The sequence below is a fragment of the Ammospiza nelsoni genome, chromosome 3, assembly GCF_027579445.1.
Source record: "Ammospiza nelsoni isolate bAmmNel1 chromosome 3, bAmmNel1.pri, whole genome shotgun sequence".
NCBI lineage: Eukaryota > Metazoa > Chordata > Aves > Passeriformes > Passerellidae > Ammospiza > Ammospiza nelsoni.
The window spans coordinates 43,109,999-43,181,705 of NC_080635.1; the positions used below are offsets into that span (position 1 = coordinate 43,109,999).

Below are 71,707 nucleotides of genomic sequence, written 5' to 3' on the forward strand. Positions count from 1 at the left end.
GGCAGCAGCAGCCCACCGCCCGGGGTGCTGCACGCACAAGGCACTGCTGGTGCTGGTGGTGATGCTGGTGTTGGTGCTGCTGGTGCTACAGCATCACTTCTGACGCACTGCACGGACCCGCTGGGTTCCAATGGGCCCCGAGAGGCGCCGAGCTGCCCCACAGCCGTGCGGCGGGGGGCTGTCCCGGAGCCTCACCCGGGCCCCAGCACGCCTACTGCTGGGCCCAGGGCTGCGGTGCTTTGGTGTGTTTATGATCTATTTTATATTTGATCTAATTTTCACTCTGTGTCATCCCGTTCTCTGCGCCTCACGGCCCCGTCCCCCCCTCCAGGCATCCCTCCCCGCTCGGGGCGGGGCCGGACGCCGCTGTTTGGATTTAAACGTAGCAGCGGGAGGGGGCGGGCTCGGCCGGTGCTTCCCGGCTCCCGGCTGCGGCTCCGGCTCCGCCATGGTGGTGCCGGCGCGGCGCGTTAAGACGGAGTACATGAAGCGCTTCAAGGAGCCCAAGTGGGAATCGTGCGGCGCCTGCTACCTGGAGCTGCTGCACTACCGCCTCAGCCGCCGGCTCCTGGAGCAGGCGCACCGGCCCTGGCTCTGGGACGGCTGGGAGCAGGACAGCGGCAGCGGGGGCGGCAGCACCGCCGGCTCCCCCTCGCCGCCGGGCGCCGGCAGCCCCGCGAACGCAAAGGAGGAGGAGGAGGCGGCAGTGGGAGCGGGAGCGGCGGCGCCGAGCGAGGCGGGACGGGCCAGCCCCGGTAGGGAGCGCGGCGGTGGCGGGGGGGACACGTGTGCCCGGGGCGGCCCCAGCCCCCTCCCCGTGCTGCCCTGCCCTTCTCCGGGGGGCTCGGCACGGATGGCTCTGCCCGGGCCGCCCCGCCGCGGCTTGGGGCCGATCCCCTATCCCGGGGTGACCGTGCGGGAGCATTTAGCCCGTCTAACCCGCCCCCAGGACACGGCCCGGGGGTGGCAGGGCCCGTCAGCCGCCTCCAGCCGGGTCCTGGCTGGGCCTGCGGAGAAGCCGCGGCTGCGGCGTCAGAGGTGTCGCTTTAAAGAGCCGAGTGGTGGCAACTCTCATCCTGAGTCACAGCCACTTATGTAAACTGTTGCCATGGGAGCCAAGCATCTCTGCAATTATATAAGCGGGTTCTCCGGCAAAAGCAGCGGCAGGTTGGACTGTGTGCCAGTGGCTGGCTCGTAACGCAATTGCTTTCCTGGACCTGCACACGCAAGCTGTCTCGGCTGAACGCCTGGTTCTTAATGCCCCCTGAGGTTTGATCTTGGGTGCGCAGCTGAGTGGGGTCAACTAAGTAGCCTGAGCAGGTGCTGAGCTGGTAACAGTTTATTCTCTTCCAGCGCAGAGTAATTCCCGTCTGCGGTCTCACGGCCTAAGTGGTTAGGCAGATATTAACATGGTCAAGCTTCTCAATCTGGTATTTTTTTTAACCATTAGATACAGTTTCTTACGTTTAGTGAAAGAATACTGTATCTGGCAGCCATTGATTGGTGGTTTGAAATGCCTTTTGAATCAGCTGTCTCCCTGTTGCACAGCAGCAGGGAAAATCCTTGAGAACTCTTCAGTTAAGCCTCATGCTGCCTGGTTGTTGTTGTGGTGTGTGTTTTTTTTTTTTTTTTTTTCCTTCTCTCCCTGGAGTTAGATGTGCTTGTCTGGAATGGGGAAACAAACCTGATCCAATGCCCTTTGGGACCTGAGCTTTCCAGAATGATCTGTGTTCTGAGATTCAAGATTAAACTGCATTCATTGACCTTAAGAATTCCACATTATACAAAAGCTTAGCTTCTGTTCCAAAGGCTTGGTGTTTCAGGGCATACTAGCGATGTGAGTCCTGCAGTCAGCTGGGTGGGCCTGTGGTACCCTGGTCTCACATGGGGGGCACACAGATACTGGGGTAATGCATTCCACCTCCCCAAAGCTGTTGTCCTCATTTCAGCTGGGATAATTTTGTGCCTGGTAGCTGGTACAGTGTTGTGTGTTGGATTCAGTATGAGAATAACACTGATAACACAGCTGATGTTTTTAGTAGTTGCTCAGCAGTGCTTACCCTAAATCAAAGATTTCTCAGTTTCCCATGCTCTGCCAGCCAGCAGGTGCACCAGAAGCTGTGAGGAAGCACAGCCAGGACAGCTGACCCAAATGGCCAAAGGAGTACTCCATAGCCAGAAAGTCCTGCCCAGTGCATAAACTGGGTGGAGTTGCCCAGGAGCCACTGACTGTGCATCACTGGTTTCTCTTGGGTTTTATTCTTCCCTTTTCATTACTATTATTATATTTCACTTTATATCAATTACTGAGCTTTTCTTATCTCAACCCATGAGTTTTTCTGATTCTTTTTCCATCCCCCTGTAGAAGGAGGGAGTGTGTGACTATGTGATACTTCACTGCTGGCTGAGGTTGAACTACAAGAGCTGTGCAGTGATGGAAGCACCCCAGCTCACCAGTATGAAACAGAGTATTAGTGGGCCTAGTTTTGCTTTCCTCAATCAGGCCTTGAGGAAGCTAGACTGGGAGCGTGTGTGGAAGAACTCTACAGTATGTCAGTGAGAAGAACTAAGGAATTGCAATAGATTAGGGAGTGGTTGCATGGGAAAAGGCAATGCTCTTTAAAGGCTTGGCTTTTAGTGAGAGGAGGTGGAAGCTGTTGATGCTGCACTCAGAACCTGGCATTCCCAGCTTTTCTGATGCACTTTGAATACATACAAGCCTGGGGCAGTTGTTGTAGGGACCTGAATTTATTTTCATTCTTGATGAGCCTAGGGTAGAGCACATAAACATGCTACAATCTAATAGCACTGGCATTGCCAAGGCTAGAGACTGCTGGCCAGGGTGCTCTGCTCACTCATTAGCTCGCTCCCTGATTCCTTCCCTGACTCCTCCCTAGGGAAAGGTCCAGCTGGAGTTACTTGGTAGCCTGATTCTGGTTGGGATTGGGCAGGGAACAGCAGCTGGGTAGCTGTGTTTGTGGTCAGTGACAGTGCAGTGACTCTCCAGTGCATCCAGTTGTGTCCCCAGTCCTCCAGCAGTGGCAAAGGGACTGTGGAGCTCCAGTGGCCTGCCAGGCTGCAGGGTTCTGGGCAACTGTGCTGCTGTAACTGGTACACCTTTGCCATGGATGCTGTAAGGGAATGCCTAAGGTTTTGCCAGGTCCTTGCTATTTTATAGTGGAGAAAAATCTGTACTTCACATTCACTTTTTTTTTGCCAAATGGCTTAGAATAAACATTTCTCAACTTCTGTGAGTATTTAAGAGCTTTGCTAGCAGAAGGACTGAAGACAACTCTGGTGAGGCAGCTGGATTTAGTGGATATTTATTGTATCCTAATGCACATATAAGGAGGTGACCCATTTAGTATTGGACAATCATAAGGATACATTTTTCTTCTGCTTAGTGGCTGGCTAATTAAGGCATGTGGAAGAGATCACATAGAAACTACCACTCTGAAGCTTCTACTATTAAACTGCCTTTTTTTTTTTCCTTTACTCTGAAAGAACTTAATTACACTGAAGTGCTGTGGGGGTAGCTGAGTGTGCTCATGTTGATGACATCTTTTGTCTTCTGAATCTGACATCCACCCACATGCTGGAACATCCTAGCTGTTACCTGGCTACTGCTGCTTCCTGCTGTTTTGTGGGGAATCTGATTTCTGCCTGAGTGCTATTGACAGTGCTTGTTGCCCATACGGCAACAAGCTGGTCAGCACTAATGTTGTTTAATATCTGAGGTAAACACAATTCATAATGGCATGTGCTGCCCTGGTTTCCTCTTTCCTCTCATTGAAATGAGCCTATGTGTGTTTGTAAAGGTCGTGAACGCTCCTGGTGTGTGAAGAGGAAGTGGGTGCAGGCAGCCTGGCTTTAATGTTCAGTGGTGTTGGTCCAAAGCACTGCCAGTGTGAACCCCTGGGGCAGCACGTGGCACAAAGGTGCTTTTTCCCTTTTGCACTGAAGCCATGGCTGAGTGATACCAAGGTGTGCTCAGAGGCAACTTTGGGTTAATTCCTTCTGACCCTCCACTTGTGGCAGCTGTTTGTGGGATTGTTCTGTGGAATATGCCCAGGCACAGATGTGCTTTAAACATAATCCCACAAAATCTTGACCTAAATGAACTGGTGTAGTTGTGGTGTAGACACGTCCTCAAAGCTGTCAACAGAACCCAGTGGGCTGGTAAGTAGAAGACAGAAGCTCTTGGCAGCAGTCCTGCTGTCAGACCTGTTGCTTGTGAAATGACACTGCTGCACACACATGCAGGATGAAGGCATCTTTCAATCCTCATTGCCATTTTGCCTTCAGCATTTTTGTGCAGTGGTCTTAAGTGACAGCAGTGACAAGCTGCCATTGAAGGAGTTGCCTCAAAAGTATTTGGAAAGTGACTGATGTGGATTAGTGGAACTAAACAGAAGATCCAGTTTCAAACTTGTTTCCTGATCTTGTCTGTCATCATGTTGCAGGGGCATTTGCTGGCCCATGTATGTGGGAAGAAGCAATTTGTGGTGGGGGAAGAAGGCAAGGGCATCAATTCAGGGGTTTACAGTACTGTTGTTTAAAGTTGCTCCCAATTTTTTTCCTTTGGAAACAAGCTTTGCTATCAAGACAATCTAGTAATTACTTTCCAAACTGCTGCAAATGAAGCTTGCATGAATCTAATCAGCTCTGAGCTGCTGTGTGGCTGCTAGCTCCATTATTGCCTCACGCAAGAGCTGCCTTGAAGAAATTATGTTGCAATCTGTTTCATCTGTAGTAACTTACTTTCTACTCAGCTGTAGTTTGTTGATACCCACAACAAACCCCCAGGGTTATATGGCTCTGTCAAGAGGTGTAGGAGACCTGCCCCACTGGGGAGGTGTCGGTACAAAAGCAGGAGAATTGCAGTTCTGCCTGCAGCAGTGCAAGCAGCAAGTGCCTCTCCTGGTGCTGAGGTATTGCTGTAAGGAGCCAGCATCTCAATGCAGAGATAACACTGCTAAGCCTGTGACCTGGCCCGTGGGTCTGATCAGAAGGCTGTTGGTATCTGCAGTAAGTCATCAGGGCCTTTGCAATGGGGGTCCTGTGTGGCAGAGCTGTGCGAGACAGCAGCTCCCCTGGGCTCTTCCCGCCTGATCCAGGAGCGGAGCTGTTACACAAGCGGGGGATGCAGCAGGGTTTAAGTGACCTCTTCTGGGCCGGAACTTCCAGCTGCCGTGTTGGGTGGGCCTGCTCTGCCTGTTAAGCACTTAATCCCCTCCTGCTGTCCATCCAGTGTGCTCTGCTTAGCGTCCATGATGCAGTTTCAAACGTTTCTAGCTTTTCCCCTCTCCTGTCTAATCCCTGTCATGCTGCAAGCAGTTCTGAGTTTCCTGTGTCTGCTGGAGTTGATGCTCTGTATGGGAAGGAGATGGGTAGGAGCTGCTGGCGCCTGCACTTCCTCCTGAACAGCTGGGTCTAAGTCCTGCTTCAACTGCTGCTCTTTTGACTTCATGTGAAAAGTGATGGCTAAGATAATAGCCTGGATATAAACTGTAGTTTAAAATAAAAGGCTTAAATAATAACTGTTAGACATCTTGTGCCTTCACCAGCTGAGTTCTCTGTAAATGGCACTGTAGCAGTGGGTTCATGGAAAGCCCTGCTCTAATAGCAGGTGCTCATAAGTGCTACAGTGCGCTCTGGCATATAGCATTGACTGTAAGGCTATGCACAGGACTCTGTGTGCCATTTACCCATATGCTTTTATTGCTATTTTGGGACAAGCTGGCTCAATCATTTCTGGACCAGCTGGAGCTGTATCCTGGTGAGTAGCATACCCAGGCATGGCTGTTGCCTTGTTTTTTAAAGCTGAACTATCCATGTAATTGCAGTGCCCCCACTTTCCTGTATTTTTAAGTCTCTAAATGCCACTTCTGCTGTTTATGAAGTCAGTGTTGCTCCATCCCCCTTTGCAGAGAAGGAAGATGACATTTTCCCTTGAATGGAGGATGAAACAGCTTTCTGAAAGGAAAAGCAGTCGTGTTGCAGAATTGACAGCAATATGTTCCCTTTCAGAGTTTAATTTTCTCAAAAGAGTACTTCCTTCTGATAATGGACCTAGGCAGTCCCTCCTTTGGAGTGGCTGTGCAGGGAGATGCTCAGATAATATTTTGTAAGGGGATAACTTTGTGCTGCCTGTTTGCAGCCATGATGAATGAGCTGCCTTGTTTCAGAGTGAAGCTGTGTGTCCCAGAGCACAGGGAAAACAAGCATAGCAAGTCTAATACTACACTGAGCTCATTGCTGCTGTCTTTTACCAGCCTTGTCTATAGTAACTGAAACTACACCCAGCCAATATTTAGGTATGTAAAATTCATCTAGCCATTACTCTCAATGTGGCACTACTTTGGCCTTGACTAATTTATTTTTGGTTGTTTTGTGATGTCATTTAACTGAGCTCTCAACAAATACAGCTGTAAATACTTTAACAATGCTGGCCACTCTTTATCAAATACTCAGCAGCACTGCAGTATCAGCTGTGGATGAATGCTACACCTGCACATCTTGGAAGATGGTTATAGGCAATCCTGAACAGGGCCCAGCACCAGGGCCTCAGTGCTGCTTGGCAGCACAGAAACTGTGCTGGCCAGGCTAACAGCTAGCAAGGGAGCATAAGGCTTGCCTTGGGGGAATTCTGGGGCATGGAACAAGCCTTGGTATCTTTACCCTGCAAATGTGAAGTGAGTGCTAGAGTAAATGGATGCTTAATCAGTGTGCCAGGCAGGTAACTTCTGTTTCATCAGAACTGGATGGATACAGAACTGACATTAAAGCAGCGTCAGATTGGGCATGCACCTGCTTGAAATCCCAGCAATTATCAGGAGTGGTTGCTATTATGTCATAGGATTGACAAGCCCTCCTGCTTTTAATGATGAAAGCACTTGGGTAAAAACTGCACTACTTGTCTGTGGTCAACATGTCACTATGTGAGCAAGCCCTAAACCAGAAGAACTCCCTATGACTGAGGGAATTCCTTCTGTCCACACCAGAGTATGCTGGTGATGGCTGAATGTGCTGAGACTTGGAACAGAGGTGGTGTGGAGCTGGTCCCCACTAGTAGCAGAAATAAACCAGCAAGTTTGGTGTGTTTATGTCAGCAGAGTTTAGTGATTACTGTGTGAGTCTAGCAGAAGACAGCACCTAACGATCAGACTTGAAAGGAATTGGTTACTAGTGGACTCCAATACTCTTAGGTGAATAAAAGGATGTGTCTTGTAGGTGATCACACACTATGGGGCAAGAAGATTGGCTCTTATGGAACAGTTGTTCCTCTGTGATTTTATTAATTAATATTTTATATAATGCTGATTCAATCTTCAGTGATGATCTAAAACTGCAGTGATTCAGCCTTTAAATTCTTTCTCACAAGCCCTACTTTCCATACCCAGTGTCTGGAGGACTATTGCTGGCCCCTTGCTATGGAAGGCTTAAATGTGTGGGACAAATGAGCCTTGGGGAGTAATGCCTGCAGAGTGTGGCACTTTAAACGTACCACATAATTCACAGATCAGGTAGCAAAGGTGACGTCTACTACTTTGTGGGGTCTTGCTTCATACTCTCCTCTCCTTCCTAAGCAGAAAACCATAACAGAGATAGATGTATAAACAGAGCTTGAAAATGAATCACTTTTTTCAGAGGAAGTTGATAATAGGAAGGATTTAATATTGCACACAGTCTTCATCTCTGACTAGCATCTATGTGGCATTCAGCACTCCATCTGTTTGCTGTCTGAGAGATGCAAGGATGAAATAGTGAAGACAGAAGATCACTGGAAACTGTCTTTAAGTTCTTCTTGGGGCTCTTGGTTATCCATAACCTCACCAGTGAAAGGCATTTTTAAGTATGGGAAAGCTGTATTGTAGTCACTAAAGAAAGAATGAAGACATTTAAGCAAGGTATATGTCTGTCGCTAAGGGAGCAATGACTTTTTGAATTTCTAAAAAAAGCACAGCTTCAGTGATGTATTGAGAGGCTGTGCAAATCAGACATCAATATGTTGTCTTTGGGAGCTTAAAGCATAACTGTTTTTTCTTCTCCAGAAAAAGAAGATCAAGAAAAGCAAGAGAAGGAAGAGCAAGAGAAAACTGTAGAACATAGTTCTGTAAAGGAAGCAGACAAAACCAGCCGTACAGGACGACGTCCAAGTCGAAGTGCCTTGTCCAGTCGGAACGATCGAAAATCAGCCAAAAGTCCCCAAAGGACAGATGCACCAAAGGAGAATAAACATCCATTTGCTCTGTATGGGTGGGGAGAAAGACAAACAGATACTGGGAGCCAGAAAACTCACAATGTCTGTGCTTCTGCTTCAGTGAATGAAGTAAGTAAGAGCTTCTGTTGTATGAAAAGGCAGTGACTCCTTAGTGCCTACAGATGTCTTAATAGCTGGGTAAAACTTCTCAGGGGTCCCTTTATTTGAATATATGGAGATTCCAGCAGCAGGTTCTAGCAATGAACCTGAAGAGTCTTGAGATGTCCAAATAAGAGCTCTTTACTGTTGGTTTGGAAGCTTCCCAGGTTTGACTAACATTTGCAATTTCTAATTAAAACTGCCTGTCCTGTTTGTGGCTGTTATAGTGTTACCAGCAAAAATTGCTGTTCTAAAAGTATTTCTGCATTCTGAACTTCATGAGAACAGGAGAAGAGCAGGCAGTTAGCACCAGGCACCCCACAGCAGGCAGGCAAATAAACACTGGGGAAGTGCTTGAGCTGTGAAAGAGAGACTTTTGCTGGGGCACTTCCTAGACTAGGAGCCTCACTGAGATGGTACAAGTGCTTTTCTGCTAAGATGTCTTGTCTAGCAGCCTGGTTTGGTGGCTTGCCAGTAGGAAATGTTGCTTGCAGCAGAATGGTCTATCAGATGGCTGATGGATTACAGGACTGGTGTAAATATTACCAAAATAGCACCAATTAAATTCATGTGGCATGGACAGCACTAGCATTCTGCTGTACTGGGGCTCTGTTTCCTAGCTTAGAAACAGCAAGGGAGTGTTTTAACTGATCCATTTCTTTCTTCTCTATGACTCTCCTAGGCTGTAAAACACAAATCATTAATGCATCCCTGCCAGTGTCTTACCCATATCCAGATGGAGCTGGCCTTTGATGGGCTGTTTTGGAAGGGATTTGAAGCCCAAGCTTTTTCTTCCTGGACAGCTCAAACCTTTGGGCAAAAGGAGGAACTTGGGCCTTACAGCTTTGGAAAGAAGCTGCCTTTGCTGATAATGGACACTAATGCTAAATTGATAAACTTTGGTCAGTGCTCAAAATAGTTGACTGGTGCTTTATGTTGAAGCCTAGAAGAGGCCTAAGCCTGACATGAGCAGAATTATTTATATTTTGTCTTAGACATCTAATATTTTTTTACACTAGAAACAGCAATGGAACACCTCAGCTTGGGTCTTGAGCTTGGACTGAACAGGCAGAACATTTCTGAAACACTCCCAGTTATGCAGTGTTTTGTCACTGAGGATGTTTCTTTATGTAGGAACCAACTACTTATTGCCTGCTGAGGTTACTTTTTCTTGCATGTTTGAAAGGTGTTTGTTACCCCTTATTGAGATGGTTGACAGGGTTTTCAATATGGATATAGATGCATGCAAACATAGAAAGTGGCTTTTCATATTAAATTTTGGGGGAAATATGATAATTTATTAATATAAAAATGTATGTAATTGTGTTCAGCACATTGTTCAAAATTAAGATCTTTAGTCTCTAAGGGATCCCTAGGGTTTGGTCTTACTTATATGGCTTAGGGATATTAGGCTTAAGGGATGCTTAGGCATATTGAGGACTGTTTTTAAATGATACAAACAGAGAATTGAAGTTTTTAGAATTTATCTGATTAAGACTATGAAACATTCAAGATTTTTACAATCATTTAATAGTTGGAAGCATGAAAGATAATGCAGAACAGAAATTAAAGCACTTCTCATGGAAAAAAAAGAAATCTATGTTCAGTTAATGGTACAAATTAGAGAAAAAAATATAACCTTGCTCACAATCCCTGTTCCTTCTGGATGGGGTCTGGGACAAATAAAAAGTGATCCTTGTCATTCCTGAGGGCTTCCTAGGCTGTTCCCCTTCCATAATACTAACTCTGGTCTTTTAGATTCACGAGTCTGCCCTGCGAGCAAAGAACAGGAGGCAAGTGGAGAAAAGGAAGCTTTCTCAGAGGCGAGTGCGGTCAGCAGAGGCAGAAAACACCTGGCGAGCAAAGCCCTCCCCAGCAGACAACCCCTGGATGACAGAGTACATGAGATGCTACTCAGCAAGAGCTCTCTGAACCTGGATTCCCTTAGGCATCCTCAGAAGAAGTCACGCATATCAGGACACTGGTGCAAGGAACCAAACCACTTATGCAAGGTTTTTATAGGGAGTTTCCAGCTGTTAAAGTATTTGTTACAATGTTTTTATCTTGGCTACCTACCTCACAGTGGGGTGTATCCTTGGAGCCATAACATTTGAAGAGGCTTTTAGATATAACTACCCAAACTTTCAAACAATTCCCCTTTTGGGAATTTTTCTAATGCTTCAGTTGGTTTGTTTTGAGGGTGGGAGGGGAAACCTTAACATACAGGGAGTCAAAACAAAGTCACTTTTTTGATGATCATGGTTACAAATAATCTGTTTTCCCTTATTTAAAGTTCAAGTCATGGGGAGATGGTATTGGGGAAAGACTTTAAAGGAGTGATGGAGGTGCCTTTGTATTTATAAAACTATTTAACAGTTTTATGACAATAAGCATATGAAGATTGGCAGAAGGAAGCCAGTGTGTCTGGTAACTAGCACTAATAAATGTAGATGCTTTAGGCAGGCAAATACCAAGTATTGTCTGTACACAGAAACTTTAAAGACAACAACAAAAAACCCCAAACAAAACCAACTTTGATTAATGAATCAGCTGATGCTAACTTTTATCACTGTTTCTAAGGTCATTAGAATAAACCACTCATTTTCAGGGCAAGAAACAGCTACAGGATCATTTTGCTGTAGCTGTTCCTGTTGTACCAAATAACTAATGTAGACAATCATTATCTGATAGCTGCCACTCAATAAGCAGTTACTTGTTCTACAAATATAGAGCTGTACCACTGTACTAACCTTGTGATCACACTTAGTCTGTACTTAATCATGTAAATGCATTTATTGAAGGAGAGGGCTGGCTCCTTTCTGGTGAGGTATATTTTTAACACTTCAGAGTATCTATTATGCTCAGTGAGGGCCAGAGTGCAATATGCATTCTTCTTGGAGGTATTGTACAGGTCTATTGTAAAAGGGTTTAAACTTGAAAATTGTACTGATAAAACTTGTAGATGATGTCCTGAGAAACTTGCTGCCTCTTGAAATTGGTGCAGAACCCCTCACTTTATGGGGGGATGGGGAAGGGGGTAAGGGCTAGGGAAAGGAGGCGTGTATCCTTTAGTAAACAAGAACATATAATGAAGTTTGAACATTTTTGTTTTGTAGGTCCTACTTCTACATAGTAAGACAGTCATTGTGATTTCCTTGGTGGTATTGTTTCCCTCAGGTGGCTGTAAATTATCTTTTTTTCAGTTTGCTAACTATGCTTTAGGCAGATGATTGCTGTAGTTGTGAGCTTTGAAGTTTTGTTCAGATGTGTTGTGTGTTAGTTACTTATGTTGGTTATCTCAGTTTAATTATTTTGAGGCTTGTGTTTTACAGGCTGGATACATTCCCACAGGAAGCATACTTGCACTTCTAGAGCAGAAACCTGCACTAGTTTTAGCTTCATTCCACAATCTCAGTGATTAAGGAGGACTCTGGAATTACTATTGCAACAGAGCATGCTTAGTGAGAAGTCTGATTGTGTTCTTGAAGAAAGCAATTGTGCAAAGGGTCCAAGCACTGCTGCCTCCTAGTGTCTTACATCACTAAAGGTTTCATTACTCACAATTTTGATTTTGTTAAATTAAATCCTAGAATCCATGAAACTATAAACTGTTTTTTGTTTAACCTGCCTTTTAAGCACAAAGCTATAAAAATACAGACCACTCTTGTTGAAGGCTACCTATTTAAGATCTTACAGCTTTTAAGTCTGGGAAAGCACAGCATGATTAAGAATGTTTTATAGGCAGCAAAATCCCTGTTGGGGATTTTGATAGTCTAGAATTTCCTGAAACTTTAGAACAGTGCCCAAAACTGGGGAAAACTACTCCAGAGAATGCCTTTATTCCATATGAGATTCTTTTCATTTCCTTTCATGCTCTGTTTTCCTCTTTAAGTAACTGCTGTAAATATGCTTAGCTTGTTTCTGATGCTGTTGCAGTTCCAGAAGCCACCCCAGCTTTACACAACAGTGTCAAAGCACCAACTCAGTAGTGTTTAACAGCCTTATTCAATAAAAACTTGCCTGTTCCTGTTGCCCACACACTTTGTAGGCTTTATGTAACCACAGCAGATGGATTGTGCCCTCAGTGCATTTTGTCACATTCAACAGTTTCCTTGACTGTGTAGGGCAGGACTCATCTTGCCATGCTTTTGAAGATAGCTTCTACAGTTCTCTCCTCCCACAGGGAATGGAAGAGCCAGGATGACTCTGTGCCTGCCTTAAGTACTTGTGTTTGGATAAGATGTATCTCCCATTAGGTATTGGTGTTTTCAGTAATTATAGGAGGCCTGAGTGTCTTCTGCCTTGGATACTGGGAACTAAAAACATCTCCAAAAGGCCTGTTCAGGTCTTCAAATCAGAATTTTCAACAACATCAGGGCTGCTGTATACTAAGGAAATTGTCTAGTCCTAAAATCCTTGTCTGGTCAAGAACTGTTCCTCACAAAGATGACTTACTAAAAGACAGCAGATAAGGTGTTGTGAGTTGTTGTGCTTTTTCAAATGGTCTGTAGCCAAAACTATCCTGGGTGCTATGTTAGTACTATCTCGGTTCAAGTAACACAATACCTGAAGTGAGGGGTAAATCATTCTGCAAATCAGGTAGCCTTCCTGCATTTGGGTATTAATTGACTATAAAGCTACTATTTTGCTTAGACTATATGAAATAGTGTAGTTCTGATCACACTGCAAGCTCTGTGTGAAGTATTTGGTCTGGAAAACTGCTGGTGCTTTGATGTTAACAAATGAAAAGCCAATTGCATTGTAAAGCAGAACTTTCCAGATGTAAAAGATTTAAATGTATTCCATAGATTCCTATAGGAGGTGGCCATTTGCTTCAAATTGGATTCACTGGAAGGTAGAAAACATAGTGAATGTCTCCCTATCAATTAAGGAATTTCTAAACATTGTCTTGCATGGACTCTTGAATTTAGCAAAGTGGTGAACACTTCTCACTCCTGTTTTAGAAGTAAAACTTTTTGGTATGAACACAGTAAATACTCAATTGTCCAAAGTTTTCATTTAAATGACTGTTTATTCCTTTGTTTCTGGAAGTACTTAGCTAAGTGAAGCAAGAGTTTTACAATGTGTAATGCTGCAGTTTAACTATAGTGTTGTGAAGATAGTGTTTACAGTGTAAAATGTTACCATGAAAACTGCATAAGAATGTCCTGTAAAATACAGTAGCATGCCTGTTCAGTCACTGCTGTCACATCTTTGCAACTATGAAATACAGACTTTTTCACAGGAAGCTGAGATAGTAGTCAAGGTGATAGCTAAACTTAGAGAGCCAACCTTAACTAAACTGAGGAACAGTTTCTGGTATGAATTTTATCCAGGTAGCACATGCAAATTTAAATTGAATTTTTAACACATAGGGAAGTGTATCTGTTCTCATTTTTTATGGTATAATGTAGTGCCACTGAACTATAAAGGCCTCTCTGATTTTTTGTTTTTACTGTGATAGGGACCAAATGCTAGCAATCTGAGGGCCTAATGTATGGTAACCTGGATGTTCCAGTTTCTTTTCCAGCTCAGTTAGTGCACTCAGCAGCAAAGCCATAAATGGAGCCTGACTCAACACCTTGACAAGTAACCCCATGAAATTAGGGGTACAAATGACTGGGAAGCTGCCTCAGCTATTGTTAGCACTGAATTCACTTTAAAAACAATAGGGAAATACCATCTAAGCTTGAAGCAATATGTGTTTTTTAAAGTTTTTTAACAGTATTTGTTTTTAATGCTTCTGTATTGTCTATTTTAATAGTGTAGTCTCAACTTGTACATGTGAATAAAATCAGTGACACAAAATGACTGGACTGCTTGTACTGTGTTTTTTGGGATCTCATTTTTTTTTTCCCCCTTACAGGAGACTTTAGTCCCTGCATGCAAACTGTAGCTTCTGCTTGTCCCAGATATTCTCTCCTGGAATGTAAGCGACAGCCTTCTGTAACAACTAAGGTTGACTATGAAGTTACATTACAGTTACCATTCCAGCCTCTTATCTTCCTCCTGTAACTCTCCCAGAGATTCTTAACATCCTTTCCCAACCTGAATCACTGTTTTCCCCTTACTATGATAAGAAAAAAACCCAGCTGTACTAGCTATCTTAAATGCTATGTCTTTGAGAATATAAATGTAAAGGTTTGGAGGAAAAATACAGCTTCCTGTTTTCTCTCTGTTATCCTATGGACAGGTATACTCATGCCAACAGGAAAAATTAAGCTTTTAAAAGCTGGCTACACTGAAGTTCTCTATGCCATGGGTTGTTCAGTAAATGAATGAGACTATTTTTACTGAGGATTTACAATGTATTTCTTGAGATTTTAATAGTGTCAATTCTTCCAGCATATAAAAATGAGGTGCACAGACTGATCAGGCTTTTCTATGGCATTGGCTTTTTATAGGTCTTAAAGGAACTCATGAGCCAAACTGCAATACCTATTTGAATACAAAAAAGGAGAAGATGAAGCAACTGTGAGTTCTATGTGAGTTGTTCAACAGTCATGTTATTGACTTCACTTAACAGATAAAGCGTGTACAAGTACACAGGATTTGCTGGAAGAAAATCAAGGAAGATTCTTTATTTGGTGCTAGATACAAGCATGAAATGAAATAGTGTAGGCCAACAGACTCATTAAAAGGCAAGACACAGGCTTTAATAAGACATTTAAATCTCTTAATGGGCTGAACAGCTAAAGCTCCACATCCAATGAAACCTCAGATACAGGTACCTGGTGGTATTTCATGTAAAACTCCCACCCATCTTTCATTGTAAGAATTCTACTGTGAAAACATATGTCGCCTATTTATGACTTACTGTTCAGGTGAGCAAGGTGTCAACTATAATGCTAAAGCTTGAAATGTATTCCAGGGCTGATATTGGCATGATGTTTATTTTTAGAAATAAAAGACTCTCAGAGGAGCAATAGTAAACAATAGAGTTTGCACTGCTGAGAGCTATTGCTTCCAACAGTATTTCTGTAAGGAGTTGCAATTTTAGAAAATTTCTTTTTAGAATGTCAGCAAGATATGCAGCATAAAAGGCTGAGATACTACAAAACATGCACATTAACCAGGTTAATGTGTATACTGTAAGAGTATGCATTAAAAATGGTAAAAACATGTCCAAACTCATTATAATGACACTAGTGTTTCCTTCCAGGGAGGAAGGGCACAGCTTTAAGACAGTTACTGAAAGAATAAAACTGCTTTTTAAACCAGAGACACTTGACCAAAATGATCCTAAGAACCAAGTATAAAAGAGGCTTTGTATGTAAAAGGGACAGAAGGAAGTAGAAGAAAATCCCTGTGAAACCCCTGAAATTTCTATTTATAAGCAACAGTCCTCTGCTCCTTTCAACTGCTACTGTAGTAAGGGAAAGAGGTTTTGATGAGTAGCCAACAGCCCTTCTGCCACTCTAAGGGTGACAGGAGAACAACCTCCAGCTCTGCTTGTGCTGTGTCAGTGCCTAGCTTTAGTCAGTGTGCAAGAAACCTGATTGGGTTGTGGGATGGTGTGTGGTGGCTTGGACCACCCAGTACCTCATCTTGCCCCAGTGTTCCAGAACTGTTTGGGGTTTTGGAACCAACACCCTCCTCAACTCTAGTGGACAACACATCCCAATTAATATTGGCTATTTGGACTGGTGGAGGAGACAGCTCCATCCAACTTCCTGCTCCAGAGGACTTGCTTTTGGTAAGTATTTGCAGTTCTGAAAGCCAAACTGAACTGAGCAAGGATTAAGACAGGTAAGCTTCTTTGGAGTTCTCTGATGTTCTTGAAAATACAGTTATGCTGCTTCAAAAAACACTTCACACTCTTACCAGGAAGAGAATACCATCAGGAATAATTACCAGTTCTGTAACAAATCCAATCCTAAATACAACAATCAGAGGAGTGACACAACATGAAGGTTTTTGGACCCAACAGCCTTTTTAAACCTAAACCCAGGCTTTTCAAGTACAAAGCATGCTTAACTCCATGTAATTCAGAAACAACTCAAGGTGCACACTTTTCAGATAAGCATCTATTTGAACCAAACATGTCAGGACAAAGGGAATAAACAGAACTCTAATTTCATGAAAGATGGTATAGCTCAGTGTAGCATTCTTGCTCTGCTCTTGTGCTTTAACTTGCCTTTTCCAACTTGACTATCAGGATACAGAAGCATGGGTCATAGCCACACATGAAGAATTGATCCTGTCAACAGCTTGTTAGAATGTGGCAAACTGAGTAGGAAAAAATAAACCAACAACCTCTCACTGACAGTTGCCAGTGGTTTTATAATTCAGGTTGTAAATACAAACTATTGTGCAACAAACAAACGTGACAAAGCCTACCTCTGTTAAATTTGTTTATATGATAAAAAAATAAAATATTAAACTGCTTATAGTGCAACATTCTAATAGCATACATAAGTATACCATGCTTTGTAAATTTACTGTTACATTATTTACAGTACATTGCAATGCTTTAAACTAGAGGTGAAAGAACAAAAACAGGTAATGGAAAACATTTATATACAGGTATGAGCCTTTACATTGTCCACCAAACTATCCAGTTCACTTTGCAGATTTTTGTGTTGTGCACATTCTTGCCCCCTACTACAGGACACCTTTCTGTCAGTGGTCTGCTCTGTTTGTAGATAGTGGAAAGATGTTTTTAAAAACTGCATAGCCTTCAAGCTTTTCTGTTTCTTCAAACACCATTTGCAAGGACAGCTATAAAATACATAAGAACTCTTATTAATTAACCATATCTGATCAATCTGAAAGCTGACCTCTTGAAATAAGATCAATAAGTTTTCATTTCTGTAGGGCCATACCAAAGCTGAACTTTAAAGCCCTTTTCTAGCAGTCTCTTATTTCAAGAATGGAATTGTATAAGAGGAAAGCAGCTCAAGGATACATTTTTTAAAATTCTGGGTTTAATTGGGAGCTAAGCTCTCAGAACACAAGAAAAAAATATGAGAATGTAGAATTATGTGCTGCCTTATTTAATGTTCCATAAAGCTGCTGTGTGCACTGCTCAAGCTGATGAATGAATACAGTAAAAGTGATGCAGGAACTATGCCAACAGTACTTATTTGATATCACTGTCCTTGTACTAGAGAAATAATTATTAATTATAGGAGAATAATTAACTACACAGGGAGAAAGGACTGTCCTCAGAGCCACTGCATACTGCAAGGAGTTATGTAAAATCCAGTGACTATTGAGAAGTGTCTCAAGGACAACTGTCTTTCAAACATAAGCAAGACTTAACCACAGAGCTGTTCTTAGGAGTTTGTGACTCATGTCTCTTCTCCTACAACTGCTAAAAGGAAAAATTCTTTCCTCACTTTCTCTGAACAACATCTTTGGAAGAACTTTAGAACACTGCACACCTGTTTCCTAGGCTGCAACAGCCCCAGAAGAACTACTTTAGATGACAACAGTGCTTAAGCAGCAAATAACTACTATTGTCTTGTTTACATTTCTGCTTATAGCAGACAGGAGTCATAATAACTTTAGGCTGCTTTTAGGTAGGGGCAGAAAAGTGGAAGTTTGAAATTCAGTGTTATCTTTAATTTTTGAGTCTCAGTATTTAAGCTTCATTTTCAGAGAAGACTTTATAATACCTTAGGACAAGATACTGTGCCATACATTTTGTAAATGCTTACTTGTTGGTTCCCAATGCAAGAGAATGGAATCACTTTCTCTACAGTGCATTAGGCAGCTATTAGGCCTATAATGCATTTCAGGAATAGAGAATTTTAACATGTTTTCCTCAGCATTACTCAGATTAAACTAAGATTTATAAACACTTCAGTAAGAGCTCTAGTCTTCCCAGCAGATGAAAGATGAAAAATCAAAGTATAAAAACACCAATCCATTCCACTGTGCATTATTTCAATAGATTCTCTGTAACTTACAGGCTAACTGTGAAAAAGACTAGCACCCAATACAGAACATTTATGAAATATAGTGATTTGCCCACCACCCCAAGATTTTTGTAGCCTTACCTTCTGTATCTAAAGTAAGTATTTGGGATTTTTTGTTTTGTTTCTCTAACATCCACATTCTTGAGCACTTTGTGCTTGTGCTCTGCGTGGTGATCTCAGCTGTCTCAAGGCAGCATCTCCATACTGAATACCTGAGCCCATTCTTTCTGGATCCAATTCTCCTGATGAGAAACAAAATGGTCACAAGAATATAGATTATGTGCAAATAATACATTCTAAATTAACCATTAACATTAAAGAAAAAAAGCATAATTATATTCTGATCTATTTATGGAGAGATTATCTCAGTTCTATCTGCTTTTAGGCAATTTCAAACCTGAATAATTTTCTCCTTTAATTTAACCATATGCCCTTGATCATGATGACAAAGCAATCTCAGAGTTAGGCTGCAAACAAGAAATGCATTTGCACTACCTTGAGCAAAAGAAAGGTCTAAAATATTTTCTGTGAATACAGTTAAAAACTTCCTGCTTTCAGAGGCTCATAGGCAAAGAAAATAGTGCTGTAGCTACCAAGCCAAACAAAAATGGATCAATCTGATAAAAGGATTCCGAAAAGAACTGCTCCCCAGGGAAAATGATCAACCTTTCCAGCTTCTGGTATCCACTTCTGCCTACTTCATACCCTCTGTCTCAGAACTGTTCTTATGGCTGTAAGGTGGTCTGGCCAAGAGAGATCCTTATAGTCTCCATTTTTGCATGTTTCAATGGATGTGTGCTGGCACAAAAAAAGCCAGGAGCAGTTCACAGAAAATAAGATTTAATTCTGTGGTGGCAGTGCCTCTTTAAAGCAGTCATCAAACTACAGTATTGTGAAAAACTAGCTATACTTTCTGTTTTCATTTGGGTTTTGAGTTTGTTTAGGTTCTTTTTGTTCGTTTGTTTAAAATGAAAGCTGCTGTCTGGCACTGATTTGATGCAGTATTCAGAAAATTCATTTGAACGTATAATATCATATTATTTTAATCTAAAAATTTGTGTTTGGCATTGGAAATGTGTAATTAGAATCCAAGACAGACTTTTCGATATGGCCAATACTTAAAACTTTAAAGATATCAAGCAGCTAGAAAAAAGAAAAACTGGAATGCAAATTAGCTGTAATGATATCTAGCACACAGGAGCCTGTCTCTAGCAGAAACCTGCCCACTTGTGTTGAGAAGCTTCTGGTATATTTCTAGATCTGCAAAAGTAAAAATGATTTCAGCTGAGAGGCAGAGAGGTCACTTCAGAGAAACAGTTGCTAGGAAACATCCCTGAAATTTTTAGTATTACCGTTCATACTCTCTTGACTGTATTTCCTGTTACATATGAGAAGCAGAATTTAAGTTATGACTGCCCTGATATTAGGTTTTTATTCTGGACTACAAAAACTGTCTAATGTCAGGCTTGGTATTTATAGGGATGCATCAACCCACAGAACACAGAACCAACACTCAGAGCTGACTTAAGATAAAGAGGTCTAACCTACACTCAGACCTGATTTTAAGGTAAACATCACCCACAATTCACACCACCACCCCTTTTTGGATATACAGATCTCACTTAGACATCCATTCCTATAAAAGCATATGAGAAGCAGCTAGAAAACAAGTAGGTTATTTTACCAAAATGAAATTTTGGGTTTTTTTTGGTTTAATTCTCTTAGAGGACTTTGAATGATGATATTTCCATGTGCACTTTTATTCATTTTCAGATAAAATATTTTATAAATATAAAACTTAATTTACCTGATTCAATTTTATTGAGTATTTTCCTTGCACACTGTACAAAGGCCTCTTCAACATTCTCCCCTGTTAGAGCACTTGTTTCCAAGAACATCAGCTCTGCATTTGACACAAAAAAAAATCCTCAAAACAAGTCTGGAATAACAGGTATAGTAATTCAAAGCATGAAAGCCAGGAGCAATAAAAATATTTTTACAGAGATCTACAGTCAAAAAGCATGGTCCAGAAAACTAACTTTTGATGGCAAAACCACAAAAAACATCCTCTAAAATTTCAGGCACCCTAGAAAGCTGGAATCCAAAGATAACCTGGGCTGTGCATGCAAAACTGCACTTGAAACCAAACTTCATAGTTTCCCATAAACGGAAGTTACATGCAAAAGCATAGCCAGTAACCAGAGTTGGTAGGAAAGACTTTGATTGATAAAAGCAAAACCAGATTTTGCTGATGGGAGGACTGCAGCACAGAAACTCAGACCAAGACCGGCTGTAGCTGACACAGAATCATGTCCTCAGACTGGAAATTCTGAATACTACAGACCAGGTAAGAATTTTCTGAATCCATGCCCTGCACTAAACTCAGTTTTCAATTAATAAAACTCATTGCTTCAAACTGCAGCACATCCCATACAACTTTGTTATCTACAGAGTCTTTAAGATGCTGAAAAATGGGAATTCATGTCCTTCATTTTCTCCGCAGCTATTTGGAGACAAGGCAACACCTGAAGTTGTATGACATTTCCTACAGAATTTATCTCCACATAGAGGGTATTCTTAAAGGAGCAGCTGTGATTGAAGAACCACTGCTAATGAGACTTATGTAGTACATGTAGTTTTCACTGCAGGCACCACCTCTCTGGGCCTCAGGTACTGACAGAAGTCTTTTCTGTAGACAGGGTACAAAGTACAGCCTAACTGCACAAAAATGTAAATGATCTGAAGGATTATGCATCTTTGAATGCTACATGAAGGTTCTGTACTTACCATTTTCCTGTGCAAACCGGGATGCTTCTAAAAAAGTGACTTCACGATCTGCATCAAGATCCTTTTTGTTTCCACACAATATTATCACAATATTTTGACTTGCTAACATTCTTGCATCCGTCAACCAATTAGTAAGCGCATTGTAGGTTTCCCGGCTGTGCAGGAAATGGAATCCTTTATTAGGACACACTCACTTCTTGTGAACAGATCACCAAACCAAAACTCAGACAGCAAATCTGTGTTTGTGGCAAACAAAATGCTGGTAGTCAGGCGAGGCACCTACACATCTCAGTGTGCCAGTGATGAACTGGGAAGAACATCAGTGTGCTAGTGATGAACTGGGAAGAACATCAAATTCCTTCATGAAACTACTTAAAAGCTCGAGTTTTTAGAAATCAAAGTAAAATTAATCACAATATATAAACAAGCAATAATAAAATAACCACAATTATAAACACACAATTATAAATTGTAAAAATGTGTTAATGTGAAAAGCTAAAATTTTAAGCTCTTATCTAGTTTTAACCTTTTGTGCATGACATTTTGGGATAACAGAATGAGATACTGTTCCACTTGGAATCCAACTGATATTTAAATTACCAGTGGGATTGTAAGAATTTACGAGGCTTGTGTAATGTGCTTGCCTGAACTTTCACACTGGTGTCAGGACCTACACTGCAGGCAGCCACCCTGCACACACCACTTGCCATTGTAGCAGTGGTCAGGGAGAAAGCTTTCAAGCACTAACACTGACAGATGATTCCAGCTGCCCTTAAGCACAGAACACAGATTTCAAAGCCTGCTGAGAGAACCCTTCACTCACAGAACAACAAGCAACAACCCAGTGAACCACCCAAAACTCATCTGACAAATATCAGTCAATGGTGGCAGGAAGAATGTGAACACATGTAATGGTAAGGAGTTTTATTGGCTGCCTATAATATAAAAACATTGAAAGATGCAGAGATGAACAGACTTTTGGCCTACAGTTAAAGAATGTGTAGGCAGAGCTAGATTCTCCAGAGGATGACCTTCTATCCCAGCACACTGATCAGCAGCTTCCACAAGACAGGGTGAACCACCTTGGTTAAGGGTGGCTGAAGTCTGCTCTTGTTCCTGTGGCAAGGCTTGCTGAGCCAGTGGCTGCATGTGGGTCCACCATTAGATCAGCAACCAGGGGGCCAATCTCCACAAATTTGTGCAACCCTTTAGGATTGCTCACATCTGACATTCACAGTATCTCCTGTAAGCAAGTTCCAAAACTGAAATATGCACTGAAACAGAAGTACTTACACTTTCTTTTCTTCCTGCCCAATTTGTTTAGAGCATTAGGTACTTGGGGAGGAACCACTGTACACTAACTGGATCTGGCAGTCTATGAGCAAAGGAGATGCTGGCTTTCTTACCTGGTTATATCATAGACAAGCAAAGCACCTGCAGCCCCTCTGTAGTAACTCCTCGTTACAGACCTGAAATAGAATCACAAATACACATTTTTGTAGTGCCTTCACTGTTTAAAATCTGGGTTAATATAACACAATCTGTATTATGAAATAGAATTCTTATTTACATATTTAAAACAAAACATGTTTTTAGACAATGTTATCAGCTGTGCAGCAGCAAACTAATTACAACCAGGATTTTGATTAGGCACTTTGATTAAATATAGCTGTATGAGGATTCTCAGAGTCCATTATGATCCATGTGGTGCTGAAAGTATCACAAATCATCATAATACAGAACTGGAGGCTGATATCTGGCCAACACACTGAAGAGACCTTGTTAATGAAGACTATATATCACAGCCCAGCTTTATTTAGTCACAACTATATCCAAAGGACTTGTCTGATAGAACACATTTACCTGGACTGCTGCCCAAAACTCACACTTCTACCATCATTCTCACCTTTGTTAATCAACCCCTCTCCCAAAACAGAGACTTCAGACACACACTCCCTTCCCCCAAAATATATTTAAAAACTGATGTCCTATTTGATGGTGAATGTACCCAGGAATCCATTAGATTTTTACTGAGTTTTATCTATGCCTCAGATGTAGAACACTTAAAATACAGCATTAAAAGTACACTGATTGTTATAAGCTGATAAATTGATTGTTTTTTCTCTAAGAAACTTTAGATATCTCAGTCTTTCTAGAAATGTATTTACCCCAATGGATTTGACTGATTTTTTCTTCTTTAATAAAACTGTATATAATTATACTGTGCAATTGCTTTCATGCAGATTTTGAACAGCTTACAGCTTCCTGACATTTATTTATTCCAACCAATAGAAGGTCTCCTAAACATGGAGTTAAGTGCATACTCTTAGTTAAAACAGTTAATTATGAATTTGGCTGGTGAGCAAGATTTTAGGTACCTATTCCACTCATACACCTCAACAGAAAATACCCAATGAAAGACAGGGCAGAAACTCAGACCCTCCAAGGCCAGCATTGCTCTACCTAAATCCATGGATCTGTGTCACTGTGTCCAGGTTGGAAGGTGAATATGAAAGCAGACAAACAATTCCACTTTTTCTGCTTACAAGCAGAGATAAATAATATCCACCACTCAGAGCAGCAATTGTACTAACACTTTATAAGATGGCTGAAAGTCATACCTGAACCGTTCTTGTCCTGCTGTATCCCAAATCTGCAATTTGACATATTTACCACCAACATTTATGATCTTTGAACCGAATTCCACTCCTATAGTATGATTTGAGTCATCTTTGACTACGAAAAAAAGAAAGAAAACAAAACTTATTTGAAGAATATTTAGAGTGAATAGTTTTTACAAAAAACAATTTAGATGTTATCAAAAACTCCTCAGTCTTCAAATTACAAACTTCCTGAACCATCCAATTCAGTGCAGCTCATAAGCTCACTGCCATCACACAGAAATGAATGTTCTTACAATTTTTGACCGTTTAGTCAATTCAAACTTAGTACTAAGAAGGCCTGCTTTAAATAATTTCCAGTTCACTTTAATAGGTAGCAAGATACTTTTTGTACACTTTTTTCCAGCTGTGTTTTCTAATACATTGATGCCATTTATAAATACAATTAATGAGAATGCACACAGTCTTGACCATGAGTATGCAAGAGTCAATTCTTCTCTAATGCACAAAGTTAAGATACTTGCTCTATGTATGCTCTTGATATCACAGAATCTCAACAATTTACAGCTGCCCTTACTAGCAGCAAGGGCTTGTTTCAAGTTCACTCAGAATCAAGCCATGTTCCTTAGTGCTTACACATCATTATCCTTAAGTATTCCTCAAGAGATAAGGTGAATTACTGTTTGTTTCAAAAAGACAAAGTCACCTTATTTACAAAGGTTTCTAAATGCATATTATTTTTGTTTAATCTTGATGCCAAACGTACAGTCCAACAGAAATTTTTCTTTTATGTTCATCTCTGAATAACATTCCCTATTGAATCTCTATCAGCATTTGTCATAGACCACAGTCCTTAACAAAAAAACCAAAGTTACTATTTATCTCAAAAGATGCTACAGGCTTTCTAAATCTACTTAAACAATTCAGTTTTCCTTTCATTATTTTTTCTAAAAGATCCAAGTCTCGACTATATGTACAGGGAACCTTGCAGCTCTCACAGAAACTAAGTCTGTATTTTCACCAACATCTTGTTATATTTATTTGAGAATAACAGAGAGTAATGCTCCATATTAGGCTTTAGATTAAAGACAGTGAGCAATAAGGATTTACAGCATGGTTCTGAACATAATTCTTTACTAAAATCCTCACCTACACAAATAAGAGAATTAGGGGAGCTTCCCTACCAATGACAGGTACTCAGGTAGGCAGAGCCTTTACCTTTGGTACAAGGCAGTGGAGAACTCTTACTGTCCTTCATATGTACTTACATTTTTTTTCAATAAATTGGTGTAGCAAACAGGATTTTCCAGTTCCAGCATTTCCTATCACCAAGAACTTAAACAGGAAATCTGAAGATTGAAAGAAAAAAAAAATTACTAAATTTTAGTATGGACTCACATTATTGTTACAAGACCAAACCCACCAGCCAGCTATTCTCTTGTAGCTGTTATTTCAAAGAGAAGGGAATAGATGACAAAATTAGCAAAACTGCAATAAATCTGAAGAATTATCCAATGTCTGCAGTAGTGATGTTACACAGCAAGAACTAAGAATTCTTCTTTATGGAGAGGCAAGAAAGACAAAAACAAAGCAGAAATAGCTGAATCTGAGTTCAGTTAAAATCTGAGTTCAGGTAAATGGTTGGCTTATATTCCAGTAATGTGCTTTAAGAGCATGGAAGGTATTAACTATCATCAACACAAATATATAATGATATCATTTCTCAAAATATAAAACTCCAGAGAGGGGTGGTTGTGGTTGGTTTTTGTTGTTGTTGTTGCGTTTCTTCGTGGGTTTTTTTGTTTGTTTTGGTTTTTTTGGTGTGGTTTTCTTTTGTTTTTAATTTACATTAATTTGGAATTCTCTATTAACAGTTTAATACTCATACTTTGATTTTAATCATTGCACAGCTGAGACAACCACAGTATTTCTCTGCAAAATTTAGAGAGAAGAAATAATTTTTATTCTGGGATGCCTAGTTTCACATTTCTTCTACATGTTAAATTAAATACATGTATTTCTGTTACCTATTTATGAGCCATTTATGTCAATGTTCATTGGTAATACACATGTTCAGGATTTATGGCCCATTTCTATTGTTTCAACAGTTACATAAAATGCTTTAATGCTACCACCACAAATCTGCTTTCAGTTTTGCTAAAGACTGAAGAAAGCTCCCTTGTCTTACAGCTCTCAAAAATGATAAACTGATTTGAAAGCTTACAACTGCTTCCCCTAATATACTGCCACCAAGCAACCTTTACAGCTCATGCAAGATTCCCTATTTATTTTTCTACCAGCAGCAGAATTTCTACTCTTTATTGCACTGTTTCTCTAAGAAACAGAATGCAAGGAAAATGACTTAGTTTGCATTATCAACAAAAATAAAAACATTGATTTTGTTAAGAGTGTTCAAAGCTTTCAAGTGGGCTATATGGGTATTGGCCCAGGGGACAGCTGAATAAAAAGAAAAATTATGCTAAGTAATTCAAAGAACTGATAAAATCCTCTACCAGGACCTTATTTGAGTACTTAGTTTCAAAAATTTAATTCAAGATGCACACAGATCTATGTGCTCATTCCATTTAATGAAGGAGTTACTTGTTATGGTACATCAAACACTCCCTAGCAATGGTAAAAGGAACAAGCAAGTTTGTCAAAGGGTAAGAAGATTCCCACTATTAAAAAGACAGGGCTGTAAGTCCTGGAAATGTCTACTGTTCTTTGTCTTCACCTGTCTTCTGGATTTTATTCATATTTAAAATGAGGTAATGTTTACTAAGGATTTGTGCTTTTTTACATTTTGTCCCTCTTGTTTCAAATGCTGTAACAGGCTCGGAATAGTTTCTGAATTTCACCCTTCTCAGAAGATGGCTGTTTCTTGCTCACAAATATGACCATTTACATGCTCAAGACTTTCTGTTCCAAAATCCTTTCATTTGTCACGCCCCCACCCAGCTGCTCATGCTTTCTGGATTAAAAAAAAAAGTTACAAAAAGGATTTTCCTTCAAAAATTTTGTTAACTCCTTTAAAGAAGGGCCCTTCATGCCACTTCAACTGCAAAACACACTGAAGCTGAGAAGCCTTCACTCTACCAAGTCTTCACTCTTAGCATGAAATGTAGGTATCATAAATAGCCCAATGTGTTAGGCTAAGAAAAAATGCATCTCAAAGAAAGCCAAGTTTCAATTTTTATGGATCAAATATCACTGGTTAGCTGCCTTTTACACCATTTTGTATATTTAAACTATTCTATGTGTGTATAATCTCACTGGTTTTATCACTTTCAGAGTACCTCAAAATGCAAGATATTCTGAGACACAGACATTTAAAATAAGCTGTTTCTGATTCTGTCATTTTTCCAAACATAAATCTGAAATCCTACCAAAACTGGTTCTACTTTGTATCTGGTGAATGCTGTTTGTCAGATTTTCTCCTTAAAAACAATTATAAAATTTATGTTTATCTTCCTTTTTCTCCAACAGAAGCCTCATGTTATTGACAGTGGTACAACAGCTACTGCAAACCTAAAACAGGGAAAGGCTAAAACCAAAACTCTATTCCCCCACTAATTTGCACTGTCACTGCAAGCACTGGCTGTCAGGTGTGGCTCGGGAAGGTGAATTTGTGCAGCCCACAAACCCACAGTGAGCAGCAAATGGAGCACACTGCTCCCTTCTGCACAGACAGGCTGCAGGCCACCCAGGCCTTGGGACAGCCAGGTCACTGCTCTGGAGGAGCAGCACAACAGCAGAGTATTTTCCCCTCAGGTGTTTCAAGTTGAGGTGCTTTATACTTTGTTCTGAAAGCAACAGTGCTATTTGGGGATTTTATATTAATGTCTTCAAATTGATAATATCTTTTAGCAGCACTCCTAATTTCTATCCAGATTCTACTGTGCCAGACAAATTTAAGAGGCTCTCTCCTACAAATAAACTGCTTAGATGCCAGTTCAATGCCTGCTTACTTAGTAGACAAAAAATAAATTTCTATCTGACAAAACAGCAAACGGGCTTTTTAAGATGAAACTTGAAACTAGTCACAATTAACTTTTTCCATAGGATGAAAATAGCAGAAATGTGTTTTAGTCCACTTCATAAAATGAAAATGTCAGCTTCCTAACAAAAAATTTAAAACCTTTCTGCACCAAAGGCAGCAATGTTTCCAAATACATGTAGACTGTAAGACACTGCTACCTTCACAAACATAGCCATGCTTTTACCCTTTTAAACTCCAATTTTATGTAGATTATTCAAACTAACAAAAAGCTTTTAGCCTTATGTCATCAGTTTATCCATGAGCACTGGAAAAACCATATTTCCGTGGTTCAGGAAATACGGAATACTCTGCACATTTAATCAACTGCAAAGAAGGACAAGAAAAAGGCTTTGCCAGTACCAAATGTTAAAAATACCAAGATTTAACAAACTTTTAAGTTCACAGCCCAGCCTATTAACAAATAAGGTAATACCATGTAAGAACAGGGAGAACATTTTTAATCTTGTTATTCTGCAACTTCTTTCTTATAATGTCATTCTGTATGACAACTGGTACCACATCAACTACATTTTTATTACTTATTTTAGCACATGATTTAGGATACAAAATGTTTTCTCTTTAAGCTGTACAAATGTATGTAAAATTTAGCACAGCTTGGAAGCAGAGAAATCAAATGAGATTGGGCAGACAGCTTCTTTTAGACCATCACTGTGGACTCAAACTTTATATATTCATTCTTGGCAATTTCAGCAAATGCAACTCACATTCTAGTGTTTGCATTACTGCTTAATTGCTCTGTGTGTTTTCCTTTTTGGTGTCCTCTTCCCAGAGGAGTTAGTTCACTTCATTTCATAGCCTTTTTTTATCTCCTTTTTTTTCCCCTATTGACAAAGCAGCTCAGAGCTCCAGCATTCCAGTCAGCTGCCAATGCTGTCACCCTAGAGAAACTTTTCTTTTGAGTTCTGTTGTTCCTCCTTCATAGAAAAGCTGAAAAGCAACATCATTCAGATGTTACAAATGCTTGCTGCCATGCTGGCTACTGAAAAGGTCTAGAAAAGTTAAAGCACTTTGCCTTTAAATAAGATTGTCTTTATACAGAACAGATTTAGGATCAAAACTGAACTGAACTGCTAAAGGGAAGGAAGGTTACAAAACACGCACCACAGAAATCATAAGGAGATGAAATGCAGCATAGCATGGCTGTTTAAGGAAATAAAGCATTATAAAGAATCAGCTTACTCCCCACTAAGAGCTACAGGCATCACCTGATCCCAAACAGGGTAGGGCGTGCAGGAGATAAAACATTTTCTAGCACAGGCAAAAAGGAATAAAATTGTGGCTTCACCCTAAAGATGCACCAGCAGCACAAGCTGTTAAACTACATGAATGACATAATATCATTTGTGTTTGTTTTTTTCTTTTGGGGGTGGTGGTGCAGTGTGAGCTGAGGGGAAAGGAGAAGAGAGACAATTGTGGGCTTTGACTCAAGCACCAGCAAAAACAGATGGTTGATGTGGCAACCACCCCCAGACATCCAACCTCCTCCTCTGACTGAGGTCTGCTCCCGCAGAAGAAACAGGCAAACTGCTTCTGAGATACTGTAGCTCAGTCCTCAACATGCAATGAAGATTAAATTGTTTCCTTCACACTGCTAATACAGTAGGGTAGGGGGGAGTCCAATATTGTATCCTCAATCAGAGTTGAAATCCTCCCAACTCCTTGCTGTAGAGCAGAATCACATGGTACTGCTAACTTTGATTTGATTCACTCACGCTGACCCTTTGGAAACTCTCCCATTCATGGCACAGGGCAGGAGGAAAGAGTGCTCTGAAGCATTCCTAGTGGCACAGGCTGCCTCTAAATGAGAGGAGGAGCTCTTCCCACTGCTTACTCCTTTCTCTAGCAGAAAGTTAACCAGATAAACAGGTAGAACAGATCAACCTGCCTCTATTCCAATCTGCAAAAAGAATGCTTCAGAGAGGGAAGCTCTGCTTTCTTACAAGTGAGAGCTATGTTCTCTAAGGAATAAAATCAGATTTGAAACAAACTGAAGACCAGGGTGATAAATGCAAATACCATCAGGTAAATGGCATGGGATGGGATGGTGATAAAATGGCAAATCAAATTGTCCAGACCAAACAGAATTATTTTCAGATGGATGGAAAGACTATACACTCTCTGAATATGACCGAGACTGGTAAACTTATGTGACCAGACTGGGATTTGCAGATGCTGGTGGAAAAAATGCAAGGAACTAAGGAATGAAGAGATTTGACTTGAATCTTACACATTGCATTTATTCAATGCTAGTACAACTTCCATCCTTCTACTATTTAAAATCCAAAAGTGGCTTTGCATTTATTTATTAAGAATAAGTGACTTTTTGTCAGGCTGTCTTTACCACAAAAATATGTATATTTTGCACTGGGAAGTGTGCTAAAACATGCATGTGTTGTTATATTGCAATTATCTACACAACTGCCATTACATCTCAGAAAACTTGAGTTCTAAGAGTTTTCCTATGAATAAGAGATTTGTTTCCACTGTTAAATGTCAAACTTCTAAAAGAATGACCCTTTTCTCTCAAAAGCAGCAGGAAAATGTTCTTTCTAAACCCAATCTCAAAATTCATGGAGATATCTCGTATTCAAGTTTGGTTTGGTTTTGGGAATAAATTGAACACATAAGAATTGAATAGACACGGAATTAAACACATAAATTATTGAACAGGTAAGAAAGCTAAGAACAGAAGATACCCAAGTGATGTAATAGATCTGCAGGAGTGAAAATATGAATTGTAAGCTAAATTTAGTGTCAAGACTGAGAAGCTGCAGAACTTTGTTTGAAAAGAAGGAAGAGACAAGAAACTCAATAATTGACAGAATGAATTGTGAAAAGTGAGTGAACAGAAAACCTTCAAAGAAGACAGAATTTGACATGGAGGAAGAAACTAAGGGAGGAAAAAACCCAGGAGACATGAAATTAACAGCAGTTGCCAGTGGAAAGACTCTTTATTCCCTATGGATTGAGAAAAATATTTAAAAAATAAGGCCCCTTTCAAACCTCACAGCAAAATTAAAGTCATATAAAAGGCAGACAGCAAAATGACATTGGGAAGCAAAACACCAACCCAACCACCAACTAGTTTCCTGAGCCTATCTGTATGGGATAAAAAGCTTGAGGTTACATAAGTAAAATGATACTAATTCAGGTGACAAGAAAAATCTAATGAATGGCTAAGGACTTAGAAGCTACAGGGATTCCAGGAGGGGGATACAGTGACCCCCAGCCTCAGCCACCAGGAGGAAACTGACCTTGTACTGCTCCCATCCTCCATGGCCATTGGAACAGCTGGCCAGCAACAAACCACTCTTTGTTAGGACAGTGAGCACATGAAATCCAGAGACATCATCAAGCACAGAAGATCCATAATTTAATCACATGGTACTGCTAACTTTGATTTGTCAATGGGGCTGCTACATATGTGGGCAGGACACTGCAGAATTGGTTACTGACTACTGTTACAGTCAGAGATTGTAGAGCCATTAGTTAAACTTTATGCTATAGCTTAGCTTCTATTCTTCTGTGTTCTCTAGAGCCTGATGCTCTCAAGCCCTCTAACTCTGAATTTCTTGTAGCCTGTGAGTGCACAGGACAAACACAGAAACTCCAAAAGGTAATATATCAAACAAGTATTAAACAAATAGGAGGAACAGCCCACAACTACAAAGCTTCCATTTCAAGGGCTTGCTTTCTTAGATACCAAAATAATATTAAAGTATCCACAGCTCCAGTGCCCTACTCTGGATCACTGGAATAATGCAAAAAATGTTTCAATGTTCTGGTTTAAGATACCAATCATCTATGTGGCTTACCTAGCATTATTACAGCATGAAAGGAGGAGCACCACTGAAATGCTGTCATCTCTGGTTTTCTACCAACTCTTTTGGTAGAGACCACCAAAAGCATGGCCAAAATGATCCCAGTTCTAGATCACAGGAGTACAGAGTATGAAGAACTTGTTTAAACTCAAATCTAGGCGGACAAAGCACAGCCCTCTGGTTGCTACATGTAACTTTGACCTGTTTCTAGAACAGGTGGACAAAAGAAGCAGGGTTTGAGTATCCTAATGTTGGCACTTCAAGGGCTGCCCCACACTCTTGCCTCTTTCTGCCCCTTAGCTCTGTGCATTTGCTGTACACCGAAGCACTGACCAGTAGGACAGAACATCAAGCACCGATGACTACAGTATTGAAAATAAAATGACAATCGGGTCACTTGGCCAAATCCTGATGGACACCCCAACCTCCAAAACGGTTTCCAGAGTTATTGTGTCCTATTTTGCTTTGATTATTCAATTATTTCCGATTCAATTCTGATCCTACTCTCATGGACTAGGAATATGAACCTACCACATGGCTTTAAAATATGTTTATTTGTACAACAGCATCTTTATATTGGAAAATATCACAGAACTGTATGGTATGGAAAGGGTAGAAAAGAAATCTATTCAAAGCAGAGATTTAAGTAAAATTATAAAGAAAAGAAATTAATACTATTCAGTTGCTTCTCATCTCCTCCACCTAGCCAGCAATACCAGCTCTGCTTGCCTCTTCGACTCCCCACTTCTCTTTGATGCTTCCTAGCGACGCGCTGGACACACCCTGTCAATGCCCGCACTCCAACTTACTCCATCGGATGTTTCCTACCAGCAGCAGTCAGACACCCATTCCAACACAGGGACAGACGAGCATACCCACTGATCTTCTTCTCCCAACACACTCCCACAATCAACTCCTTCTGACTCCTGCACGTCTAAGACAGCAGGACCGAATCCTTAACTTGACGGCAGAGGCACCCCGGTCTCCAGGTAAAGCAGGGGCAGCTTTTCCCAGCAGACAGGCACCGCAAGTTTCCCGCTGCACTCCCGGACCACAACAAGCAGCGCCCAAGCCGCTCCCTGCAGCAAAACTCCGAGCGCTCCTGCCGGGCCGGCCACGGGCGGGGCAGGCGCTGGGGGCTCAGGGCAGCGGCGGGCAGAGGGGCCCGCCCGAGCCCGGGGAGCCCTCACGCCGCACCGGCTCCTTCCCCGCTCCTCAGGGGGCCTGCCCAGCCCCGGGCCCGCTCCCCCGCAGGGGAGGAGGGAGACGGAGAAGGGGGGGATCCCCTCACCCCGCCCCCGGCTCCTACCGTAGGTCTCGGACATGGCACTCTGCGACATCCCGGGAGGGGTGACCCCCGCCGCCGCTGCTCGCTGCCCGCCCCGCCCGGGCTCGGCGCTGCCGGCGGAGGGAACCGAACAGGCCCCGCCGCCCGGGCCCGGCTCAGCCCCGCCCAGCCCCGCCCCGCTCGCGCCGCTGCCGCCGCCGCGCAGGCGCGCCCGTGCCCGGCGCGCACCCCGCCTCCCCGCGCAGGCGCGGCAGCGGCCCCGCCCCCAAACACGGCGCACGTGCCCGGGGTGCTCCCGCCCGCTCCCCTCACGGGGAAGGCGGCGTCGGGAACGCGCTCCCTCAGCGCCCTGGGGATGGCGGCGTCGGGAGTGCGCTCCCTCAGCGCCCTGGGGATGGCGGCGGCCCCAACGCGGGCTCCTTACCCGTGCGCAGCACCGAGTCACACACCTCGGAGGGAGAGGCGCTGCTCCCGCCGTTCTCCAGCTTTTATTCCAGTTGGCGCCAAGCAGGGATCCGGGCGGTGACTCGCGAGAGGCTGGCTCCCCGGTCACCGAAACGTCACGCTATTTATACATTTTAAGAAACAAAGGCACCAGCGTTCCTTGGTTACAAGTTACATAGCTTTTTTAAAAATTAGCTCTCAAACCCCTATTTGCTCGTCATTCCTGTCCTTTCTCACGGTAATTATTCCTCAGGCGCAGTTCTGCTCTCCTTCCGAGCCTGGGGTCGGTTTTGGGTAGGTGGTCAGTGAGTCGCGATCTCCCACTGCAGGAATTGCCTTTTCCCCAGGCACTGCTCCGTCCTGACTTCGCTCCTGGCTGGAGTACAGACAGCCCATTCATCCTGGGATTGTCTTCTCTTTTCTTCGTAACAAAAGAGAAGACAAGTATACAATGTTGGCCGAGTATACAATGTTCCTAGTGCAATTGCTTAATTGTAACTGCGCATTAGCTACTGATAACAGCAACAAAAAGTTGCAAAGTTTGGTTCAAATCTTCAGGGGCTAGGCACCTGCAGTGCCTGGCCTGCATTACTCTTTACTGTCTTTATTCCCCTGGCAGCCCTGGTTAGTCTGGCAGCAAAGGGCAATACAGCTCCCACCGCAACAGCCTTTCCATCTATGCCATTCCTAAATAATACTTGGATACTAATGTATCCTCCACATTTTCCTTTCTTCCAATCCTTAAAAAATTCCACTTCTCTTATTTCCTCTTCTGTTATTTCTGGCTATTTTTATCTTCTTGCTCACAGCTTCCCATCCTTTCCACTTCTCCTTCATCTCCCAAGCTGTAGGAAAAACTGCCTATGCTTATCCCAGCCACCTCCTTGCCAAGTCCTCAGCTGGTCAGAGGTCAGCTTTGAAGTTTCAGTCTCCAATCAGTGGAACAAAATGTGCTGAGCCAGCACCAAGAGCCCCTCAGAGAATCTGCTGATTGTTCTTCTTGTTGTGGGTACATACAGACAAAGAAACTAGCCAGAGTTTTTGAAGAATCAACTCCTTAATGAGTTCAAACTATTAACAGTAATTGGAGGTTGTGTAAACAGGTCCCCAAAGTCAGCACAGCCCTGGTGCACAGAGGATATTGAGGCCTAAGATGTCACATGTGAATGTTTCTCTGGCGCATCTGCTCTCCAAAATGCCGTGGAAAGCTGAAGAGCCTTCACATGAGCTGCACAGACCTCAGTATGTCACAGATGTGAGCTTTGTGTCTGAAAGCTGTCCCCCAAAATGGTACATTCTGAGGCTCAGGTTGGACTTTAAAGAAGTTTGGTCTAATATCACCAAATCCCTCATAGATGTTGGTTATTTTTCTCAACCCCCCTGTCCCCACCCCTAGAAAGCAAACCCAATGACTCAAAAAATCCCCCACCAAACCCAAAAAACAAACTGAATGTCTTAACCAAAAAAATCCCCAAAGATACTGAAGTAAACAGATTTTACTAGATTACTAAAAATACATCATGGTATATCCAAGAACAAGGGGATTTAGACCTCTTGCACTGTATAAACTTTAGGTTAAGGGGTAAATTAGTCTTGTTTTTTTATTCTGTGTATCTTGCAAGGTGACTTTGTTTTATGGAGTTTATATTTGATAAATGTGTCATTGTGTTAACACCACATTCCTTTGCTTCCAATCACTCTTGATAAGTTTACATTCATCTATCAATAAAATACATCAAAATTGTAAAGGTTTCCATAAAATCTATTAGTTTAATATTGAAGAGGAAAGTGGAGGTTGGGAAAATATTAAAACAAAGACAAGAGAACATGAGAGATGAATAGGATTTGATGGCTTAGAAATTTTGTCTTGAAGAATAAATTAGAACAAATAGTAAAATTCAGAAATAATAAAGACTGCACTAGGCTCGAAAATATATAGCTGATACCTCAGTAATTTGAGAATGTTGGGCCTGTATGTTAATAAAGCCATTCTTTCTGAGTAATAAACAATAAGTAGCTAGAATTGGCCTTGTTAGTATCTATCTTAAGTACAAAGGTGAAAAAAAAAAAAATAAACCACAAAGCCAAATGTTTAATTCACATGATTTCTGTTGACGACATCTGCTAGAAAATTTTGGCTTATGTAAAAAGAGATCTATTATACCAAATTGGATCCGCACATCACACACTTCCTCAAATTACTTTCACCACAGTTACTGTGCCTAAAACTGGTTGTGGTTGTAAAATTGCTGCTTAGGAGGTCATGTAAGGTTTCCCTAAAAGTCCTAATCTCATTTTTTACTGGTTTTTACTGACCAGTGTACCATAAATAGGAAGGGAAGAGGACCCACAAGATCTCATGGGAGCCAGATTCAGGGTGGGGTATTCTGTGAAGTCTCTGCCAAAACAAAATAAAATGACTCAGGGATTTGCAGGTTTGGACACAGCTTTTGATGACCTAGCACTGCAAGGGGCCAGATCCTTTTGTTTTCTTTTGCCTTTCCTTTCCTTTTTTGTGCGAGGGAGCAAAGTTCAGTTTGTAACTGAAGTTGGGCTGTGCTTTTGACTCAGCGTCACCACAGGCTGCAGTCTGGGAGCACAGCTGCAGATGGGATGGGCTTTTCCTTGAGGGAGTGGCAGGGATGGCTCGCTGTGGTCTGAAGGTGGCACTGCAAGGCTGTGTGGAAGGCACTGCAGCAGCCGGACGCTGCTGCTGTCTCTGTCAGTTGTGGCTGTGGCTCGCAGTCCAGCCTGGCATGCTCAGGTAAAATGGGAATGATGTATTCTGCTGCTCTTTCCTGTTCCTTGCATGCTGAATACGGAAAGCAACCCAGCGTATGTGGAAGCTGCTCTATCTGAACCAGCAATGAATCTGACTCCAGCAGCCCAAATGCAATCTGAAGTTGAGTGATTGACACTCTGAGGAGCCTCTGAGATTGCCATGATCTCCTTGCACGCAGTGCTCTTGGCCTGCTGACTTCATCTGAAAACAACTGGAGTCATCTGAACATCGTCATCTTCAGCTCCCACTGGAACTGCCCTCGATCTGTGAACACTTTTGTCAATGTGAGCACGTCCAGCTCACACATAACAGCTACTAGCACTGAAATCAGCACTAGGCAGATGTTGCATCACTCTTTCAAGTACAAAGTGACATCTATGTATTTCAAATGACAAGAAATGCAGCAGTCTTTCTCATTGGATTAGAACCTTGCTTTTAGAAGGACCTCAACACACTTCACAGGGTGCGTAGGTAGTCTGAAGTCCTGATCCTCAGGGGTCCAAGGAGAATCTGAGGATCCTCAAGGGACCAAGCACCTAGGAGGTGTAAACTGGTTCAGTCCTGTCGCTGTGATATTTTCTGAAAAATCCCTTTGCCAGGATTTCTTCTCTGGGAAGTTGAGAAGCCTCAGAGAAAAATGTAAATAATTACCTGATTGCTTCTCCTGTGTTTTGCTTCTTTGGAATGTGGTAGGTGATTCTTTAATTTGTTCCATGTGAATTGTGTTTCCTTAATGACCAGTCACAGCCAACTATATTGGACTCTGAGGAGTCATGACCTTCTATTATCATTCCTTTCTAGCCTTCTGATGTATCCTTTCTCTTTCTTAAGTATAGTTTTAGTATATGATGTGATATGATATGATATGATAAAATAATAAATCAGCCTTCTGAGAACTTGGAGTCAAATTCTCATCTCTCACCTCATCCTGGGGACCTCACAACACCACACAGTCCCACTTGCCACAGCAGTGCTGAAGGTGTTTACTCCGGCCCCTCACCAGGGAGAGGGTGACCTCCTGTTGTACCAAACCTGTCACCTGCTCACAGCCGTCCCAAGGCACAACAAGGGAACAATCAAACCAGTCTGATACCGGGGTGTATCAGATACCTGGTAACCCTGTTGGGGTTACCAGGGCAGCCTATAAAGTCTTATATGCACTCTGTGTTACACCACTAGAAGTATCACAGCCAGAGAAATATGATATATAATTGTAGTTATGTATGGAAATTTATGGGTTGGGTGCTTCTAAAATCATGGGCTCATCCCCCCACTGCTAGGCCAGAGTGATGAGAGCTGATGAAGGAGACTGCAAAGGTACACTGGAGCTGTAATTGAACTCCTTTATCTTGCCCCATGGTGAACTTTTCCAAGAATAAATAAGAAGACAACAAGCTATGCTACTGAAAGCTGGTGACAGCTCTAGAATGCCATGATGTGTGCTAAACATCTGCTTTATTCTTTCACCACGCTCTCTCCACCAGTAGGTGTAGGTAGTAGGAGGCACACTGCGCAGCCTGATATTGTGAAAAGTTACCACAAGATGGGGTAAGCTCATTTTAGGATAGCTTTATGCTATAGCTCAGAGATAAAAATTTGCCCTGATGTTGGAATGAATACTATGTCTTTTCTTTTCATGCAGAGTCCTGCTTTAAGTGTTGTGTTCAGGGAGGCATTTTACTAACATAAAGCTGCATAGATATGGTATATTTAGAAAAGAAATGCACAGAATGGAAAGAAAATAAATAAAGCAAATCAAACCATAGGCCACAGCTTTTAAAAACAGTGATTTAATTTTTCAGGATTCATGGAAATGGAGTGAAGGGGCCCAAATACTTATTTCAGCATGTCAAGGGGATGCACAGGAAAATGAAGACAACAGAAATTTGGGACATGTTATTAGTGTACATACATTGTTGCCAGTGTCTAGGATACAGGCAGATTGATTTGACACCCTTGTTTTGTGAAGTTAGCCCTATGGTGTCACCAATTAACTTCTCTGTTGGTGAAATGATGATGTAGTTGGCTGCATATGCTCAATTTTAGCAAAAGGAAATGGCTGAGGGCTTTGTTATTTTTAATACCATACACTTGAGCTAGAAGATTTGTTAACAGGTTTCTCAGGAACACGTTCATGTTCTCCCTTTCGTGCTCAAATCGTCTTTCCCTGTTCAGAAGAACTCATATATACGGAAAATGTCTCTCATTTGGGTCCTTTTTCTCAAGTGAATATCCTTGAAGACACAATGTAGCAGTCTGGATTCAATTCTGACTCTTTGGTTTCGTGGGATGCAGCACCAGGAAGCAGTCAAGGCTTTCTGGGCACTGTCTGTATCAGTGTAGAATGGGAGGCACCTCTGGAGAGGTCTTCAGCCCATGGATCACCATTGTCTGTCTGAGGACAGAGTGGATCACCTTCTCTCCACTGGCTCCTTTTTAAGTGGGATGCTTTGATGCAAGCTTTGAAAAACTAACACAGACACCTAAAAGTAGAGCTGTCAAACCCTACCCCAGGGAGTTTGGTTTCCTCTTCCTTTCTTGAGGCCTTGCTTGTGCTGATGGAGAAAGCCCAGTGATGGGGCGCCAGACTGGTGGGGAAAACCCATGGAATTCCCTGAGACTGTGCCCTTTGTCTGTCCCGTCTTTCTGTCTCTCCAGTGGCCCATTGCTGCCAGCATGCTCTCAGCATCTTCTGCTTGCACGTGGTTTTGGCAGCTGCCAGGAAAAGTGTTCTTTTGGCTGATGTTACATGATTTTGCAGGTTTTAGGCTTGCTACTGGCAGTTCATTGTTCCATTGGAATTAAAATGGACAACCTTTTGTTCAGGTTTGGTGAGTAAAGCCAAATTTCAATATGCTTGTCTTCCTCTCTTATCTGTTGCATTTCATGATACATGCAGCCTGTAGTGGCATCCTTGCCTGTGAAAACTGTTTTCATTAAACAACCTAAACAGACTGAAACTCTTGGAATACATTTGTTTTGTTCTGTGCATAGATGTGATTAAAGGGAGACCTGGTGGGACACACACAGGCAGCACTAAGCTGTGCTCAGTGGAGAGAGCCCTCTGACCAGCAAAAGAGTTTTCTGGTCACAAGTTTCTGTGCTTTTCAGCCTCAGTGTTGTTAAAATAAGTTGCAACTGCATGTAATGCTTTCCTGATGCTGCTCTCCCTCTGGAAGGGAGTGATGTGCAGCCATGAAAGCAGCCATGCATCCTGGGAAAGGCCTACTCCCATGTAAGAGGCCAAAGCGTGACACACTGCACATATGTCATGGATGTAAGGAGAGCTCAGCTGCTGGAAAAGGGATGGAAGAAAAGAGAAGAGAAGAGAAGAGAAGAGAAGAGAAGAGAAGAGAAGAGAAGAGAAGAGAAGAGAAGAGAAGAGAAGAGAAGAGAAGAGAAGAGAAGAGAAGAGAAGAGAAGAGAAGAGAAGAGAAGAGAAGAGAAGAGAAGAGAAGAGAGAAGAGAAGGCATTCATATGTGAGGAGATGTCCCTATGGCTAAAATCTTGCTGTGGTTTTTCCTGAGCCTGGAGATGTGATCTGTGCCTAGATGGTTTGAGAAGACTAGTCTGCAGTGCAGTGTTAAGGCTTTCATTGCTAAATATGTGATAAATTTCTCCAAAGCCACAGAACGTTTCTGTTCTAAAAGCTGCAAGATCAGAATTTTCTAAGTATGCTTATGAGGCATTCCACAAAAGAAAATCTCTTAGTAACTGATACATTTTATTGGATCAGACTTTGGGTTATTTCTTTTTTAGGCACACATGAAATTCAGAATGCCAGAGGTCTAAAGTGGAATTTTGTACACAAGAATTTTTGCATAAAAATAAATGCATTTGCTAGGACAGAGGTAATTGAGCTGCTCCATGTGCATGAGGTGTACAAACTCCCTTGTGCTGCAAAAAGACCACCACACATGAGTGTCTTGAGGAAAAATTTGTGCCTAAATATAATGATATCTGTGTAGGAAGTGAGTCTCAATTCCCAAAACGCAATTCTGTCTCTGGTAATGAATGCCATTTTTCATAGCTGTGCTTCTGCCTGGCTCACTTTAACTTGTAGATAACCTTGTAGCTAGTTTTGCCTTGTAGCTATTATTTTCCACAGCATTTTTATGAAAAGAAACACTTGAAAATACTTGCGGCTTATGAAGAAACTTCCTTGATTTCTTGTTTTTTTTAAAAAAGAAATTCTACCATGTTGATTGAAATGAATGGGCATGGATTTCCACTAGCCAACAGTGCTAGTGGCTGAATATTGCTATTGATGTCTTATATAAATTGTGTTTTCTGATCTTAGCTTCCAGGTTGTCACTGCCACACAAAACCCACACAGATCTGCTATCACCAGTTAGAGCAGAGTTTGAAGACAAATGAGGCAGACATGTTTTTCAGCAGATGTTACAGAATTTGTAAGTCTGTCTTGAGACTTGACCCTCACTGTGTTTCTCTCTCAAAGTCAGCTCAATGTTTTTGTTCCCTGTAGTCTTTCAAGTGCATTTTATCTACAGCAATGCCTACAAATGGGTACATCAGAGGCACCAGCTCCTCACAAATGACTCTCGCTGTTACAAGTGCCCCAGAAGGGCTGTACTAGTTTTTGCTGGGGTAGAGTTAATTCTTTTCACAGTGGCTGGTATGGGGCTGTGTTTTGTATTTGTGCTGAACACAGGGCTGATAATATCGAGATGTTTTTGTTACTGCTGAGCAGGGCCAAGTTTTCTACTTTTTGTACTGCATTACTGGTGAGGGAGTTGGGGGGTGCCTGAGAGGCTGGGAGGATTCATGTCCAGGGTAGGTGACCCCAAATAATCAAAGTGATATTCCAGACCATATGACATCCTGCTTAGTATATAAAGTGGGGGGAAGAAGAGGAAGGTGGGAGGATGTTTGGATTGATGGCGTTTGCCTCCCCACGTAACTGTTATGTGTGCTGGGGCCCTGCTCTCCTGGGGATGGCTGAACACCTGCCTGCCCATGAGAAACAGGGACTTAATTTGTTGCTTTGTTTTGCTTGTGTGCTTTTGTGCTTTTTGCTTTCCCTATTAAACTGCCTTTGTCTCAACCCATGAGTTTTCCAGCTTTTCCCCTTCCTGTTCTCTCCCCAGTCTGGTTGGGGAATGAATGAGTGACTGTGTGGTGCTTGGTGTTTGGCTGGGACCAAACCACAACAAGAGCAAATGCCTTTCTCAGCCATGAGGGCAGGTATATTCTTCAGTCCCTCCTTCTGCTTAAAGTCATGTGTTTAAGACTGATTCTTTTGTATTAAGGTCCCTTTGGATCACTCTGGGAATCTGATTATCCTGGAAGCAGGTATAAATGGAAGACTCAGAGTCCAGAATGGAACTTGTAGCTTTCCTGCAGCTGTACACCATGTGGGATCCGGGATAGTGCTTTTGTTCAGTCAGGGGCAAGGAAATTCAGAGCACATTCCCATTAAGGCATCCCAAAACAGACGCCTGCCTACTTCTACTTGGATACTTGTACATGTGTCCATCTGTCAGGACAGCAGTGAGCCCAGAACAGTTGGATCCTCTTCATAGGCACTGCTGCTGTGCCATATGTGATGTTTGGTACCTGACCTCTGTAACCAGAGGTGACCAAGTGACTCCTCAAAGAGCTACCACACATCTATATGAACAATGTCTTTCCATTCCTAACCACACTTTCCCCTGATACATGGATTGCCCTGCAGGAGGCAGCTTGAAAACTCTCACAGGCCTTCCCATTTTAAGGGCCAGGTAGCATTTGCAGTAAAGCTCTTGGGCCTTTCCAAGGAAGGTCATGCCACTGTCAGTCCATAGCAACAGGAAAACAATGATTTTAAAACATAAAAGGAGAAAATCTTGTGGAGTTTAAAGCACAAATGGAACTCTTTGATTGCTGTGTGGATGAATTGTTGCCTGAGAATATAGATATTTCTGTATATAAGCAAATGAACAGAAGAGGTTTTCTGTACTGGAAAGTAAAGTGAAAAATAAATGGAATGGAGCAAAATTTTAGTCATACCTGAAAATACCAATTGTAATTGATCGTCTATAGGAACACCATCATCTTTTAAAGCTACACAAATACCTATTTGCAGGCTTCTGTCTATTAGGCCATGAAAGCTCTGTGTGTTGATTTCAAAAGTGTCTAGATGGACAAACTCCATTAAAACAATTCAATGTAACAGAAGCAAGGTAGGACAGCATCTTCTGGGAGACCAAAGAGGATAATTTTCTGACATCACTTTGCTGATGGGGGGGTGCCCATGCTCAGCATATCACTGACTTTGCATTACATTTTAGCTCAGGATTAAATTTTACTGCTGCTGAGACTTACAATCCCTCTCTCAGTTCCAGAAATCAGATTTAGGTCTGTCTAAGGTCCTTAAATATAAAGCTAATGTAAACAGTGTAGAACTTAAAGGAAATCCTATAAATGTACCAGTGGATTTATTTCCTGAAGCAGTAACAAGGGTTAGTTGTGCAAAAGCTACAATTGATCCAGCATACCTGACTCGATATTTTGCAATGTGTCTTTTACAGCAGTCTTTAAACATCTTGTCATCAAGGAGGTTCACACTGATTAAGACAGAAGACTGGTTTCAATCCCTCTCTTAAAGACCAATGCAAAGTTATTTAGGATGATTTCTGTTGGAGAATTTTGCTCAGACATGGCTTGAAGGAAAAAAGGCCATGAAAATATACAGCTGATGGAAAAGTAAAAGGCAGTTGTAAGCAGCAGTTCCCAAGCCTGTTTCTGTAAATAATAAGGTTCTCAGGCACATTTCTATAAACAGCAGAGTTCTCAGGCCGTTTTTTCATAACAGGTAAACATTCTGTCCTTGGCTGTTACGGGAAGCAAAAGTGACATACATGGAGGCCTTGAGAACCATTCATATCAGAGTGAGAACACAAATCTTGGTTTCAATAACAAACCACAGGTATTGAAAACAAAAGGAGGGATTAATGTTTAATCTGTAACCTATGGTGAGCTTGGGTTTTGCAATATGTATGAGCTTAATTAACACTGTTATAAAATGTGCCTGGTGGATCAATAAATCGGAGTTCGATGCTGATCAAAGGATGGGTCATCTCCCTTCGCTTTCTACAGATCTCCTAGGTGGTTTCTGCTGCATACATATAGAAAGATAGTCTGCATGATGGGATAAGGGTACATAGTACAAGCCTGAATTATTTCTCATAGGGGAAAACTCCACAGCTGGGATGCTTTATACTACGTTCTTCTTTCATCTTCTGCATCTTGTGCACCATTGGGTACCTTTCCTCTGCAGAAGGGCTCAGAATATTTTCATTAGTAGTAGTTAAAATGTCACTGATACTGTAAAATGAGATTTTGGGAGATTTGCCTATAGCCTGTCAATGCTAAAATTATATTGAAAGGCTTCTAACAAGATTTAAGTTCTTAGTCTGGACTTCCAGTTGTGATCTAATAGGATAACTCAAAGGATGCTTGTGGTCCATAGTGATGGGGAAGGTCCTGCATCTGAATAAACAATTTGTATATACTTTAAAAATTCCAGACACAAATCAGACAAAAGTCCACAGCCAGGATACTGAAGCATTCTCTGTTGGAGACATTAGCAAAAATTGCACTGGATCCTCCTCAGATTAAAAACCTAACCAACGTCTCTTGCCTTTGCCAGCTTCATTTCTGATTCATCATTGGAAAATTATTAGAGAAATCTTGAGGATTCATTAAAATGTAGAGTTCTTCATATTCTTTATTGCTATCAGCAAAGTGGTGCTTTCCTGGGCTATTCCAACACAGCCAGGCAGTGCTGAGCAGTTCAGAAGTGTCATCATTGAGGAGAGTGTACTGCTGCTAAATATGCTGTTTAGGCTCTGCTTTCTAGATTTTACACTGCCCCTTTCAAATTATCATCAGTCAAGGTGATTAATGTCTTGTTGCTCTACAAATGGTTTCCACAAAATATAAATCATGACCACATTTTCATATTATCTTGTCTTTGTGACTAACCAAAAGGAATTCTAGTAAACTTACAAGACCAACACATATTTATTTTCCTTCTTAGCCAGGAAAATGGTTTATTTTGACTTTTCTGAGTAACATATCTGCACACTTTGCATTAAAATTCACTGAGATTAGATGAATGTCTCAATTCTAAATATTGCCAACCTGTATTTCTGGAAAATTAGAATATTCCTTCAGGGATGGAAGAATCATGGCAGGGCTAATACTAGGATTAAACACTGATAGGCAGCCTTTCTTTGGAATTAAATTTTAGTACATCTTCAGTGTTTGATACTGTTGGTAACAACTTCGGTCCTGTAATAGTAATCAGATTTTCTAGTGGCATGTCACTGTTAATTTCTGTTATTAAAGTATTTCTATTCAACCTGTGGTTAATATTCCAGTTTAAATCATAACTTCTGCAGCCACAATATCCTTAGAGGTCACAAAAGAAATTGGTGAAAACTTATAGTACTTGTTGAACCTTTCTGTTGGGGTTTGTTGTATTTTAAACAAGTATGCCAATGGTGTCTTTACTTGGGTCTTTTTCTTTGCCAGTTTTTTTTTGGGGGGTATATCACACACTATTGACCAGAACTTTTCTGATTATAATTTCTCATTATTGGTTTGCACAGCTTGTCTTCCAGTTGCCCTCTAAACCCAGTACATTTATTTAAAATTCAAGCTGGAGAGCAGTGCTTGTATCTTCCTGCTATTCACTTAAAAGAGAGGCATTGAATTAGTCCTTGTTTTTAAATATGCTGTTTTCAAAATGACCATAAATGGATGATTATGCAAAAATATTAGCATGTCATGAACAGGCAGAAACTCCAGAATGTCACAGACAGTGCATTCTTGTCCCAACAGCAAGAATCATGTTTGTATAAAGTAAAGGGGCTGCCAAAATGCAAATAATTCTTAAATTATGAGTTGCAACAAGATGGTAGATAATAAAACTGTGTGAATGCAATTTATTTTATATTATTTAAATAGGTAATAAAATTAGAAAACGATCTTTCATTCTTAAGTTGTAAGACTTTATTATATTATCTTAGCTATTACCAGCTAAGTAAGTGATTTATTTCCCTGTCCATTCATATTTGCCTGAATAATTATTCTAATCCCCTTTCATTATTCAGATGGTGTATTATAAACTGAATCCATTACAACTTTGTCTTTTGTGGCTGAAGTATTTTACACATAAAACTTTGCTGAATAATTTTCAGGAAAGGTTCTTCTTAAACAGAAATTTATACAACAAATTTAGGATCTCCTATCTAAAAATACTTTAAAATAGTTGGATTGTATAACTCAAAACAAATCTAAAATGAGAGTTTTGTTCAAAGAGCACCTACTGGATGTCCTGGTGGTTTTGCCTCAAACCTTTTGTAGGGTTAAAAGAAAACCTGCCCCTCAGGTTTTCCAATAATGAGGATCTTTTTCCTGTTTCAGGCTTTTTCAAGTATTTCACAATGTATAGGCTCTTAATACATGTTCTTTGTATTTGGCAAAATGTAGGAAGCCCCTCCCTTGCCCCAGCTCATGCTGAACATGTACATTCCAAAGTCTAGATTCTTTTTTTCCCCCTTGGTGACTTTGATCTTCACAGCAACCACTGAACAAGGCAGTTGGACTCGATGATATTCAAAAGTCCCTTCCAACCCAAGCTATTCTACGATTCAATGAAATTAAATAAACTTAGGCTACCCACTGATTGCTTCAAGTAATCATCACAGAAATCCTTTGGGCTTCAATTTGCAACTCCTTACAACATTCTAAACCCACATCATTAAAAGAATATTATTTCTTTATTTCATTCCTAACAAATTGTAAAAAATTATAATCTAATTTCACTGCCGAAGAATAAGTTTGCAGCAGTAATTCTCTCTTCAGAATTTCCACACCTCCAGGCCAAGTGGCTGTAAATCACAGTGTGTAGGGGCTAGGCTGGTTGAGGCAGCTTCTGAGAGGGGTATTCCCCAAATGATAATATTTCAATTAATTAACACTCGAAACTGCATCCATAATGCTTGCTTTTAATAGCCTTAATTGGATACATGTACGTCTCACATATTAACAACTCAGTGAAATTCAATCATTTCATACTTCAAACTTCATAAACTGGTAATGTTACAAAGCCTTAGCTTTCCAAGCATTCTCCCACAAAAATGTGTCAAAATAAATATTGCTTTGACTTCTTGGGTTTAGCAGGTGTGCTCAAGTCAGATTATAGCAACTGCAATTAATTATCTCACTCTCCCTGGACCAATACCCTGTGCTTGCAGTCAGTGGTTTACTCACTGCTGTTTGAATAGTGTGATTAATTTGATCCATTCTTCTGAAAAATAAGGTTAATAGAATACAAGTAATTTACGCTGGTCTTCCAGGCATCTGGCCCCTATAGTTGGAATCAGGAATCATTATTGTTATTGTTATTACCTCTAAAGAAAAGTTTCTCAAATACTCCTAAAAATTCTCCCAAACTTCTGTTCCAACAATGCCACAGCTATGGCCAGAAGCTGCTTTTAAAGGTCAAGCTTGCCTTGTCTATTTTACAAACCATACAGAACTCCCTGTATGGATGCATATAATTATATATCTCTTCTAACAGCACTTCATTTTCAAGTAGAAAAATTGTAAGTATATTATCAACTTAGTAATCCCTCGTTAGCATCCTAATGAACTGAAAATTGTGTAATGGCATTGCATTTATTAGGGACAAAAAGGCTGTTACCTCAATCCCTTGTTAAATATAAGTCTCCTAAACAGAATGTCCTTCACAAATCTGCTGGGTCTTGCTTTGTGAAAGGTTTATGGGAACTTAGGAAGTGTAAAGATAATTTTTGATTGTACATAATGAATAACTTCTTCATGTGCAAATGGAGAAAAACTTTGAACTACAATCTATCTCTTCTTTCATGCAAATTTAGTAATTAAGAGAAAGTTGTGAAAATCCTAGTAGTAAATTTTTCTAGGCTTTGTGAAAGCATATACAGCACATGTATCTGTGACATCCACAAAGTGGTTGTATTTAGTCAATGTTAGTAATTCCTCAGAAGTGAGGCTGTGGGAAAGCACACGAAACCTGCTCCTCCAGGGTCTCCCACTCCTTGGCTGGCCAGCTGATCAATGGTGACCAGAAATCAGACTTGGAAAAAGAAAAAAGGCAGCTGCCACAGTGCAGGACATAAAAACCACCTTCCACAAATAACTCAGCAATTGTCTTGAATCAGCTGTAGTGGGAAGTGTTGCTTGGTAAAACGAAAGGCTGTGATTTTCTAGTGGGTTATTTTCTACTCCACTGTATGAGAGATGTGTTCTTGACAGCCCAGGAGCACAGCTTTCCTCTGTGGGGACTGAGTGATGAATTGCTCTCACATGAGCCTTGCAAGAGGTATTGCAGGGGGCCAGCTTTGGGATACTGGGCACTCTGGGGCACTGTGAGGGATCTGAATAATCCAACCAGATACTTGGGGCAAAGGATGGGTTATTTACAACAAGGAGTGGAGAAGTGCTGTGGCTTTTGACAGATAACTGTTCCAAAGTCTGGGTGTGGGTCAGATGGGCAGAAAGGGGAAGCTTCCCACTTCACAAAGTTGTTTTCTGGTGGAAGCTGTATTTTCTTGACCACGGCACATGCTGAGCATCCCACCTGCTGGAAGAACACAGCACCTTAGTGCATCCACCACAGACATCACCTGACACCTGCAGATCCTTCTGACTTTAGGCCACCAGCACACCTCTGGAATGTGGGTGTTTCTGTAGCAGGACTTTTTACAGAAAAAAGTAGCAAGTAATTTCTTCTCTTCTTTCTTAGGAGTGAAGAAGGTTGGTTGTTAGAAGGTGTTATTGTAACAGCTCTGGTGTGTCTTGCAGATTTTGGTTCTTAGAACAACTGCATCTGTTCAGCTGGCACTGTGTAACTGCTCTACCATTTTTCACCCTAGCTGAAGTCATTGGTCTGTGATAACATCTTGCTGTGAGTACATAATCATTTTTAATGAAGTCTACTTTTGTTTCTATTCACTCCTATCTTAAATTTCTGTTGTTGTGTGTATTCTTATTTCTCATGCAAAGAAACAGAAAAAATCATAGTATCTTACAAGGAAAAATAAGTTGTCTGAGTAAGGTCCACAACAAATGTAAATGACAGGTATCTGCTCGTGGAGGATGTGGACATGTTAGGAATGTCATAAATTATCCATTTCTTCTATTTTGACCCAGGATCTCCTGTGAGGTTTCAGTTATATCAGAGCACAAATGCTTGAAGAATTGGGCCTCAGTATTCAGCTTTCTTTCATTCATTGTAATAAGAGTCCTGATTCTTTCCCACACTGATTTTAATTCACTGCACCAGCCTTGTGCCTGAAGTATACACCTGAGCATCTGGCTTTCCAAGGCTTGGAGTTCCTAAAGATGAGTGGAGGATGTTTGGAAAAGCTTACTGTTCCACATGTCTTTGCACCATATGAAGATAGACTATCCTTGTATTATCCCACCTTGTAGTGATGTAATACAAGGAATGGAGCCAACTGCAAGTGGAAATTCACTGTGTAAAGCTGGAGAGGCAAGAAGAAACTACTTTTTTTTTTTTTTTTTTTTTTTTTTTTTTTTTTTTTTTTTATGAGGGCCTGGGAAGTCATAGATGCTGAACAGAGAAAAGGCAAAGCCAGAATATGGGGTCACAAACACATGTCCTGGAGCAGAGCTTGTGCTGGAGTCCTAAGCCTTCCTGAGGACTCTCATCTTGAGCAGGGGGAGCATGAGTGTCTGGGAGTGACTCTTCCTTAGATGTAGAGAGTGATACCAAAAACCAGAATGGGTATTTGTTCCATGTGGTGTGATGCTTTGCATGGCAGAGCTCCATCTACAAGTCAGGCCTCAGGGCACAATGAGACTTGTCAGACAAAAACTAAGAATAATTTTTCCATGTCCTGTTCAATGTAGAAGGAAGACTTCCCTATGATGTGAGGAAGAAACAGAACAATGCACTGTGGTAGCCCAGGAGGACTCTCAAAGAGGTGTGAGGGACACATTGGCATTTGTGTTCAGCCACATTTGCCAATGCAGAGCCAGTGGACCACATCCACACACACATTCACTAGAGTGCACCCCGTATTTGGATTTGTGTCCAAGGAAACAGTGACCTCTGACTGCTCCAAAGGGATTTCTTCATATTCTCCCATGCCTCTTACTCATGCCTTTTGTATTTAGCATGGCCATACACTAAAAAAAATCTTTTTCAGTCACATAAATCTCCTCCCTCCCAGTCCTCTCCCTCCTCCTGGAGTATGCTGGGCCACATATTTGGGTGAACTCTGTGGAAGGGTTTTCTGTGTTTGCTTTCTGACATTCTCGGAATATAAATCCATGGATTTGTAAAATGTACTTTTTGAATAAGCACACATGCTCCTGACACCATTGTTTTGGCGAGCAGCCCTTTTCCCATGACAACATTAGGGAGCTCTCCCTCTGTGCAGCTCCGCTTGAACTTTGTTCACTACCCTACTTGTCAAAAGCAGGAATGTTCACTTCTGGGATGAAAGGAATGAGCTAAGACACAAGCCAGGGTAAGTACGATCATCTGCATGAGGACACACTCTTGTGTAATTTAGGGAGAGGACAAATACTTCATTGACCTTTACTCTGATATCTGCTTATTTATCTGGATTAGATAAACAGCCAATGGCTATACCTGAGCCTTGGCAAACATGTTCTGTCAGCACTGCAGATACCATTTGTTGCTTTATTTTATGGGAAGGAAGGAAGGAAGGAAGGAAGGAAGGAAGGAAGGAAGGAAGGAAGGAAGGAAGGAAGGAAGGAAGGAAGGAAGGAAGGAAGGAAGGAAGGAAGGAAGGAAGGAAGGAAGGAAGGAAGGAAGGAAGGAAGGAAGGAAGGAAGGAAGGAAGGAAGGAAGGAAGGAAGGAAGGAAGGAAGGAAGGAAGGAAGGAAGGAAGGAAGGAAGGAAGGAAGGAAGGAAGGAAGATTACCTTTTTATTTTTGCTTTCAGGGATGCCTCGCCGCAAAGCCTGGTTTCCTCTGCCCTGGATGTTTGGAGCTCTTATACTCAGATTTTACCCTATGGCAACATTCTGCCCTGGACAAGTTCTTGAGCGTGTTGCACATTTAATGAGACTGACAGCAGTCAGCTCTAGGCTTAAAGACAGAAATAGGAGATCCTTATCTGAACTCCTATGAACCAGGTGGGGGAAAAGCATTTTGGTCTGGGTCGTAGATGGAGCCTCCAACAAGTTCCAGCTTGGTTTCTATAAGGCTAACTTAGTCCTAGCATAAAAAGAGAAAGACATTCTTCAACTACAGCTTTGGGACTTTTACCTCTGTCATTATCTCAAATGCTGCTATGCCTAGGCCTTTATTCTATTAGTTGCAGAGACTGCAAAGTAAACCTGTCCTATGCAATCAGTTTCTCCTATCATCAGTACCAGCCTGGCATGAGAAGGGTGTCTTTCTTGGCTCAGTTGATGTAGTTTATTTCACATTTGGAAGACCTGGATGCTAAATCTTAGCATGGGAGAAATTTAATTTCAAGCTTGAAAACAAAATGTGTATCTGGTTCAAATTTGCAGTTTGCTCTAACTTGTGCTCAGCACCACTGACTAGACTGCTGAAAGGACTCTTTCTCTCAGTACTCCCCTTACTTCTGCTTAGGATGAATGTGAGACAGAATCCTACATGCAAATGTCTCACAAATGTTGAAGTAAGTTGGACCTGGCCCCAAAGTTTTCAGAGATTTTTTTTCAAAGAATAAAATACTTCCCTTCAACCTACATTTTGGGGAACTTTGCACCCAATTTAGCTTGATTGACCTATTATCCTGCCCTGGTGGGGTTTCATTTCTCTACTGAGTTCTGCACAGTCTTTTTTCTAATCAGTACTTTGTATGGGTTTTGTGTCCGTGCCAAAGACCACAAACACCTTATGAGGATGTCTTCATGGACTTTAGGGACAGCTCACATTAAGGTACAACATGTGTTTCCATGTACCTTCAATCAGGGGTTTTGGCAAAGTTGTGAAGAAATTTGGTTCTCTCTTACTAAAACCAAGAAATCCTGGATTGGATTTGAGTCACTTTTTGCTTCCTTCTTCCTGTGCTGAAATGTTTGATAACTTATGGATGTCCTCCCAAGCAGAAGTAACATTTCATTCAGAAACCTTTGGTAACCTGATTGATATACAGACACTGGCTAAAAAAAAAAGCCACACCTTTCCTGGACTCAATCCAATAGCTTTGATCTAGAAACTTCAGAAATTCACAAATGTTTTGCAATAGGAAGGCAAAAGATATTTCACAGGATGTTTAGGAAATGTTGCCCAAAATGAACTGTTACACACTAAGGTGAAGATGATTTATGCAATAGTAGATACACAGCAAAGGTGAGCAGAATTGCAATTGAAGAGGTAAATATACAGCGCCTCTGCTTGGTATGCAGTGGCAAGGGCTGGTGGCTACCAAGTGACTGCTGGGTATAGATTTTCAATACCACTGCAGGCTGCACAGGTTTATTTTCATGGTCAAATCTGTAATCCCTTGGTTCCTTGAGGTGCTGGATGCAATTCTGAACATTTTCCCATCACAGGGTGTGCCTGAGTGTGCTTGTTGTGTCCTTGTGTGTGCATGGTGCACATGCATGTGTGTGCACAGCCTACAGAGCATCAGGGCTTGCCTTGAAGCTGGGATTGTCACTCTTCTCCTGTCTTTTAAAATAGGATGGCACCACAATGAACTAATAGAGAAGTCATGGTCTGATGTGAGCTTTTTCCATCTCAAAACTGGTACACACAATACTTGAACTCATCTGCATGTATTGTCTCTCCCCCTCTGCCATGGCTTCTATTTTCTCTTCTTTGTGACAATCCAAACAAACAGTTTCATCCCCTCTCCTCCCACTTCAGCTTGCATAGTAACAGCTCTTCGGTTCTAATTGCTGGCTTTACTTCCTTCCTCTCCTTGTCTCCTTCCTCCCCCACAGCTCAGTTTCTTCTTTAATTAATACACCTACTACCAGATGTTTCCACTGTGCAAAAGGAACTTCTACACACCTGCACAGGAGTCCTGTCTCCTTGCAGCAGGGAAACCTGTTTGTCCAGGCAAGGTATTAACTACACTTAAACATATATGCAGCCACAGGATTTCAAACACGAGTATCTGCAAGCCACCATTCTGGAAATTAGGTTTTTGTTCTTGTTCTGCTTTTTCTGACAATCTACCGTCAAAAAGACAGCAGAGAATCACCTTCAACTACACTTACTGTTCCAGAAGATGAGGCTGTCCAACACCTGATCCGAGAATTGTATAATCATCTCCCTAATTTAAGGCAGATTTTAAACACCTCTATTCAGCATTAAGATGCTGCTTTCTCCTTAATGTCCACCTTCAGGCTGTTGACAAAATTTCCAAGGCTGTTTATGTACACTTTTATTCTGGATTTGTTGTCTAGATGGGGATGTTAGGTCTGGGACAGAGCCTGAGGTTGTTTTTTTTTAATTACATCCAAATCTGCCAACTTTTCTGTGTGCTGTGCAGCTCCCCAGAGCTGTCTCATGGCTCCTGCAGGTTTTATTTACCTACACTCAGCCCATTTCTCTTTGGATGGATTTCTCTGTCCCTGATCCACAAGCCACTTACTGGTTATGCACAAGCAGCTGGCACTCAGGTATGGCTGCAATCCCCAGGGCAGGGAATGAGCCAGCCACCAAAAGGAGTTGCCCCCTCTGTCTACCCACAGGAGCCACAGGATCACTTCAAGGCTCACTGTGCTCCTTGCACGTCACATTTGCAGGATTGCAGGTGCCAGGCTGTCTCAGGGAGCCTGAAGAGTGGACCAAGCAGGTGACTACACAAGGTGAAGAGAGAATTTTACCTCCTAAAGTGAACATAAGCAGGCGTTGCCCCTAGTGTTAAGAAGAACATAAAGTGAATTTTCAATTAAAAAATAACAACAATAATGTGGAGAACAGTGCCCCTGGGAGTGAGGCTGCTCTGCTGTGTGCTGCCAGGCAAGCAGCAGGGGGAAAGCACTGCTGGGAAGCTGGCCTAGGTTGTAGCATCTTGCTGAACTGACATGAGGTGGCAGTGTTTCAAAATTCAACTGCAGCAACAGCACTGCTCAAGCTCTCCACTTGTATCCTCCTACCCGGTAGGGATCATCAGTAACAATCTTCTGTAAAGGGTCTCTGCCTTCTGGTTTTCTTTAGGGTTTATTTAATAAGCCTCTTTGTGGGAATATAAATAAAATCTAAAATTATTTGATTTTGGAGTCTTCCTTTAATGTAAATCCATTTGCTATAATTTCAAGTGTAAGTTTATGGCAGTCTAGTAATGTAAGCTATTTTAATATGAGAAGGCCTATGCTGGTTTTTCTCATGTCAAATTTAGAGGGACTTAAGCTAGGATAAATAAAGCCACTCCTACAGCACTACGATTGCTCAGTTGGAAGGCTCCAGTACAGTAAAACATTGATATAATTGTCAACTTGTCTTATGATGACAATTTTCTCACATCTGCACACTAGCACAGAGAGCTGCTGTAACACATTTGCGTTGAGCATCCCCCTCGGTGCTGTGAGATAGCAGTGCGTGGGGCATCCCAGTGGGGGACACATCAGACAGCTCCGGTTCAAAGGGCCAATAGCCCTTGGTGGCCCCTTGGGGGCAGGCTGGCTTGTAGGGTGATTTTCAGGATGACTTGTAGGATAATTTATGGGGCAGTTCTCGCAATTGCAAAGCAGCATCCCTGTCAGTGTCTCCCTTTGTGACTGTACAGGAGGGACACCGGGGGCTGGCAGACCCCGTCAGCACAGTGTGACAGCAGAGCCCTGCAGCAGGGCACAGGCTGTGTCATGGGACACTGAGTGTACGAGCTGTGCTCCCAGCCCCAGGGAGCTGTGAGGCTGGATGTTCCCAGGGAGGTCTGAGGCTGGAGTCCACAGCACAGACTTCCACTGCTGGAACTTCAGCCTGTGTGTGCTCAGGGTTCAGTATTTGTCACCACGTGTTACAGGCTCATGCTAGAGTCCTACGTATGGCACAGCTTGCAATGAGCAGGAGCCTTAGGTGCTGAAGGACTGGCTCCCACCTTGTGAGCCTTAATTTTAAAGACCCCAGCATCAGGGACATTTTCTTGAGTAACTTATTTTAGAGTAGAAATCTCCTGGTGAGAAGGACATATGTGCTGACTCTGCAGAAGTTCTTTGCTGGGTAACTAAAGTAAAGGAGGGGCAAAAAGTCAGGGTACTGTAAGATCTCTTCTAAAATGGTCTAGGGTTGCAAATTTGAATGAAGTCTTGCTGGCTAAGGAGGCTGTTTGACTTGTAAATCAGTTTCTGTTTACAGCTGCTGGTGACAGATCCCACGCTATTAAAGATGATGTCATTTCATAGTGAAGTGTCTGTTTTTCCCATGGTAAAGATGGATCTGTCACCCCAGATCAGACTTTTGGCTCATCACATCTTGTTTTCTGCCTCCAGGGATGGACAGAGGATAGTGCTGTAAAAAACAGCAGTTCACTGGCTCCTTTAAAATTCATGTATCCTGTGAAACAAGGATATTTGTCTCACCACCTGCACATGCTCAATTAATGCCCTAACACATTAAGCTTCACTGCACTTCTGGTGTCTTGCATCAAGTCAGATCTTGCTGACAGTACAAAACATACTGAATTTGTATTAATTCCATGGAGCTGCACCACCAAAGATTTAAGAGCCTCGTTCCCTACTGGTCTCCAGCGCATATGCAGGGCTCCCCAGGAAACAGCAGCTACGAGATTTTTATTAGAAGCCTTTGTAAGAATCACTTCTTGCAAGGTCATGAGAGTTTTCTCATAAGCATGCTGAAAAATGAGGGAAAAACAAGAATAGTCACACATGATTTAGTCTATGGTTAATGAAACATATTTCATTGACTCAAATATGACTATTAATGCCCTCGCACACCCCCAAAGATTCAGAGGGAAAAGACATTTTTTTATTTCTTGTCCTTCAGATTTTAGAGACACTACAGTTACATCCACGTCCAACCAGTGCACTGAGAATTTGGGCCCTGGGAGTTCTGCTACTGTTAAAGTATTTGAATCTAACCCATGTTTCAATATACATTTAGGCTCACTGTTGCTCCTCTCTATATTGAAACTAATGTTCCAGCTGGTTCTAACCATGATTAGTTACCATCCCAGTCACAAAGGGACTTACACCTAGTGCTGTGCATAAAAGACACACAGAACACCTTAGATAACTTTGAAACAAAGTCCTTAGCCCCAGCAAAAGAGCAGAGAAAACCCAGATCACAACAAATTGTAAAACAGTATGCAAATAAGAGAATCAGCAAATTGAAAAAAGGGAAATGGAAGTGGCGCTTCAAGCCAAAATCCTTTCAATGAGACAGCTAATATCAACACTCCATGTTTTGTGGATGTAGCCAGCTGATAAGATTATGCACTGCTGAGAAATATCATTACTCTGGAAAAGAAATAAAGATTAATGCTCAGAAATGAGGAAAAGGCTGGAAGTCTCTGGTGGCTGAAAAATGAAAAACAGCATCATTTAGGCTTTGCTCGTTGTGGTTGTTAACTCTCCAGGGAGACCCGGGCTGTGCTTTGTAAGCTTTATTGCAACTGCCTTGGTATTAATCATATGCCTGAAGGCAGCATGGCATGTTGTTTGGCAAATGATGTCGTGTGATATGATGGGAAGGAAGAATTTTTTTAAGTTCCTCCCCCTTTAATAATCTTCACCACGCAGAGACTCGATTCTGATCTCGCACTGGTTTATATAGTGATTTTGCTGATTTATGTTGTCATGTAACAGAAAGCAAGGGCAAGATGTTGGATGATAAAACCAGTCATCACTCATTTGAGAGCATCCTGTGCATTGCATTTTAATAATGCTAATTATTTTTGCTAATTGCAAAACTGAAAAATAGATTGAGAAGAAATCAAAATGAAATAAAAATATTTTTCCTGAAGAAGGCAAACTTGCTTGTGTCACAAGAGAACAAGGCTTTATTCATTGTTTCCTGTGTTCATGCTCTATGGTATCAGCTTACACCATCATGAAAGGAGATTTAGATTCAAGAGGTTTGTTAGAAAAAAGGAGGCATAATTAAATGCTGCGTGTCCCAGGTCATTCCCAACAGGAAATTTGGAGGCAGCTCTTCTGCTGTCATAGAAAAGGGAGTTTGGCCAGGCTAATGTGGGCTGCACTGGGCCCTTGTCCTCAGTGCCAGAGAGCAGTCCTTGATCTCTTTGTTTACTAATCTGGATGTGGACCTGATGACCATAATTTAGGAACACAGCACTATCTAAACAGGAGTCACAGAGTTTTCTCTCCTGCCCCACTGTTGATGTCTTTACAAAACAAGCTGGGAAGCCCATGGATAACACAGGACAAGATGTATTTCAGTTCTGTAGAGGCAGGATGCTGTGGTACAAGCCCAGAGATGGAGACAGCCTAATTAACTTGAAAATTCTGATTGTTCAAGGCTCATTAACACCAACTGAGTAATACACTGCTATGGATTTTTTTTCTGGATGGCAATCATTGGCATCAGCCAGCAGTTCAACAGGTAGTGGCTAAAGATTAAGTGGTGTTACTGCAATTCCTGCTCCCAAACTTTCCAGTCCAACTGGAGTCGGACTGCACTGCTTTTTGCCATTGCTGTCCACCAGCAGCAGATGATGTGTTTTGGCAAACCTCACTCTGCTGAGGAGACTAAGGCCTCTGGGACCTGCATTATGTGCAGACTTCAGAATTTTACAGATATTAATGCATTGTCCTTAAGACAATTCCTTAGTCCTTGAGTGCAGACATAGTTCTAACTCCCAATGCAAAATTCTGCTGGTGCTGCAAAGTGACAGAGCACAGTTCTCTGCTCTTAGATGTCTAACTGCCTTAAATAATAATTTTCCAAGCAGTGGGATATGAGGTCACCAGGGAAGAATAATTAAATGTTCCTAATGATTACCCCGGGAAGTTGTCATAAACTCATAAACCCTGCCCAAAGGACTAGGAGACAGAACTGGGCCCATTCTCATGGTCCCTGAGGAAAGCACAGCCTCCCTTGACATGAAAGACTTAGGCAGAGAATAAGTTTTTTGGTGAGACTGTGCAGACCAGTGTGTCAAAATCCCCATTTTTTAGTATATCCAGATTTCCAGAACACCAGGAGCATGATTACAGGGCACCAGAGACTGTTGCTGTACTAAGCCCACTCCCAGCATACAAAACTATCTTTCTAGAATCTGTAGTAGTGTTTTTGAGCTTTTTTAGGAGCACCTTTATTCTACACAAAATTAACAGTGCATGAAAATAAGATAATAAATTTGTGAAGTCTGGAGTCCCTTTGGTCCTACAGACCAAAGAAAACTTTGCTGCTGCACTTAGAGGGATGTTTCTATCATGTTTTAGTGAACCTTGAAGAAGTTAAAAGGCACACAGTGGTGACACCCATAGTGTCCCTCCATCAGATGCTTTGGTTACCTGGAGTTCCATAGTGCAGGACATTTTTAAGGATGCCAATCAGAGCAGTAAGTGTTCTAAGCCTGAGAGGAGTGAGTCTGGGCCCCTTGGCATTTTGTCCTTGTTTGTTGCTCTGCCAGGCTTGGCACTCCTCTTTCAGCTTTCCCTCTCTTGGAGAGGACCATCCCTGGGCACGGCTGCCAGTACCTCCAGCTGGGAGGCAGCAGCAGGAGCAGTACCAGAACAGCAAGGGGGAAAGTCAGGATGCTGCAGGTCAGCACCAGGGAAACCTTAGCAGGCTGGAGGGGAGGTGCAGGAGACAAAACCTCAGACTGCACCTAGATGTTCAATGGCAAAATGGGCTAAGTGAGACAAAGGTTTGGAGTCTCTTTTCAACAAATTGAGATAGTTTTTGCTATTCTGAACCAGAGTGATTGTGATGTGCAGATTATAGTTACATCAGCTGCTTCATACAGACAAAAAGGTGTGTATACAGCTTCAGACTTGTGAGAAAAAGGATTATTGGATTTTACTTGATTTGTTTTGTGCACTTGTTTGGGTTTTGTTTGGTTGGGGGTCTTTAGCTTATGGAATGTCTTTTAAAGATTTCCCCCATAAAACATGAGAACTGTGAACTTCCTCCTTGCAAGAAAGGAAAGCTTGACAGATACATTCACAGGACTTCACGTGAATGGGTTATAAGTGAAAGGAAAAAAACCATGAATATTATAAGATTCAGAACTAAATTATGAGCACTGAAAACTTTGGAATGAATATTTTTCTCTAGCTCAGTAAACAATAAACCTCTGCTTGTCTCATCCAAGTATTATCAGTAAGTACCTGCTCCTGTGAGTCAGGATGTCTGCTAGGCACTTCTCAGGAACATTTACCTTGCAAGCTCTTTCCAAGGAAGTGATTAACATTGATTTCAATGTGCACAGTGGCATTGCTCTTGCTCTAACAGAACTTTATTGTTTGACATTTTGCTCACACAGATTTTCTGCTTACATGCATTTGTCCTAACAGCAAGCTGCAGACACAACAGGGGGGAGCAGCCTTCCCCTTTTTCAGCACTCTCTGTGTATATACTGAATGAAACATAATATTCTTGATAAATAAATCATGCAGTGCAAGATATGTGGGGAGCAGGAACAAAGGAAGAAAAAGGCCTGACTGAGTTTGGCTGGCAAACTTCAGAGCATGCTGGCCTAATGTCTTTTATCACTGAAGATTCGTACAGCTACTTCTCAACCTTTCATACATATGCAGGCTTGTATTTGTGGAGGTTGCAAAGAAAATCCTTTTAAGTGTAAACAGCATATAAACTCCTTGCTGTCTAAGAATGTCTCAGAGGTGCAAGCTGTTTCTGTGCTCACTGCTAACAGCTCTGAATATTAGCACATGGCCAGAAGTATGGCTATCTCTAACAAGTGCTATCTGTACCTCTCAGTTCTGGTCCTGTCACAAAGTGTCACATCTACTGGACCTGAAACAGCCATAGGCTCTGTCTGAGGGGAAAAACCTCTTGAAAAACAATGAAGGTACTTTCCTAGCTGCGCATTTATTTTTCAGAAGTGCTGAGCGTCCACAATGTGGGGAGCCTTCCCTTCTGGGCACAGCAAACTGCTCAGAAGGTTTTTGCTTCCGCACAGACAGCAGCCAAATGCAGAATGCACTGCAGGCCAGGGGACAGGGAGCAGCTGTGCCATGGCATGCTGCCCTCTCAGTGCCACTGTCACTGCCCAGAGCCCCTTGGAGCGAGCTCCAGCTGGAGCAGCAGGTTCTCAGCACCCCCAGGTGTCCTGGCAGCTCTGGGGGTGTGAGTGGCACTTGCTGCTAAAGTGGTGCCAGGCACCATTTCAGAACAGGTCTTTCACAGAGGCACTTTTGACATTTCCATGCTGCTGCTTTCACCATGTGCAGCAGTCAAGCCTGAGAGCATGATTTTGGGAAAATGATCAATATGATCTAAAAAGCGAGAAAACAAAACCTTTAGGACAGCTGATTGTTGTTCTGCTGATGTGCAATTTCATCAGCTAGTGACAGCAAAAACTGTTCCACATGAAATGTGGATGGCTTGGAGAAGGTTATGTTCTTATTGCCCAACAGAAGCCAATAACAAAATTTCTGATCCTTTCTCTCTGAAGAAATTCTTTTGGTCTAGATCTAAATTGCACTCTGCCTTTTTGCATGTCTCAAACTCTCCTGCTGCTGGTTGTTGAAAATGAAGGTGAGACAGGTGTTTCCAGTGTTTTCTTGTGGGTTCTGCATTGATTTCCAAAGTGTTTCTGTGTCCAGACTTGCCATGCTCTTGTTTCCAAATTGTCCACCTGCTCCTGGTGGGTTAAACAATGTTCTTCCTATCTCTCCTCCAAGTGTTTGGGATTTCTGATGAAAGAGGGAGCAGCAATGTCCATTACTGTTACAAGAGAGACATTTCTACACTTGCTGGCATTTCCTTCTCTTTGCCAGTTTCCCAGAGCCAAGTCAAACAGCCCCACCTCCTCTTGCCATTCTTGCTGCTGACAGCTCTTCCCAGTTCACCTTGTGGTCATGCATTTCCAGGCAGTGCTGTGCTACAGCTGCTGGGAAACAGGGGTGCAGGGGTAACCCAGACTCCAAATGATGAAGTCCTGGAGAAAAATCTGGGAATGAGAAAAGAAAGGAAAGAATAAATCCTTGAAATGGTCTGGAAAGCAAGTGTGTGCTATCACAAGGGCTGAGCCCCACAGCTGCCCTGAGCTGTGGGTCTGGCAGGCAGTGCAGGCTCTGCTGTTTGCAGGAGGGATGTAAAAATACCAGGAGGGAAGGTGGTGAGGAGGAGGTTCAGGGTCCAGTGGTGGCCAGGCTGTCAGCTGGTACCAGCAAGAAGATGTCAGAAGTTAGTGTGAAACTAAGATGCTGGAGGACTGGGTATATTTGCCTTTGGTTAAAATCTCAGGCGGCAGTTTTGCAGCTTCAGACCAAATCCTGTTCCTTGCTGAGGCCACAGGCACAGCTCCCTCTGACTTCGCTGGCACCCAGGAGTTCACTGCAAGGGGAGGAAGCAGAGTGCTTGGCTGATGAAAAATGGAAGCGCTGAATGGTGCTGGAGGAGGGTCTCACCCTCCCTGCTGCTTTCCCCTCTGCCCTGGAGCTCCAGCTGGAGCTGCTCCTGGCTGAGTCAGTGCAAGGTGCTCTCTGGTGTCAGGCACTGGGAGTCTCTGCTTGCTGTGTGACCTCAGCCTGCAGGGAAGGAAAGGGCCCTGGGGGAGAAGGAGCAAACACAGCTTGAATATTAAGTCAAAGTGACAAATGTGCATTTGCTCTCAGGCAAAAGCCACAAGCCCCAGAGCCATCTCTAAGGCTTTCACTTGAGCAAACCACAAAAATGGCTCAGAAAACTTCGTTTGGCTTTGCTCTTACCTTAGGATTTGACATGTTAGCTTATGTTCAGTCACTTGGTCCATATGCTGCAAATGGTCAGCAGTGGCATGACTGTGGCATTTTGACAGGGCAGAACAGCATCTCCTCTCACCCCCTTACAGGATCTAGTCATTAAAAGTCTGTCTTTTCCGCCTGAGTGTCAGAAAAGGCTTTGAATGTCGATTAGTCCTGTCTAAAAAGACAATATTGCTTTTCTATCTTTAATCTCAGGAAGAAAGGGAACAATTACATGGTCCAAGGTCTTAAATAATAGCCTGAAACTTAGACTGCCTTCTCAGTGATTGCAGCTAGTGTCATGACCCTTGAGAAATAATCTCAAACACATCTTTGACACCACTGGTCCATTTTGATGAGAAACAGGCTACCCATTTAATTTTTTACATCTCTTTCTATAATATTATTAATTTCTTGATTTTTCTTTTAATTAAAAAGCACATACTTCCTTATGGATTCTTGAAAATATAACAACACAAAGTAAAGGCCAGAAGAAACCCTTGCCAAAATGCTCCAGCATCAGGAAAAGTTCACATCCACCATGGCAGCTCCTTCCAGGGAGAGAGGAAGAAGGGCGACCTTGCTGTTGTGATGCTGGGCAGGGATTAAAATCAGGCAGCCAATGCACCAAGTCCTAACCAGACTTAGTAGAGGAGCTGGTTGAGATCATGCAGGTGAACCAGTCATGGTAAAGTCATTGCTGCAAAAAGGCACTGGCTGCAGAGCAGAAGCTTCATCAGAAGTAACTCAGCAAGCAGTGACTGCAGACAGTGCTTTGCACACCTTTCCTGCACATGAGTCTCCTTCCTGAGCACTGATCTGCTCTTTCACATGCAAGCACTGTTCATGGGAGAATAGAAGAGATTTTTGTTATTCAGAGCAGTGCCTGTTCAGTCCCTTGCACCCTAATTACTTTCTACAGAGACTGTATTGCAGCCCTTTATAGTATTTTGAGCACAATAATTGTTTAGAGATGTGATTACATCTGGTACCTTGGCCAGGAAATGTTGGATTTTTTCCTAATTTCCCTTGGATAAATCTGTGAGTCTTGATTTCATTGTTTATATGAATGAGATATTCAGTAAATGGGTACATGCATAAGGAATTGTGTCCCTATGCAACTCTGTCTAAACAACCAAAACTTGTGTAACAACCACAAACAATCACTTAATCTAATGTTGCAAGTTTTCTGTCTGTCTCTTAGTTTCTGTATCAGTGTACTTTGTGGATGCTGCATCTTTCCTGCCAGCCCTTCAAAGCCAGGGGAATTGTGTCTCCTCCTATCTGCCAAAAAGCACCTACAGTGTTTTAGAACCTAGTGCCAATAAATAAATCAAATAACAGCATCAGAGATCTGGGACTCTCCCCAATTGTTTTTATCTTTGAGTGAATGATGTGGGGTGGAGAAAGCTGCTGAGCTTGCAGCTGCAAAGAGTGAATCCCTTTATTTACCCACTGAACAGCTAAAACAAGGGTGATGGAGACTTGTCCCACTGCCCCATGCAGGCAGGGACAAACCTCTTCCAGCAACAGCTCAGTCTCTCTGCTCTGGCTTTGGTGTTGTGCCAGCTGTGACAGTGGCTTTTTGTGATAGCAGCTTCTTATCACTGAAACCTGGACACAAAAGGGTCTCTTTCCCAAAGGTCAACAAACAGATGTGCATAAAAAGGAAACCCTACAAACATTTGAGTAGTTCCTGATGTTTAATTGCACCCAAGGGCTGCACTGTTGGTGTCAAGCACGTGTTCCCTTTCCTATAGCAGCACAAGAGGATTAACTATGAGAGGGGCACATGTAGTACCCTGACTGAAACAGGGCAACATGATTAATGTTCAGGCTGTGCTTATTAACCAGAGAATCGTGGAATCACTTAGGATTCAAGATTATCTAGCACAGCCATTATGCATGTTCATCATTAAACCACACCCACATGCCCCTGGAACAATTTCGGGGGTGGTGATTCCACTGCTTCTTGGGGCAATTTGTTCCAATTCTTGACCATTCTTTCAGGGAAGGGATTTTTCCTAATACCCAAGCTAAAACTTCCTGATACAATTTGAGGCTATTTCCTCTTGTCCTACCATTTGTGACTTTGGAGAAGAGAACAACCCCCACCTGGCTACACTTTCAGGAGCTATAGAGAATATTAATCTCCACTATGGTTCTCCTTTTCTCCAGGCTAAACACCTACAGCTCCCTCAGCCACCGCTCATAGTTTGGCTTCTGATGACAAATCTGATCTTGCAACTCTACATCTTTAATAGTGACAGATTTGTGACAGATTCTCTGTTAAACTAACCTACCTTTCTACTGTGATTGAATCTTTTTTTCATGTAATTCAGTCACAAGGCTTTTTTAGACATAGGGGCCTGACATGGACTTTATCTGTTTTGAATCCTGCAAAATAAAAACCAGGCCTGGCTCCATACTGAGCCCTGGGGACACCACTGGTGACCAGCCACCACTGGTGTCACCAATCCAGCTGGATTTAAATCCACCACCACTCTCTGGGCCCAGACATTCAGCCAATTTTCTACCCAGCAACCTGTGCAGCCTTTCAAGCCATGAGCATCCAGTTCATTCTCTGGGAGAATGCTGGCCTGGATGCACAATGACCTGGATGTAACCACCAGCTCAGTAAGCCCCACAGTCACTGTGGCTGTAGCCTGGAGGTGTTGCCTGCATGGACTGAGTGCATCCTTCACGTGTCCCCAAAGTGCCTGACCCAGGCAGCTCACAGCCAGGATATGGGGCCGGCTGTGCCTCTGCCTTGGCCTAGGAATTCTCTGCTCTGCAGGGCGTGAGCTGGTGTGTAAAGCCATTTCCATAACCTTCAGAGCAGAGTTGCTGTCTATGCTTAGCTCAGCTAGGAGATGCCTCCTCTGCCTGCAATGCTTTTGGCAAAGTAACCTTGCTAAATCCAAGAGATCCCTGATCCAGCCTCTCAGCTCAGCATGGGATGTCCTTGTCGAGCTCAAGCAGCATTATGCCACAATTCCTCCAAGTGTATGTCTGAGTGTTTCACTGCACAGGGAGCTCAGACCTTGCTGCCAGCCAGCACAGCAATAAAATCAAGGCCAAGCAAACATAAAATGGGCTGAAAGAGGACTGAATTTAATTGAATAAGAGCATTTCACAAAGAAAACCGGAATTATTTCAGTAAATTAGATAAAAGAACAGACACTTATAAATAAAAAAGAAAATTGCAGGAGAGCTGTTCTTTCAGAAGGAATGAAATTTTCTCTTTTGCCCTCTGGTTATCAATGGTAAAGCCACAGCATATTTCACTAGGAATAGCAAAGCATGCCTGAAGACTTCCCGAGAGACAACAATAATCTTTAGCAATTTGCACTGGAGCAGCAGAGAAGGTCACTTGCTCTCCATGCATGCTGCAGGTAATATCGGGTCAGGTGCAGGTCACAGATTTCTGTTTAAACAGACACAGGAATCCCTGTACCCTGCAAAACTTGTAGTGAAAAAGAGCCCAAATATTGTATCTGTTATGCCAGATCATAGGTTCCAGTGTATAAGTACAAGTATTGTCTTGCTTTTTTCAGCTCTACAGTCTTCACCCCACAGCCTGATTTTATGGGTGCTGGGAATTTCCTCCATTTGAGCTGTACTCCAAACTCACCAACATCAATAGGATTTTGGGGTTAAATTCAATTTTGAATGAAAGATCTTTCTATCACACACTCCTTCTGGTTTTCCCCTTCTGTTTAAAATGCCAGGGAAATCAGTAACCAAAGCTAAGCTAACAAAAGACTGAAGTTTACCATTCTTTCTGGATTTGCAATGCTTCTGAGAAGACTGGATGTAGTTGTGCTGTATCTCTACTCCATATTAACATATCTCACAGGTGCATATCAGGCTATCTGACTATGGGACTATATGGGACTCCACCTCCTCAGGCTTAACAAATTTGTCCACAGAAAAAGACACATTATGTGCAGGATTGCACTTTTCTGAAATAAAACTCCATAGAAAGAGGATTGTGCATTTCTCTAAAGCTTCTCTTTTGAATGATGCTTAATATTCTATTTTGCTAGTGAGGAAGGTAAATTTCACCAGTTTGGCTTCTCATGACAAATCTGATTTTGCAACTCTACGTCTTTAAAAGTGACAGATTCTTTGTCAAACTAACCCAACATTCTACTGTGATTGAATATTTTTTTTCTCATGTAATTCAGCCACAAGGCTTTTTTAAACATAGGAGCCTGACATCTACTTTCTCTGTTTTGAATCTTGCAAGATAAACTCTGCTGCCACTATAGCCTCATACTTTTTGGTCATAGTCTTATCCAATATAGAGGCTGGGTTTGTATTTTTCCTTTCCCACATTTTAAAAAATTATGGATCACATTCTCAAAGTCATGGAAATGTAAATTTTTACTAGCCCAGAGCAAACAATTTTCTGGTGATCCTCTCCCTACCTCCCAGCTGAAGATAGTTTTGCTTCTAGTGAAATAATTAGAGGATTTTTATTTTGTTGATTTTGATGTCAAAAGCATGTAACCAAAGGGCTGTACTGGACAGTTGAAGGCCACTTCTGTGGGGATGCACAAGTTCCCCCATAAAATGCTTGGATCTCAAAGTGAAGGAACAAGGTACACTCATAAGTGCAGCAGCAGCTGGTACTTGGCTTTTCTGCAGCCCTTTTTACAAGGAGTTGTCAGCATTGAAGAGAATTGTCTAGGAGACACAGAGTTGCAGAATTACTGGGCTGGCTCCGTGTTCCTGGATGTGGGACAGAACAGGAACTCAACAAAGAGTTCCTGTCAAGTTTGTTTTCCAGTTTAATGGTGAATAAAAGTCTCCCATTCCAAACTGTAAGAACTCGAGAACATGGGAACAGAAGCGAGGGAAAATATAATATTTTTGTGCTTCAGGGGCTAGCTGAAGCCCAAGAAATTTAAGGACTCATAAAGTCAATGTGCATATGTCTAGTACACTTTTTGTTTCTCTGCCAATCTACGTGAAGGGACACTTCAGGCCCCCAACTCTCTTTGGGTCCAATTAGGCAGCAGTAATTTACTTGCTGCCACTGCTGTCACTTTCATTTGGATGCTCGTTTAAATAAATTCCTTTAAAAAAGGGCAGTGATTAGTTACCCAAGCCTAAAGTTTTAGTGCTTTTGCTTTATGACAAAATATTCAGATATCAAGCTCTGACCTGGCTTGGCACTCCATACAGTGATGCACCGAAGTACATGTGCTCATCTGTAGAACTGAAAACATTTAATAAAGAAGGGGTCCAGGTAACATGTTGTACTCTAGCAAGGTCAGGGAGCTGTGACTAAAGGGAGCATCTTCCACTGGAGCTGACACAGCTCTGTCCTTGCTTAGTGCTGCAAGAGGACACTGGCCAGAAGGTTCAGTAAATACTGGAAGAAATAGGTTTTACTGCTCCTATATTCTCTGAACATGTTAGTCATGGCCAGTTCCTGCAGGTACTGATGGTAATCACAGCTTGTGGCTTTAGTATTTGCTTTTCAGGTCAGTAATTTAAATTAATACTATTCCCTTTAATTTATTGGTGCTGCTTTTCAGAACTGAGCACCCTGATGAGTTAGTTAGGACCATGTTTTGAGGGCAGCCTGGGCTGACCATTTGTCATCCCAGGTTGCTGTTATTAACAGGTGTGTTCCTCCACTGAAGTGGATCCAAGCACCTCACAGCTGAGTCAGTGTGTGCTTTCAGAAAGCACCCAGCAAAACGAAATCTCCTTTCTCTCCAAGGCAGGCACTGGGATGAGGCGGCACAGGGTACACAACAGATGACAACTACAGGATTCCCACAGCCAGTTCCCTGTAGGTGACCACACCACTCTCCATGCTCTTTCATGTGAGGTGCTCCAGCTGGCATCCCTGGGCTATGACTGCACTCAGCTGTATGCTCCTGCTGTGCTCACATACCTGTGTGGTTACCTGTGCTGGTGGAGGAGCAGAAGCCTCACTGCCCACTCCTAAGCAAGATGCCTAACTGTAGCGTCATCTTTCCACCCCTGAGCCTTGCCTCTGGACACTGACAGTGTCTGAAACCCAGGTCTCAAAGTCCCATGTACAAAACAATGCTGTCTGCTATGAACAGAATGGACAGGATGATTAATCAGTGGATGAGCTGCACTCATGGTAACACATCATACATAAAGGGCAAAAAGAGAAACCTGTCAGACATAAAAGAAAACACTTCCCAAGTGACTTTTATTAACTGAAAGTGCCAACAAGCTTTTAAACAGAGTCACCTCATTCTAATGCCTTTGCTGCAGCTTTTCATGCCGGCTGACATTGTCCTGGACACATCCCTTAGGTGTCTTGTCATAATATAAGGACTCTGGAATTAGGTTATTCAGGATGTTCCCAATTATCTCTGTTACTCTTTACCATTAGAGCAGCTCTGGGAGCTCTACAAAAATAGAACCAGGAGAAAAAATAATTGGGAGCAAATTAACAATGGAAGATGCAGCTTTGTCCTTCAAGGCAACCAACTAAAGGTTTCCGTTTTATCTTTGCATTTTGATTTTCTTGCATTTATCTTGTCTCGCTATCTAAACAGCAGATGCAGACAGGAAACAAACAACAAACAGTAAAGCTTTTTTTCTTTGAGGTACACAATGCCTTCAAGTCTGCTTTGGCTACTTTTCTCATTTAATACACATCTCAGGTTATTGGGGATCACCCTCTATTCCCTGTGCTACAGGGGGTTTAAAATCTAGGCCTGAACGTGGGATCCTTCTCTGTTATAAATGCTCCTGGATATGCTGTTATGTAAGTTTTATTAAGTTTGTGAGTTTATGTAAGGTTTGTCTTTGGCTGTCTTGTTTGGGCAGTGCATATGGTTTATGTCAGCATTTGTAAGGTTATCACGAAGGTTATCTTAGCTAAATTATGGCTCTTTGTTTATCCATGTGGTTAGTTATGGTGCAAACAGCTGCACTGTCAGTAAAATCTTTCTGCTGCCCTCAACCCTGACCCAGAGGTACCAGACTCTGAGAGGTTACATGGCTTCATAGGAAAGTTGCTTTGAAGGGTCTGTGAATTAAAGCTGACACTTTACCTGAAATACCTGCCCCCAAGTTAGCTGTGAAAAATCAGGTAACCAGCAGAAGAGGCCAGTATGTCTTTGTCTAGCAGCTCACTGTGGTCAGTGAAGCTTCTCCTTGCCCTAGGAACTCAGGCATAACATGTCCTAAAAATAAGAAAAACTGCAGTTGCAAGGGAATATCTGGAAGTCCTTCAGGAAAGTGGGGGAAAAGCCATTCTGCAACATATGAACATGGTCTGGGCCTCTTGATGGCTGGGGACTGCCTGCTGCTCCAGCCATCCTGAAATCATGGTGCAGGGGTCTTTTTTCCTGTTGCCATGTAATACCTGACATCTCTCCCTTCTGATCTCCCTCTCTGTCCACACTTGAGTGTGAAACAGGAAAGTTCATGTTTGCCAATCAACACAATCAACATCCTCTTTCTTTACATGCATTCTGTAAAAGATGGGAGACTTGTGATCCACTTGAGGCAGAATTTCTTTTGTTCTTGCTTCTGAAATTATCCTAAAATCATCTGCTAGATGAATCATCAACTCCTTTTTTCCCTGACCCATTGCATATCACCCTGCATTTTGCAGGGAGAATTCAGTTTCACATCCAGAGTTTCTGACTTGGACTCACTGTTTCAGTCTATTTATGAGGCTTTGTCTGATCTGGTCTGTGCCAGTGGGCCCCAAGCAATAAAATCAGTGAAGTAAAGTGGTGCTAATCTGCTGTGCCTCCCAAATCTGGCTCTCTGAGTCTGGGAGCGTGTGCCTGTGTGTGTGTCTGCCTAAACAAGTGCATGTATGTGTGTAATCTAGCCGAAAAGAGGATCTAATTAGAGCTAACCAAATACTGGAAGTAATTTTTCTTTTAATAAATTATTCAGTGCATTTTGTCTTTGTTCATCTCATAAATTATTCAGCTAATAGTATTTGAATGGTGCTAGAGCTCGTAGGCTACTGCAGAAATGATCAGTCAGATAGCATATTCAGTAAGGAAGAACAATATTTGCTAAATAATGAATTTGGCAAATAATATTCATCCAGCCCTGGCTTTGATCGATGTAATGAGGAAGGCAGACAGCACATGACACTTGTGGATGGCTTGGCAAGGGCTTGGGGAGCTGATCCTTCCAGCTCTGCCTCCTTCTGCCCCAGCATAGAGAGATGTACATTTTCCTGGTGTGAGTGCCCCAGCTGGGCACCCCACACTTGCACACACATTCCCACAGCCAGAGGCAGATATCCCAGATATCCCAGATGTCCAGGTCTCAGCAGCTGTGCTGGGCTACCCAAGTGAGCCTCTTGGCCAGCAAACTTCTGGCCAGCTCCTCACTTATTTTCTTGTGTGTAGATAGTTTTGGGTGTTGGGCAGAAGCTCTACCAGTGTAGAATGCCAGCACTTTTCCCACTGCTTTGCAGTTTAATTATGTGGCACCGAGAGCCATTGTCTTGAACCAGCATAAACGGAAGGAAAAATAAAATTAAAAAAGAATTGTTAATAAAAAATGTTAATTAAAAAAACCCAACAACTCACCCTTTTGTACTAGACAGGAAGGTTGCAGGCTTACAAATAATTTATTGGAAGAGGAGGAGTATCTTATTTGCTGGAGGAGCTGATTTCAGGGATGTGAATGAATACATATTTGGGGTAATTTTATGCCAGACATTATGGAGGCATGTTACATATTTCCTAATTTTTAAGTTTGACTTTTTTGTTTCCTTCCACCATCCTCGTTTTTTCCTTTTTATGAAAATAAACCCCAAAGAAATCCAAACTCTTCCTTTCCACATGACATTTCTTTTTGTGCAGCCTTTCATCTGAAAGAACTGTTTTTCTTGGAACTGTCGAGCTAAGCCTTTGAAAACATTAGATGTCGTTGGCTGTGTGAAATGTCTTCTTTCTTTTCAAAGACAAACCTCAAAGATATCTTGTTTAGAAACTTCACATCTGCTTTATTTAACAGTACCCAGGGCCACGCTATCCAAATTAGATTTTTATGGTACTATTATTAATAGAAAAATATAAATAATCTCAAAAATCAATGCAGGGAGGCAGACACTTTACATAATTGCTTATTTCTGAAATAAGCCATTGGCAGGGACCTTTTGTAGGCTCAGGTACTACTTATTGTGGTAGGATCTGTCACACTCTTTCCAACCATTGCACACATATACAAATGCATTCTGCATACACTTACATCCCCATGACAGCTCAGCAGGCTGCCAATGTTTGAAATTATTTTCACTTTATTTATAAGGAAAGTTAAGAGTGGGAATTTTCAAGGCTAGGCCTTTTCTGTGTTTAGTGCTGCAGCAGAAGGAGCCTGAGCAGTGAACAGATGCTTAGGTAGAGAAGTCAACTAAATAAAGAGGTTGTCCAGAGAAAATTGTGGATCCTTCATATGTGGAAGTGTTCAAGGCCAGGCTGGATGGAGCTCTGAGCAACCTGATGGGAGGTGTCCATGTCCCCATGGCAGCAGGAGTGGGAGCCAGATGACCTTTAAGGTCCATTTCAACCCTATCCATCCCATGATTCCATGATAAAAACTACACACTGATTTCTCAGTCACTGAAGAGGTTTTGCTGGATTTTTCTATTTCCATCTGCAGGGAAGATGTTGTTCCCTCACAGTGACAGCAGTTTGGCTCAAGGCCTTTTAACAGTGTGAGCCAGGGTGGATTCTGCCATTCCTGGTGGTGAGGCCTGCAGGCCACAGTGCCACTGCTGCTGTTCAGCCTCAGCAAACTGGTTTTAGTCCCAAGTCATTGTAGCTACTCATGATGAAAGTTTGTGGAAATGCAGTTTTGCAGCTAAAATTAGTTTGTAATCAATTTTATGCAGCGTTAATCACTCATGTTAATAAGCCTCTCCAGTCATGTTTAAATCAAGCTGTAAGACCTGAACCAGCACAACAAAAGGCTCCATAAAATCAGTCTAAGTTATCCCCCCATAGTGACTAATTATGTTAATTAATTCAAAGCCTGATTAAACAAAATTATGCTGAAACAGAATAATCTCCATGAGTCTTCAGAAATGCTTCTTTTATAAATAAGGAATGAGTCATTTACTGATGTGGAAATTTGGGGTTTGTACATATGTTTTGTTTTGGTTTTTAATTTAATCTAAAATGTGCCTATTTAATTTCTGATTTCATAGCAAAGCCCTGTGGCCTCAGGGCTTGCCTGTCATGTGTTGTGGTAATGGCTGGTTTGTTCCTGAAAAAGCACTTGGCTGCCCCAGCCTTTCCTCACAGGAGTGACTGAGCAGAAATTTCTGAAAACAGGGAGCACCAGAGATGACTCTAAGCAAAACCCTCAAGCCAGAAATTCCCTGCTATTTCAGAAACATTGGCTAAGGCATCTTGACCATTGAGGCTTGGTCATCCAAGCTTAAAAATAAACACCCTTGTCTACAAGGAATCTACCCAACCATTTTTAACTCACTGCAGTGGAAATGAAGTGACCTGATGTTTGGGTGTTGCCACTGAGCCCTGTGAGGCTCTCCCAGCCCAGGCCAGTGCAGCTTGCCATGGCACCACTGGCACCACTGCTGCTGCAGTGTGATTTGCCACTCTGTGATCCAGCCTGTGGGGAAGCCCTGCTCTGTTAATTGCTGCAATCAATTGTTGTTATAAAATAATAAAATTCTCTGCTGGGCAGGCTATGTGACCCACCTTGCCCACATCCCAGGAACCTGTGTCAGCCCCAGCAGTGCTG

The 71,707-nt window shown here is 42.0% G+C and overlaps 2 protein-coding genes across 3 annotated transcripts; one reads left to right on the plus strand and one right to left on the minus strand.

Annotated features, from left to right (window-relative positions):
- Nucleotides 1-420: 420 nt before the first annotated feature.
- CCSAP (centriole, cilia and spindle associated protein) lies at nucleotides 421-14,170 on the plus strand. The gene is made up of 3 exons (XM_059469195.1): nucleotides 421-770; nucleotides 8,064-8,332; nucleotides 10,121-14,170. Exons 1-3 carry the CDS (start codon nucleotides 449-451, stop codon nucleotides 10,292-10,294), a joined length of 765 nt encoding a protein of 254 aa, XP_059325178.1. The 5' UTR covers nucleotides 421-448; the 3' UTR covers nucleotides 10,295-14,170.
- Nucleotides 14,171-16,374: 2,204 nt separating this feature from the next.
- RAB4A (RAB4A, member RAS oncogene family) lies at nucleotides 16,375-33,013 on the minus strand. 2 transcript variants are annotated; one of them, XM_059469198.1, is made up of 8 exons: nucleotides 32,884-33,013; nucleotides 24,962-25,042; nucleotides 23,694-23,808; nucleotides 22,479-22,541; nucleotides 21,073-21,227; nucleotides 20,093-20,188; nucleotides 18,367-18,527; nucleotides 16,375-16,591 (listed from the first exon to the last, which is right to left on the minus strand). In XM_059469198.1, the coding sequence occupies exons 1-7, from the start codon at nucleotides 32,912-32,914 to the stop codon at nucleotides 18,412-18,414; spliced, it is 657 nt and encodes a 218-aa protein (XP_059325181.1). In that variant the 5' UTR covers nucleotides 32,915-33,013; the 3' UTR covers nucleotides 16,375-16,591; nucleotides 18,367-18,411. The 2 variants fall into 2 exon arrangements, with proteins under 2 accessions (XP_059325181.1, XP_059325179.1); XM_059469196.1 differs by having other exon boundaries at nucleotides 16,375-17,083.
- Between the last annotated feature and the right edge of the window lie 38,694 nt (nucleotides 33,014-71,707).

Coding starts and splice junctions, on each gene's coding strand:
- CCSAP (XM_059469195.1), top strand. CDS start 449: ATGGTGGTGCCGGCGCGGCGCGTTAAGACGGAGTACATGAAGCGCTTC. Junction 771..8,063: donor CCCCGGTAGGGAGCGCGGCG/GTGGCGGGGGGG, acceptor CAGAAAAAGAAG/ATCAAGAAAAGCAAGAGAAG. Junction 8,333..10,120: donor CTTCTGCTTCAGTGAATGAA/GTAAGTAAGAGC, acceptor CTGGTCTTTTAG/ATTCACGAGTCTGCCCTGCG.
- RAB4A (XM_059469198.1), bottom strand. CDS start 32,914: ATGTCGCAGAGTGCCATGTCCGAGACCTACG. Junction 25,043..32,883: donor TGCCATGTCCGAGACCTACG/GTAGGAGCCGGG, acceptor TTCAATCTTCAG/ATTTCCTGTTTAAGTTCTTG. Junction 23,809..24,961: donor CCAATTTATTGAAAAAAAAT/GTAAGTACATAT, acceptor TTTTTTTCGTAG/TCAAAGATGACTCAAATCAT.